Below are 68,686 nucleotides of genomic sequence, written 5' to 3' on the forward strand. Positions count from 1 at the left end.
GACTGAAGAATATAAAATGTATGAGCAGATAGAAACACTAAATGAATCAAGTTTATATGATATTCTCAATAGTGATGTGACTGCTATGATCATTCAACACTAATATTCTATACTTACCTTTTTTAAATATTTGAAGTAGAAAAATCATACATAATCAGTTGAGACATATATTATTCAATGTCCATCTATTATTTGATGTTGTATAGGTCCAATTGAGTATATTCACATCCTCAAATCAGCTAAATTGTGCATTTTGACCTTGAAAAATGACTAGAGAGTTTATGGTACTCATCAGCACTAATAGCTTCAAGAATTGAAACTCACTTATGATTAGAGAGAGATTTAATGTAGATTTTATCTTTTCTTTATTCAGTAAGCATTCTGGTGTTTGTACACACTTCTAAAGCAATGTCATATGCATTTATATTTTATATATTTTCAATGATTATTTTATGAGTCTGTTGTGTCTTAGAAAAGTAGTTATAGAACTACTGAAGTATTTCCTGCTAAGTATTCTCTATTCTTTAAGACTCAATCCTTTAGTCAATCATGAATCTTATCAATGGATTTCATTTTAGAAACTTTCTTATCAATCCTTACCCAGCTGAGTAAGATCTCAATTTATTTGTAGAATTTGAGTTACCATTTCTCATACACACATGTGAGAGGGTGGAAATCCTTGCAAATCTTGCTCTTTTATTCATCAAACTAGAAAGATCTCTTGCTCTGGAGTCAACTTTTGTCAATGTTGATGAGCAATTGTTTATTGAATGGAACCATTCTTTCTGCTCTTCAATGTGCTTTGTGAGATGTTATATGCTTTAGCAGTGACTCATTCAGGTTGAAAAACATCATTTTTTAAATCCTCTATAGCAGCAGCTATAGCAGCTTCATTATTAGGCTTCATTTTAATAATATAGTTGAGAAAACGCGTGGTAAAAGTGGTGAGTTAGGTTTGGATAGGGTGGTCGAAAAAGGGTCTGGTTGAAATATAGACTGGCTAGCTTAACTTAAAGAAGTTCTAAGTTAAATATTAAGCTTCTCGTGGTTAACTAGTGATGTGCTTGAATCTCCCTGTCACTGCAACTCATGTGAAGGTAGACCAGGATTGAAGGTTTAGGCATTAAGTTGAGATATTTTCTCTTTCAGGTTGGGAATTTTGATTTCAAGTCCAGAGATATATATGTTGATTGAAGGTGAAAGTTAGGATCTTACAGCTAAACATTTGATTCAATTAACGGATTGATTGTCTCGTGTATTTTAACATTGACTTTTTTGAATCAGCTCAAGCTTCTCGAGAAATTCTGTCAACGTAGTCTCTAGATTCATGTTCTGAGCCTTTAGCAGTCCTGGAGCAGCAGGGGCTGACACAGTGGTGAGTTTGGATGTGCTTTACAGGGAGGCCCAGGTTGTTCAACTAAGAAAGTGCTGAGGGAGGAACAGTTGCCTGGTGCATTTAGATCTTTGAATATCGCCTCCAGTCGCCTCAGGGATCAGTGTGGCCGTGGTAGAATGGTTCATCGCAATCCACTGACGCGTGGGGTTGCGGCTCGGATTGGGAGCGGCGGAGGTCGCCGGGGTCGCCATCGCAGGCTCCACTCGACCAGAAAGGGTCTCTCGGGCGAGAGAGTTCGACGAGACAGTAAGATTAAAAAATTGATCAAAAATGTGGAGGACAGAAGTTCAAAAGTCAAACAACAAAAAAAATGTTCTAAAAGCAACAGAGTGCCCGAAAAATAGCCACTGGGGACCCACTGATTTCAGCACACAGGCAACAAACGTGACGAGCAGCTCTTGGAAGCTGTCTGGGAGTAAACCTTGCGGTTGGAGCTGGTGATAAAGCTCCACTTTTTGCCCCACGGTTGCGTTAACGTGGGGGTTTATTCTGCTCCCGGCCCTGAGACGAGAAGTTTTTTTTTTTGGGTATTTTTGGGCTTGCAGTTGTCTTTGAATACCAGCTGGGAGATAATGCAAGCGGATTTCAGTGCCTGGCATTCCAGTGCCAGTCAATTTCCCAGGAGAGGGCAAGAATGCAGAGATGTAAGTGACTGAAGAGTATCCGTCAAGAATACTTCTAGAAGGGTGGTTAGTCGTCATTATTTGGAGTTTGGCAATGCTGATCATACCTGATCCAGAACCCTCACAAACAGCATAAAACTGCAGAAATAGAGAAATATAGGTTTCTTTAGCTTACTAGAATCAGCATTTATGCCAGGAAAGTTTAATCGAGAAATTAGTTTAATAATCCATACAAACTAAAAAGTAATAATACAGTTAACTCGTAGTCAGATCAATAAGCCTTCATAATAAGCCATATTCTTCAGAAAAGCAAGGCTCAGTCATGCTCTTCTCTCTTCTTGATATCCCTATTCTTCAGAACGAAATGGCCCAGACATGGTCAGATCTCTTCATATCACCCATTCTAGCCCCTGCAATGCTCCGAACGTTGAATTTAACATATCGTTTTCCCAATTGGATCTGCTCATCAGAGCTAGCGGCCGGACGTGTAGAAAGAGGGTTGAATCCCTCGCAACACTGAGAATGAGAGGTGCCTGCCTGCTGTGTGATAGGAGTCAGCAGGGTTTGTGGACAAGAGCCGAATCCCCTTTCCTATAAAACCTAATTGGCCAATTCACGGTGGTTAATCCGGAGTACAGGAGGTGCAGTTGCCTGGCTGGATGGCAGAACGAGCTACGGATATTTGGGCAACATTGATGGCTCTTGGCTCATAGCTCATACATAGCATAAAACGGCTTCCACGTGCAGCCGTTGGTCTATTGTATGACTTATGATTCCATCTCATTATTCCCGTATTGGACAGTTGGGAATGCTGTTGTGCTTCAGCTATGATCCCTGTTATCCATCTTCAGGGCCCCAGCAGCAGCGCAGAAGAGCCAGTGTTGCCTGAACAGCAACAAATATCAAGTCATCATTCCGTGCTTTGATACTGCGCGTGATATTTGATATTGCCTGTGACTCAGGACGGGCAAGGAACGTCTTGGCGTGATTAGGAGATATTGAAGGCGTTGAGAAATGAATTGATAGAGCGAAATGTACCAACATGGGTGGAGCGATAAAAAAGCCATCGTGGGAAGTAAGCCCTCTCCAAAGCATCAGTGAAACAATGACTGCTGTGGATGTCCTGGTATATTCATATAATACATTTCAAGGGTTTTGGTTCCTTCATTAGCTTCCGCGTAATTCAATGTCGAATAACTTCACATTCTTCACGATGTCCTTTTTCTTCTCATCCAGCGCTCAATCTTTGCTTCAGTTAATATAAAAAGGCACTCAGCGCGTAGCTAAGAACGATGAGATGATCGAGAAATCAGTTGAAAACAACTCAAAGCTCAAAGAAAGAGAAGGGACAGTTAAAATCGCGTCTGTTTATTCTTCACCTTACAACTCAATAATTTGCTCACCCCTTCATTGGGGCCAAGAGCACCCATCACCACAAACTTCGCATATCAGGGCAGTTGCTGGATAAAAATGGACATTTGTATCATGACGGAGGAGGTGAAGTTTTCAAAGGAAAATGTGCAGATCAACTAGCGCGACCAAGCTTACTTAGGCTTAATCTCACAACGCAGGCCCGAAGTGTAGTTAACTCTGCGTTACTGATGGAATGTTGCAGGAAACGACCCATGGAGGTATTGGTATATATAAGTTCGAATGGAATGTGGTCCTGGAGAAAGCAAGAAGAGCCTTCTTCAAGGGTTGTAGAGCTGATGGCATTTTGCTTGCAGTGTGATTGTTGAAGAATCAATGCAGGAATGCTGCCAAAGTTATAAATTTTCTCGTGGTTTGGAACGCTTAACATCCATCATCATAATATTGTGACATTGTTAACTGTAATGCCTGCCTGTGCCTAATCAATAAAGGAAATAAAAACTCCCCACGACGCCCCAAATTTGCATGACGGTTCATCATTCTGAAATTGTACTTTTCCGAACCGTGAACTCGCTTAATAACTACTGTTTTCTCAGTGCAACACAGGGACACGAACAAATGACACCCGCAAAAGAAAAAGAAGATGTGCACAACATCAAGAAACTCCAACCAGAAATGAAAAAAATGTACAAAATGACAAACGTAAAAAAGGAACATCTCATGGCCCATGACGATAAATCTGCGACCCACCAGATCTAAACTGCACCGTATCCCGCCGTTGCAAAATAAGCAATGCCCGATTCAAGGCCTGTTCACTGTAATTCCTTCCATCAACAAACTCTCTTCTCAACGTAGCGAGACTCGTACTCCACCCAATCGGCAATCGACGCTTCAACTCATCTTCAACTTTCCCAACTTCCGTCATTAGCTCCTTGCTCCCCTGACCATCGCCCTGATTGATTGCATCCATGGTAGAGGCGAGGAAAAGGCGAATTGCCTCATCGACATGTTCTTCTGTTGCGATTGGGGTTAATGTGAGTTTTGCGAGGGACTCGGTGATTCGGATGATGGCTTCGAGTTGGCGGACGGTGATAGGAATTGAGGAGCGGGCATTGGCGTCCAGTTCGGCTTTGTGCACTTGCTTGCGGATGGAGACGAAGTGGGAGGAAAGCTTTTCTGCGGCTTCTGGGGAGAGACGGGGGGCACAACGACTGGAATTATGTGTGTTAATAAAAGCACGAGAAGAAAGTATTGAGGTGGGATTGTGACTTACGATTTACAATAGCTGATATACCGCTTCATCTTCTCGACGGGGATCTCAGCTTCGACCTGTTCCTCAACCCCTCTACCACCCATGTGGATACCCATGACATGCCTTGCGATTCTCTCGTCACGGCCCTTTTCGTGCTCGTCTCTGACGATAAATATCATATCAAAACGTGACAGGATAGTTGTCTGGAAGTCGATATTTTCACCTGGGGTTTTCAAATCATCATACCGGCCGAAAATTGGATTCGAGGCAGCGAGAACGGACGTCCTAGCATTGAGAATAGTGGTAATGCCAGCCTTTGCAATTGAAATGGTTTGTTGTTCCATCGCTTCGTGGATGGCGACTCGATCTTCATCTCTCATCTTGTCGAACTCATCGATACACACAACACCACCGTCTGCAAGAACCATTGCTCCGCCTTCCAGATAGAATTCGCGCGTAGTTGTATCCCGTTGGACAGAGGCTGTAAGACCAGCAGCAGAAGAACCCTTGCCAGAGGTGTAGATGGCTATTGGAGATACCTTTTCCACAAATTTCAACAGTTGAGACTTAGCAGTACCAGGGTCACCCAGCAGCAGTACATTGATATCTCCTCGAAGTTTCATGCCATCTGGTAGAATCTTCTTCGAGCCGCCCATAAGTAGACATGCAATAGCCTTCTTAATATCCTGATTTCCATAAATTGACGGAGCAATGCAATTGGCGAATACCTGATAGATATCGGGACGCCTGCTCATTTCCAAGAATTCTTGCTCCTCCTCATCGGAAAAAATAGAGTTGCCCTTCGCTGTATGGTCGACATCGCTGCTTATCCCAACCGCCCGCAGGTACGGGTTCCGAATGGCAACGGCACTCTTTGTGGAATTTTTCGAGCCTTTTGCTTGGTAAATTGAAAACACGCCCATGACGGTACATCTTGACCCAGGTACTACCCGGTTGGCAAGATATCTATCTGCAGATATGAGGATGTGTCGGGGAAGTTCTCCGACGGGTACCTGGTCAGGAGCTTCCTGGAGTTTGAGAACCTGCTGATCAACGAACTGTGACCTTTCGTGCTCTATCACATATGGATCTAAAGGACATTGATCTTCGCCCTTTTCCTTGGGGCGTTTGCATTGTCTTGGAAGCGTGACCCCAGAAAATCCACCATCGACTGTGATATTTTCCCTCTCGCCACAGTTTTTGCAAACAATATGGAGGCGTGTAGCTTTGGACGAGATTGTGGACGCTCCGATTACAATGCCCGGAATTCGAACCAGGTGGGATATATTCGTCGCATTTAGATCCCGAATGGTGATGTGGGATACACTCGAGTGGAGGAGTAGTTGATGTTCGGGGAGTTCGATATTTCTTTCGGAGGGATAAACGATCTTTTGGGTACATTGCTTAAGAGCGGCTTCAAACTGTGGAAGGACGTATTAAAATATATGTTTATTGATTCGCAGCGTAGACAAGAAAAGTAGCTTACAAGTGGAATTGTATCTGCTGGCTCTGTGGTAAGTCTATGGGCTAGCTCTTCGTTGTATGCAATGAGGTGGGCGATGTCAACGTCGCAGTAGTACTTTTTGACGAGCACATTCTGTCGAATCTGGTCTCTATATATTCCGTCAGTCGACACACAGATAGCAGCAACAACGTAAGGTAATACTTTACCTATATACGAATGTATTATCTAGCTGGAAGGCGAGGATGAACTCTCTCAACTGTGCCTGGATTTTTGAGCGTGGCTCCTCCGGGCCGCCAATTTGAGGCTGGAGGACACTCAATGAGTATGGCGTTCTTCTATCCATGGTCGTGTAATGCACAAGATCAAGGTTATAGTACTTAATCCACTGTTGTGTTGAGAGCAAGACAGATTATATGTAGCTGGTTGCAAAAATGCACGAGGAGCGCGACGCGTCTATTTCAGCGCGTAAAGTGTTTCTTGGCATGCTTTCTCGGATATAATATACTCCTATACCGAAAGCGGTAAACCTGAAGTTTGATTTTGTCAGTGGCTGTGCTTGGCCCTAACCCTATTTAGGGAAGGTTCCAGCCACACTCACGAGAGTTTAGCCCCAGCCGCAGCAAGCCACCTATGCTTCAATTAACAGCCCTCTTGTAAAATCAGCTCAACCTCAAGAAACGATTTTCATATCTCGAAGCTGATGGGTTGTGGTTTCGGTGAGGACGGTGATATAACCCTCAGTTCGTTTGTTGATAACGGAATTGATGATCTTGTACTACCGTCGCTCTCTTCTACGTTTTTCAGTGGCTCATGAAGAACCTCCCGTATCTACTACATAGGGCATGTCATGATCCACGGCGTGTCCGCAGCCGCAGCCGTCACCCTGCCGGACAACTAGCTTCGGTGCTTCTTTCGATATGACCTCTTCCGACAAGCGAAAATCGGTGGAAAGCTTGGCATCTCTTTCCTCGGTTTCTTTGGCGACCCAGCCTTCTTCCTCCAGCCAGTACGATCCCGGCCGCTTACCCCAGCGATTGCGCTATAATTCGAGGCGGAGCTCGACGGCCAGCTCGATATCCGGCATAGGGAGTGCTTTGGACACTTCACTTCACCATGGATCAATAGCAGAGGCTGGACGCAATGGTTTGTTGCTCATGGTGTTGGTTGGGTGTTAAATGACAATAATGTGGCGCGTAAATGTGCTAACATTGACATTCTATATAAATAGCAATATCTACCCTCCTTCAACAACCTATTGTTCGTACAGGTCTGCTGCCACAAGCCTCTGCGCTTTCTAGCGGCTATAAACCGCCGACCACTCGAGATATCCCCCCAGTGGCTCTAACCAACATCCCACATGTGGAATCCAAGGCATTCCAACCTTATATCTCGCAGGTTGGATCCTTGTACGATGCATTGCGCCGTTCAAAGGAGAATGGTGATGAGGGCGAACCACAGCTTCGTCGAGCAAGCAGTACAACAACAATATCTGTAGATATAGACCCGTTGTTGAGTAGTCAATTGGAACGGCGACATTCTGGTCAACACACACCTTTGTCATCCGTCTCTGAATATGTGACTCCGAGGAGAAGATCCGCTGGTCAGAGAGGCCGAGGTCCAGCAATGGCCCCTCTGTCAACTATTCCTAACGTTTATTTCGATGAGAATTTCCATCTTGAAAATCCTCGGACATTTGATGTCGTTTCTGAACGATCGGAAGTTGTCCGATCTCCCCCAAAACCTTCAGATGAGAATGCTCCTAATGGGTCGTTTGAAGCACGACCGGCATTCAATAGAAAGGCTTTGGCAACAAATGCGATTCTGCAAGAAAAATTATCATGGTATCTTGATACCGTTGAAATTCACCTTATTTCCTCCATTTCTAACGCCTCAACCTCATTCTTCACAGCTCTCGGTTCCCTGCAAGCTCTCCATGGAGAAGCAAAAGCTTCAGTTGACAAAATTCAAGCCCTGCGAAGAGATCTAGCAAAACTTGATAATGACATGGCTTTGGGTGGTCTCAAGGTGGTAAATCTCCGGCGCCGGCGAGAAAACGTTAGAAAATTAGCAGACGCTGTTTGCCAACTGAAGGTAATAATAGCATGTGTATCTCATTGCGAACAAATGGTCGAAAATGGTGATATCGAAAATGCCCTGGATGAACTGGATCATGTTGAAAGACTTACAGCGGGCGAACGGACCGCCACGAAACGTGAGGATCGCGGTGGCCAGTCTCAACTTCCGGAGACGCTCATAGATCTACGTGGAATCAAAGCTTTAGAAGGTGCATCAGACGATCTGGGCCAACTAAGAAGTCGGATTGGGATTGGTTATGAGCAACGGTTCCTAGATTGCTTAATTGGAGACATCAAACGGCATGTTGAAAGTCTTCCTCCGGAACTCACATTGCTACGGCTGGGAGATGCATTTCATCGATCACGAAGGACGCATAGGAAAGCCCCCTCTAGCATACCGACTTATATGACGATCGATAATGAATTTAGATCGAGGTTAAAATCAGAGCTGGTTGGGCTTGGTCGAGCGAGATACACTACATCCGCTGCAACCTCGTACAAAAACTCCGTCTTGCGAGAAATGAAAAGTTCGATAAGAAGACATCTGCCTAGTTCAAGCGATGACGACAATGAGTCGATAATGTCCGCATCGACCCATGGGGATCGCCAGTTGAACCAACAGGAGAAGTCAACAATACTAGCGCGCAACCTCCGTGCTCTTGACCCTGAAGATGCATATGCCATGTTAACAAAAATTTACACCGGCGTTAGCGAATTCTTACGAAGATTAAGTATACAGGTCAAAGTACTTCTGGATATTACTAGTGGACTTAGCAGTCCTCCTAATACTAGTGGGGTGAGATCCCCTCTACAAAGCCCAAACCTACATTCTATAGACGCATATGTCCGGTCCGGAACGACGCCAGTGGCAGCACAGGAAGAGGTAATGGAGATCCTTGATATGTCAAGCCTTCTCGGCCAAGCTGTTGACATAGTGCAGTCACAAATGGTCAAAATATTGAAAATTCGGTCAGAGCAGACTGCTCATCTCTCGCTGGAGCAGTTTTTGAAATATTTCAGCTTGAACAAACTTTTTGCTGATGAGTGCGAAGCTATCTCTGGACGGAGCGGTTCGGCTTTAAAAAATGTCGTTGATAGCCAAATAAGGGACTTCATTTCCAATTTTGGTGATAGCAGGAAACATAGGCTAGTTCAAGTGATGGATTCCGATAGGTGGGATGCCAAAGACTTTGGTGATAAGCAAAATGCCCTTCTTTCACGAATACTCCAAGCGAGTACGCAAGACATCGATCTATGGGCTTCAACCTCAAGAGTATGGGAGTCAGATCATAGCGGCCAGGAAACAACGGCGACGCAAGATAGTCCTGAAGTAAATGGAAACGGAGTAACCGACAGCGGGAAAGATAAAGTACGAAGCGCAATAGTGGATGAGCAGAAATATATTCTGCCGCAATCTGCTCTTCTGATTTTGGAAATTATTGACGAATTCCAACATCTAATGACGGGCATCCCGAGCATGGTGCAGGACATAGCATTTAATTTCCTCGAATGCCTCAAGCTGTTCAACTCCCGCTCCTCCCAACTTATCCTTGGCGCTGGTGCCACGAGAAGTGCCGGTTTGAAGAATATCACAACGAAACACTTGGCTCTTGCTTCCCAGGCGTTAAGTTTTATCATTGCGCTTATTCCTCATGTTCGTGAATTCATCCGCAGGCATTATACCTCTACCACCACCCTGATGGCTGAGTTTGATAAAGTTAAGCGACTGTGTCAGGAACACCAGTCAGGCATCCATGAAAAGTTAGTTGATATTATGAGCTCCCGCGCCACGATTCACGTCAATGCGATGAAGAAGATTGATTGGGATGCACAGCAGGACACTGCTTCCGTCAGCCCGTACATGAAGACATTGACGAAAGAGACTGGCACACTCCAGCGAGTCCTGACAAAGCATCTACCTGAAATGACCGTGATGATGATCATGGACCCTGTTTTCAAAAGTTACAGAGATCAGTGGACAAGGGCTTTCCAGGCAGCTACTTTGAAAACTGAGGGCGGTAAACAACGGTAAGTCTGGTTCTTTCTTCGCGATTTCCCCGTCTGTTTTTTATTCATCACATAGACTCCCAAGCTAATGAAGAATATCTAGAATGGTTTCCGACGTCGAGTATTTCAAAGCTAAGATTGATAAAATCGATGGCTCCGGTGATCTAGGTAACCACCTTGTCGAAGTAGTCAAGTCCAAGTCCGTCGCGTCACCGCCCAAGCCTGATTCACCACTGCCACCAGCAGAGGCTCAGCCCGCGGAATCTTCCCCTCAAAAAGGGGATAAAAATGGAGCCCCAATTCCGGACCAGGGGTCGTGAGAGGGTTTAACCAGCCATGGCAGAGTCAACCGTATCGGGCTACAAATACTTCTTCAACTCTTTACACTAGTTGCTGTTTGGCCAGAATCCGGCTCAGAGTTTTCTGATCTTTATTTATTGGGCGGAGGAGGGAGGTTATAAGGGCCGAAGTGTGAATACCTTTATGTTGAAATTTCCCTTTGAAGTTGGGTGACTACCCTTGGTACTTAATCCCTTATTTAGCGCATGGCATTTTAGACTACCTTTTTGGAGGAGTCCTGGGGAGAGATCTGCAGGATTTCCAATCTGGCATACTGTTTTGTTGTTCTGCGAGCCCTTTTAGCGGGGTCAACCTTTGCCTTTCCAACGTTTATTTCTGCTATCACATACACCTTTTTTTAGTGGTCTCCTTCTATCTTCTACCCGTGGGATCCCAACGATTAATTACCCTTGTACCTATCGACTCATGTACAGCACTACCATATTATCTTAATCATACAAGGCCTGCTCTCTACTGGGGTGGGATATGCAACGTCATTGTGAAAATCCAGATGATTTTCATGGTTCAGAGTTTAACATGCGACTGAGCACCTTGACTGGTCCTCCATCACTATGGTATATACAGCTCGGCAGTCGCCCCATTTTTTCTGCCTGTTCATCTTATCGTCGCTTCCTTCCTTCACTCTATGAAGGTGAAGTAAGAAGTTATAATAAAGCATGTTTAATCAAAGTAAAGGTTGTTTAGGTAAAAATATATTATACATTTGTTTTGAACACCGGAGACATAGGGATTAACGGGATATAGTTAATTAATGGAGTTGACATGTAAAGGAGACGACAGCCCCCATCAAGAATTTAAGAATTTAAGTAGAAACGAAACTCTGTTTAAGAAAGAATATCCTGAGAGGGAATTAAAAAAACGTTTTCACCTATGATCCTCCTGATATCAGAAATCACAAAAGACATGGCAAAGATGAAGTTCACATCTCCCTTTCTGCATTGTCCTGCAACCAAGGGAGTGAGTGCTAACATTCTCCGCCCCTAATGAACCTCACCGTCCAAAGAAACCCCGGAACAGGCGACTGACCGGTTCCTCTTCGATGCCATCATGGATAAATTCCAAAAAGCTTGGAACGCCCTCAACCCTCAACCCTCCGTATCTCGACTGGAGGTCTAACGGGTGGACCAATGCCCCGGATAGACAATGGGGCGTCGATTTCCTCCCAAGCTGCCCGCGGCACGACTTCCGCTGCAGGACTACAAGAGCCAGAGCCGCCTCCCGCCGGAGAAACAAGGCGAAAAATCGATCAGAACTTTCCGCCTTGATCATGTATACCGCCTGTGGCAGGCCGGTGGACAGGTTTGTGACGTGTGTGCTTGTTGCTGAGCTTTATTACCGGGCCATGTCGACGATTGGGAAGAGAGATTGGTATTCCTCTTGATGATTATATTATCGAGCGTTTGGCGTTTCCTTGTCCTAACTGGATAATTGCTTTATAGCCGAAGACAGGGGACGAGGCGGGGTTGATTCTGGCGCATCTCGGAAGAAGTTGTTGGATGCGGCTAACTCTTATGTTTCGATCCAGTTCCAAGGTTTCCTCATCATCTCCATGGATTGGGGCCCATACCCATGGATTCTGCTCCGTAGTCCCCGCAATGACCTGGAGGTGCTAGAGGTTGCTAGGGCGAAGCCCACGAACTGCTTAGTGTGCTAAATAATTGCAGACAATTCACGTCAATAAGTTTCGAATTCTCAAATTTCAGTTCTAGGTTCCAATATAGAGTGTATAACATGACGGTGAGAGCTTCGGAGGCCCGATCCAGTCAGGTCCACAGCGGGGTCCACTGTTTTATCTTTAAACCATTCGGGACTGGCGGGGATCGTCCACGATTTCAAGTTGCTGGGTGGATCACAACATGTTTCTGCCCCTTTTTTGGCCCGTTAGTTGACAACATCACCCTTTTCTCGAAAGTCCTATGGAAGTATTTGCGCTTCTCATAAAACTACAGCCAGGAAATCCTTACGAACTACGTGGTGCTATAGGAAACAAGTAAGCTATCAGACAGCAACATGATAGAAAATCAAGCTGAACAAAATCCACAGGCCGCGCTGCCCGAGGAATAAGAGAGACGCCATGTAAGTCTTCTGCAGTTCATCAATTGAGCAAATAACTATATATTATATTATATGTATATACATACTGTAAGAATATTTATAATCTATACTGAAAATGCAGAATGAAGACGCAACGAAAAATATAAAAATAAAAATAAAAATAAGAAGAAACCGGCAGTTCATCTAAAACCACCTAGCCCCGAAATTCATCCAAGATCAATTGCAAACCTGAATTTAAAAGCAACTTCAGAAAAAGAAAGCACACAGCCGGCTTCTTCATGATCTCGCCTTCATCGAATGTTCTCAATTCGCGCTACACGTCACCGTTGGCCGTTACCTCCCTCTCTGGGGAGTGCGGAGGGATACCCGTAGTAGCTTTCTTTCGCAACGTAAGTGGGAACGGATATTCGTCCGCATCTTCCTCCTCACTGCGACTTCGCAAAAAGTTCTCGTCAGTGGCACAAAATTTCGAAAAGCGGCGGGAAAAAGGAAAAGATAGTAGGATGTCATGAAACTCACGGTAGCTTCCAGGCAATATAATCTTCCGTACTCAAACCCTCGCGACCCTCCTGCAACGACGCAAAGTCACCAGGGGTCATCATTCCCGTTCGATCGCGAGGAGAACCAGGTACAGAGAACGGGCGGGAAATCTTCTGCTCTGTTCCTCCGATGATATCGCTGAAGTCCTCCGCGGGGTCAAAGGAGGACGGATATGCTGGATGGTTAACTGGATTAGTTGTGATGATAATTTTGGTAGAGTCAGCTATGAAGTGCAGGTGTGTGCGTACCTCTTCGAAGCGCCAGCTGCCGCGCTTTGACATACTCCATACCCATCCTCTTCCAGTCGAGCAAATCACTTAGCCGCTCCGTCCGATTGCGCTGATTGATACGTTGCCGTCGGCTTTTGCACGCAAATTCAAACATAAAGTTCGTAAGCTGGTTCACGGATTCATCCACACCCTTCATGCGCCGGTCGACAATGTATATGCCGTAATCCGACGAGTTTTCTATGAGTTCCTCCATGTAACATCCGAATCCAGAGAGGTTGGTGGTTATGCTGGGTATCCCCATAACCGTGCACTCCGCAGGGGTGTACCCCCACGGCTCATAATAGGATGGGAAAACGCCTAGATTTGTCCCGCGGACAAAATCGTCGTAATCGAGGGGCAAAACTGGGTTTGATGAATTGAGAAATTCGGGGTGGAAAACCACCTTGACACGATCGGACGGGTGGTTGAAGAGTTGGACACGGCGTAGCTGGTTCAGCACTGGGTCTTCTGCGTCATTTATCATGTTATGTGTCACGATGGGTGGAAGCTGATGCCGCTTCATTGCGAATAGTCGACGGCGCAGGAGTACCCGGTCCTGGTTTGTGATTAAATCCTTTTCATCGGGCATATTGTCTCCTTCCTTCCAACTCAAACAACGCTCGAATAGCCGCTTTCCAATTCCCTGCTCAACCATTTCTAGTGTGTCGCGAAGAGATTTTACAACGGCTTGGCCTTTGAGGGCCTCAACTGTGAGCGACGATGTCTGTGCAGGCATGATAATGAATGCGACTACGGTAGTAGTTAAGCCAGATGTTTTGAGTTGATGATTCAGTCTCGCGAGAGATTCGATAAACATATCCACCCCCTTGTTCCGATACTCATAACGACCTGCAATGAAGAAGTATAGAGTATTATCGAGATCAAAGTCGTTATGTCCATAGAAATGGCCACGGACAAAGTCATTGATCTTGTCTTTGGCATGGGAATGAAGATTTTGGAACTCGTGAACTGCAGCAAACTTCTTCACGTTAAGTCCGTTGGGCAACACACCATCGGGCTTCCGTTTCAGAAGATGCTCGCTCTCGAACGCTGTGATGTGTGACACCGTTGTGAACACATCTGCCGAATGCGCAGCAGCGCGTTCAATGCAGTATCGGTGGTAGATCCCTCTTTTCCCGGCTTCAGCGTCAACGTCGAAGTATTGTAGGTTGTTGTAAAAATCGACAGATCCGGCGCACAGATATCTACCTAGGAGTGTTGCATGGGTCGTGAAAATGGTTGTGACGTCCATATGCCGCTTCTTGGTCAAGGGAAGGGCAATACCGGCTAGCCACTCGTGGAAATGCGCGACAACAGCTCGAGTTCTATCTCTGGAGATATACTTTGACATCCGTTAGCAGAACGCAAACAAACACTGCTTGGCTGCGGCTCAATAGGTAATTCGGGCGCTGCTGGTCGCTTAACTCACCTCACCAAGGAACCAAGCTACTAAATAGCCGAAAACGATAGCTTCATTCGACTCACTATCCTCCGCAGGAGACGGGATTCCGGCCGCATTCCAAAGATCACCCTTCCACTCGTCCAGGTATTTGTATCCCGCACCCGTGTCAATTAGGATTACTCTCGGCGCCCCCTCGATCAGCCACCGCCCATAGATCATATCAACGCCCCGTTCTTTCATAGAGGCAATCGTGGCGGCAATATGAGGATCGGTTGGGGTAAGTTCCTCGACTTCGACCTCGACCTAATGATATGTCAATGGTTCCCTTCATATAGACAAAATAGAGATACGGGAGCGAAGCGGGGATTCCAGTAAGAAAATAATATGTAGATACCGATGAGCGATTCAGAGGGCCGATGAGTGTGTATCTTTCGCCATACTCTGCAGTCGTAACCGGCGCCTTGGACTTTAGGACAGAGTATATTCCGCCAACTATAGGCAATACGGTCAGTCAAACATCCCATTTGGAACGCCAGGTCAAACCAAGCGAAAGGAATTACAAACCCCGGTTTGCAACTTCCGTTGCAATTTCAAATAGAACATGGTTCTTGATATCTCGTTTTGGAGTATGCGGGCTACTCATGTTGGTTGACATGAACATTCAATGTCGACAGGGAGCGGTGAAAAGGAAAAAAATACGATTTAGTTTGAAAATATATAGGCGGTATTAGCGCCAAATATATCGCACAACAAATCACAACTAGGCGAATTAAAATCGAGCTGGGCAACGGACGGGGTATATATATCTATATATTGCGACTGGTGTGTGCTGGGCACAAATGCGGCTCGGGGCGACTTTGGAGGGGAGGTTGCCAGGGTTTTTTTTGATCGAAGGGATACTAGAAGAATATCAAAGATCTGCAAATATGCTCAAGCTTCGCAGGTTACAGGATTATATTTTTAAAATGCGAGGGACAAGGAAACGGGACCGAATAGGCTGAACGGAACTTGGAAGAACTGGGTGAGGGGAAACTGCTGAGGTTTAAGTGCTTGGGCCAAGTCGAGTGCCATCAGCAAAACGGCGCGCCCAACCACTCACAACCAACCAGAAACATACAAGACCTGCTAATGATAACTATCTGCAGACAGAGAGTGGAAGAAAAGCTCGTGTGAAGCTGTGGAGGATATCGCGGTTGTTGCCACTCTGACAGTAAGTGCTCCAAAAAATGATAATCTTCTCGAGCTAAATTCTCCATTCAACATACCGACCGCATTGACGGTAGGTAAATTAACCATCCATCCTCCTCCACCTTGCAAAAGCACAATTATGACATCCTTGTTGGAGATAGGCTAATTGGTCTGCTCGCCGGGCGCTAGACAACATGTCTCAGGCAGGACAACCTTGGGAATGCCCCATCTCAGCTATATAAAGCACCGACATTTTGCCCTTCCCCTTCCAGCATCCCCCGAAGAGCCCATAAAACTCCTGTCAAGTGGCGGCGACAATAAATCAACAATCCACTGCTACGGAGTACTGCGCACCAAGTGGATAAATTTATACTTAAAAAGATGGCTCAACAGCACAACGACCTAGCCGTCAGTGGCAACAAGAGACCTTTATCTCTTGTTGTATCTCGATTCTACAGTGCGCACAACTCTGTAAATTATGTCGTTCTACATCGTTCTACATTGGTCTGATGAGGATGTGTATAGAGAGGGTGGGGTTTCTTGTAGTGTGTCATTATTATCAGCAGTGCCAGACCATCCCAGGGATCACTTTTGCAGGTTCCTCTCAAACAATCACGACAGTCCCGGGAGCAATAGCAGCACATTGAAAATATATATATATATATATATATATATATAATAAAAAATTAAAAAAAAAAAAAAAAAAAAAAACACTATAAGCCACCCACCTGCATAGCACGATTTTCACATGGAATCAAACTGCCAAACGTCCCTAAGACGGTTCCAAGAGACTGCCACCGATCGATCCCGAATCGTCTGATTTCCTCTATCGGCTCATCATATTGCAACCAATCTCGTCTCTGTGGTCTATTGCGGTCTTGGATCAGAGATCGCTGAAGTGTCCGGATTGGTGACCCAAAAGTGCTTGTACCTGTGCCGGGGACGAATCAAAGACGTCGCTCGTAGCATCCACAACAGGTTGGATGGAGAAATGATGTCATGCCTACTCCTGGCTCAGTTGGTCATTGGCTGCTTTTTTCCTCCGCAATCAGGTTTCATGCGATTTTGACAACTCAAAGGGTCGAGTCTATATGACGACATGGAAGCAACCATTGAAGATGCCAGCAATGGATTCCAATAATTGTTGGTCGTTGAACAACGTTGTAAAGAAGAAAATAATGCTTGACATTGAATGGGTTTTCACCCCTTCACACCGGTTGTGGACAATAATGGAAATATGCATGAAGTTATATATTTCAGTCACGGTCCAAAATTTTTAGTGTTTACCCTGTGGGACGAAAGTGGGTGAATCGGTTCTAGGTGTGGTTTTGGGTGTGGAGTCTTGAATAAGAATGTATATAACTACCAAAGTTGGTATATCCATTTCGCAGCCACTGCCTATCTACTTTCTGCTGCGTAAAGGGGATTCTTCATAAATTTACAATATATTTCCCTGTTATTACCAACCCACTTTTGGAGTTCGGAATTCTTCATATCATTCAAGTTATATTTCCCTGAAAGCCGATTTAAGTGGAGGCTTCTTCTCCAGCAGCTCGAACTCATGTCGAACATCAATGGAATAATATAAATAGTGCATGGCCAAAACTTTTTGTTTCAAAGAAATATACTCTACTATGTGCCATAGACACCTTTCCATCGGCAAGGTTGTCTGTCACCAAGGGTGGGTTTTGATCTCTGAATTAAATAGTTAGTCATTGACATAAACAAAAATCGAAACCGTGGGTGATTCAAGTTAAACGTGAATGTAAAATAAGAGAAAAAGAAAACCTTCCACTCAGACCACTGACTTGCAGAGTGAAAACTCTGTCGGAGTTCCTCCCTGCGGGCCGTCCGTTTTCTCCAGCACGGTAACTAACCATAACATAACTAACCATCGCGTAGAAACGCAGCTCTCATAATGATAACCAACTACTTCCGTGATCTGCTTCCCAACAAGTTCTGAATATAGAATTTACATATTACCTCTCCACTTTTGTAAGGTGTTTCAAGGACACCAGTGATTTTCCACGAGAAAATTTAAGCATAAGAGCACTTGATTTTACTAGCTTGCTAGTAAATTGACATTTTTTTTTTTTTTTTTTTTTGGAACCAGCATTTTGTAAGGTTAATTGCCACCTGATTTGAATGTGGGGGGAATAAACGTGACCATTCATTTTATACCGTCTTACATGTTTTATATGGAGTTTACTACAATAGTCATTTAACAGGCCGTAAATCCTCCCTGTCCTAGGGCCGGTTATCCTGGAAGAAATAAGAATCCAGACGTGAGGGTAGAAACATACCGAAATGGATAACTGAATGATAGCCTCGACCTTTTACTGGGGAGGAAAACATCCCCTCCATGCCTTGACGTGACCAGATGTTTTGTCGGTTTCTGACTTCCAACCATGGAAATCTAAAATATAGATCTGTGTTGGTTGAACCTAAGTTTAAATTCCAACGATGTCCGTTTGGTCATCCCAGTCGAAAGTTGATGGTGGGTCTGCCATGCGAACCTTGGGTTGGCTGAATGGACAAGGTATTAAACTCGACTTTTTTAACAATTAACAAGCAGCCCGCAACCTTGGAACTTGCCAGCCAACTAGAGTTGCGCTTGGCACTGCTCGACCTGGATGCGATCATCGCGTGGGATTTTCCAACGATCTTCTCTTTGACGACGTTCCCATCTCTTCGCTTCTCTTCGCTTCTTTTCGCTTCTCTTTTCTCTCTCCCCCCTTCATCCAACCCTCTGGCTCTACCGGTCTGCTTTTGTTGTTGGCACCGTTTAATGTGTTGGTTATTTTTCCTTTGCAGCCCTTGGAGCGACGTGTTTCTTCAGGGCTCGCAACAGTCATCAGGCGAAGGTTTCATTGTGAAGTAGCATCTGTTTGTGTCTTTCCGCATACTGTACTGTATTGCAACCAAGCCTGGAACAAATGCAGAGAATCTACTGAAAGCGCTCCCGTAAATGCCCCAGAGGAGCAGAACATTGTTCTCAGCTGTCTTGAGTCCGACAATCGCTATTGACATTGTCCCGTGCAAATGGACTCGGCTTTGTCATACGCGTGGCTGGACCAGAGGTGTTTTCCAATCCTTCGCTGCAAGGGCCAAAGAAACACACCTTTCGACTGATTTTCATGTTAGTACATTCACTGGTTTCATCGAATATTTTATATTCACCCTTCACATTCGTTTGCAGTAGTAGCCATGCTCTCTACCGCTACATTAGCCATTTCCCTCAACTTCATCAGTTGAATTGAAATGTTCCCCCCTTTTCAGCATTGTATGCTGTACGATTTGATCGCTAAGAGGTGTGTGTGTGTGTGTGGAAGACACATGTACTTGCGACTGCTACTTAGCACGTGACAAGAACTCGAGCTCCATGGTGTTTCTCGGTGCAATCTCCCCGAACACACCTGATTACGACCTTTTGCATTCCCTTTGATGACACTAATATCCTTGGGGGTGTGGACAACATAATAGCAAAATTTTTTGCCTTGCTTTAGGTCGTGGTGCACGAGATAGCAGGTGATTTATTCTATTTTGGGGGGTATATAAGCCGCTTTTGGGGTTAAATGGGTACACTCCACAGGCTCCCTGCCCTGCCTGGCCTAATGGTTAACTCGTGCACACGGCATAAGCCCGGCTTTCAGGTACCCACTACCTCCAATGCACACGGCAGCACACCACGAGAACCCCATTTAGGTGTCAAAGAAAAGGTACCAGCAGTGGGTGATGAAACCAACCCTTCGGGGCAGAGTTTCGTAGCAATGAGGCCTCCAGGCCCCACTGCGAGCTTTTACAGCCTCCCAAATAATCGAATATATTCTTTGAATCTTTCTCTTTAATTTGGTTATGGTTTGAGGCCGGGATCTCGAGAACTCATCGACATAATCCACATGTACCCTTTGTAGGAGTAGCTTTTGTATCTAATACTTTCTTCTGTGAATTCGAGGGCACACGTTCGATCCCATTCACTCCATTTGGCCAGCCCAAGCAGCAGCACCGCTCAACAATCGTTTCTGGATCTAATTCTTCTGGAATTAAGGGTGGAAATATCGGTCGATTCACTGTGATTTTTCTCCTCGCTTGAACCTATTGAATAACCTCTGAACTGGCTGAAACGCGTCTTATTCACCGGGTACCCGTCGCCGATTTACTTTAGGCTTTTATCTCTTCTCAACTTGCTTCATTTGTATCTCATTCGAAAGAGAGACTCCAGGAGCATCAAATGACTATTTTTAGGTCCAATTTGCATGTGTGTTTGCGCGCTTAAATGGCGCTTGTGTCCAATCCCTGTCAGGACACGTGCCATCCCTGCATTGTTTTGACCACGAGGCTACGTGCGGTCGGCGTCACTACAGCAACACCCCACACTCAAACCACTTCGAATGGCTTATCCCTATTCATCATCATCATCCTCCGCCGACATTCGATAACTGAACGTCTGGTCTGTTTCTCGTTCAAAGTATTGTGCTACCCTGCTCCTAATTATTCTCGTGAAAACAATGCACGCTCCCAATTTTTATCTTGGTTGAAATGAAAGCACTGGACTCGCCGTGAGTTTCAATGTCGAGGCGTGCACCCTTCCCTGCCACATACTACGGGCAATGAGATAGCTAACACGCGCATCGATTCCAGTTCTGTTTACCTCCTAACTTAATTTTGATTTTATTTAGATCTGCCCCCTTTAGATGGGAACCTTAATGGTAGAGAAACCGCGGAAATGGTTTTCACCGTTCCAACAGCCGTACGTCAAACTTTAACGTTGAATCTACGACAACCAATCGGAAACCATCCCCCTTCTGTGATGAAGTTAATACACTTCCTTTTGAAGTTTAGAAGACGCCCGGGGAATCCGCTCTATACGGCATTATGTCGTCATTCGGGTTGACCCTCGTTCATGGCCATTGGAGATCAAATAAGGCCTTCTTGTCTTCTTGTTTATGGCATTGTTATCGATTCTAGGCTCGAAAACATAAAACTCCTCTTTTTTTCTGTGATACATAAATATCCTATGCTCCCGCTAACATTTCCCCCTCTTCTTCTGGTGTAGCTTCAGACTTTCTATCTGCGAAGCTCTCTTCTCATTCTTTGGAAAGAATCCAGTGCCATTTCACACACCCGTGTGGTACGAACTTTTCTTTGCCATAACCTAACGTCATTATGAGAGTATTCTCGAATATCAAGGGAAAGCATCGGTTTTCTGATTGGATAAATAGATCCTCATGGAAATCGCTCTTCCGTGGGAAGGGATATGAACGCCTTCAGTCCCCTGAACCAGAATATTACAAGTCAGCTTACTCGCCCGATGTCTACATTAAATCAGCTGAGTTTTCTACTGTCTCCACTACATCGCTCGCACTCCCACAGAGAGAGAGCGTATCTTCCAAACTAAAGCGCTTCTGCCGGGCTTTGGCCCGTTTGGACCGTTCAAAGGGCCATAAAGTCTATACCTTGTGTAGACCACAGAATCGACAGATCTCACGGCGCGTTTCGTGGCCTCGCCGTAGTGCATTTCGCTTACCTTCCTTTCGCATCGCTCGCAAGCTACGAGGACGGATCTCCATCAATCAGCCGTCAGGTGCCATTTTTCCTCGTCCCGCATTTCCTAAATCTACCGCTAAAGGAATGAACTCAGCCAAACAGTCCTCACTCCACCCTGCTAGGTTTTTAGGAAACCGTTGCAGACCTACCAGAGCGTCACCCAAGCATTCCATTCCCACCACTCACGCCGGCTGTTCAGCAGTCTCCACAGTCAACCCTGGACCGACCGACTTGCACCAACTGACGCGTTCCTCCAAACGCTCCACGCAACCGCAGAGCTCACCACCATATGGCCAGCGCATCGGCTGTGTGTGTCACATCAAATTTGATACTATGGGACCTACATCTTCGTCGACCAAGTGGCAGTCGGATAAACATTTCCGTACAGCCGCCTGGATTGATGGGTTGAGTGAAGAATTACCCCCGCTTCGCCGGGTTGGGGGGTCGGAAAATTTACATGCCTTGTGCAATCAACATAATACCAAGGGTGTATGAGAGGTAGGACTAAAATTTTTCGTTGAGTTGCTTTGTTATTTGTATTATTCGTCCCGCAGCTGGAACAGGGGTCAAGGTGAAAAGTTTTATGCGTTCGGAGCTAACCTGCTTGATTTGCAATATCCATGGAATTTACGGGCGGTTTTGCCTCGTTAATAGCGGGCTAATAATAATTTCGAAACTTTGCCTGTGAAATATGCAAGCTATCTTTATCTGGTTGTTATTTCTTTTCTTGGGGATACTTTGTTTGGAAAAGTAATGAACTGTATCTACCTATTCAGGGCGCATGATAAGCGAAGGCCACTGTGTCCTTTATTATTAGTATCAGTGGATAATTTCTCCAAAAGCATTTGGCAAGATATTTTTACCAATAAAAATCTACGAACAATATTGTCTTATGCGTCGATTGATGTCGGGTATAACCTCTAAATTAAAATTTTGACAGCGACCACTAAAATAGCGCTTCGCGCTTAGACGCATCCAGCCCCACGCGCGCACGGCTCTCGGTATCACTCGAGATATTTCATAGATTGAAACACAAAACAGTTGAGGTTTTGGCTATCCTCTATAAAAATACCCACCATTGTTCTGAACTTCAGAATTCTCACAGAAAGACCCGTTGTTGTGCCGAGACCTCACCTCCGTTGATTATTAGTTATTTGTACGAGTTGAGGAAATGACCATTCAAAAAGTAAACAATTGTTTATTGTTGTTGCCATTTGTCCATGCTTCCCGTCCAGTAAATGTTTTCCTGTGCGTCAAGTGGTAAATCCTGCCGTAACATATCGTCCGAGTGCTGAACTTTTTCTCTGCCCACAATCCAATCCAGCAAAGCAACATCGTCAGAATCGTCATTATCTCCCCACTCCAATGCTTCTAGAACATTTGTCAACATGACGCCAAAATCCCCATTCCTAAATCCCATTCCCCAAGTGTGGTTTCCCCCCCCCCTCCCCGACTGTATCCATGTCTCATTCTGATCCACTTTCTCCCTGAACGCGGTTCCGTCGTTGTTCCCTCTGCATTCGCATCACATCTCAAATCGTGAGTATCGAACATCCTCGGAATGTTTCTTTCTCAATGATAGATCTGGGAGTTGAATTGGCATGTATTTTACCAACATGGAAACTACTATAGATAGTCAATTCTTTGCCGCTCATGTAAGTAAAATGTTTTCTACTCTATCAAGACTGCCTCATACAATTCTGTTTTTATACTAACTACATATGAGCATAATGTAGATTATAGTTTATTAAACTCTACTGCACAACACTCTTGTTTTCATACTACTTGCTATTTTCCAATAAATATATCTTCAAAATACAGTATATATAATATTTTTAGTAACTAATAATTTGCGTATATCTAATATAGTATGTAAAATTTTTATTCATAACTATTATTATTATCTTTATAAAAAGAAAAACTTAGTTCTAAATAACTTTTTTAATTTCCTGTTATTCTTTTTAAATATATATTAATTTATATGTGGAATTTATTGAGAAAATTATCATGTAATACATTATATAACATGTAATGAATATTTTTTAATGAAACCTTTTATATACTATATTAACTATATTAGAACTTTAAATTACATATATTATTTCTTTAACATGGTATGGTTGCTGAGATACTAATAATTAAATGCCTTCAATCTGTAAGGAAAATCGAGTTGGTTGATCTGTGAGATACATTAGTTATTTGCCAATAGCTCTCTCAGAAAATCATCCTCGATTCAGGAGGTAGAAAGTGAATATGTTAGTTAAACACCCGGAAAAACCCCCTTATCTGAGAAATGTTGCATCTTCCTTGATCTCCATCTAGGCCTGAAGTTTCACAATAGTGATACGACTGTCACACTGTTCCTGCATTAGTTCAACGGATCCCCAACCCACAAATGCAAACAAGAATGGACTTCACGTCTGCCTTGGGCAAAGTTGTCTGTTCCAGGAGTTTGAAATGGGAAACCAAATCTGTCTGCCCGGCTCTGCCCGTTCCACTCCCGTTGATTGCAGCATATCTTGCTCGCCCGCCTGTTGTAACTACCAGACGGCTTAGACAGTAGAACCAGATTGATAATGATACCAGTAGCTATTTGGTTGTCAGCTTACGCTTTCACAGCGTCGGCACCTAGGTAGCTACACACTCAGGCCGTTTCTAGGCCGATACGAAGTAACCCTCCTCGTAAATAGGTAGCTGTTTCTGAGCGAGTTATCAGGTTGGGATGATCTTGTTTCAGGAAACAAGTAGTGACCTACCACAGACACGCAGCACCATCGCACTAGCTCACATGGGTTGTGTTGTGTTGAGAGGCGGAAATTTTCTTCATTTATTTTTCATTTTATTTCTGAGGTTTAAATTACATTTTGTGTTTGTATCTATTATTTGACTGCTGAAGCTGAAGAATGTTGAAGCAGTATTGTGCTTTTTTGAACTTGACTTAGTTTTATCAGAGCACTTCATCCATGCTGATAAAAGGCAATATCGTTCTATTAGATAGCTCAACCAAGCCTTACTTAGTTAACTATCGTTTTTCTCATCAGTGTGCATAAAACGCCATCAAAGGGTAGGCTAATGTATTATTTGAAACCCCACAACTAACAAAGCTGATGAATGGATGCATGTACAGTACAGACATACATTTGGGACACTAAAGCAACTATTATTTGAGTATCATCAAAATGTCAAAAGAGGTATGAAAAGACCAGGGAGGGAACTAGGTTAGTCTTTGAACCTTGGTTTGTTTCCCCTCCCCTTTGTTGAAATGGACAATGTCTTCACAATAATAGAAAGTCAAAATACGGACTGGGAATTGTGAAAGAAATAATACAAAGAGCATTTAACTGAAACCAGTCATCTATTTGTCGCGCTTATAGATCTTAGCCAGAAACGATTCGAAGACTCCCTTCTTCAAGCCTTCCGATTCGTCAAGCCCCTCGATCATACCTCGGATCTTCCTAACCTGATCCTCCTCAAAGTCACGATAGACTTTCTCCAAATCAAGCTCGTTGAAAACAGCTTTTGCCTTCGCCTCCAGGGTGGCGTCCTTGCGGCCATACGATTCATCAAGCACCTTGCGCTGTTCCGGGGAACACCGCTTCAGAGCCTGGTTGATCACCCACGAGCACTTGTTATCCTGAATATCAGTGCCAACTTTGCCAATCTGCTCTGGCTTGCCGAACACGTCCAGGTAGTCGTCCTGTGCCTGAAAGTACTGGCCAAGCGGGATAAGGATGTCATGCGCCTGGCGCAAGTTGCCTGGCGTTGCGAGCTGGAGATAGTGAAGAGCAAGAGCAACTGGGAGGTAGAAGCTATAGTATGCGGTCTTGTAGATGACGATGAAGTTGAACTTGTCCATATTGAAGTTGTCCAGGTTGACATTGTCTTCTGGAGCGGTGAGAAGATCGCAGAGCTGGCCCAGCTCAGTCTGGAAACTGACCTCGTGAAATAGCTCCAGGAAGTCGACGTATGCTGGGTGGAAACGGAAGTGCTTCTTGAGGATAACGTAGATGCTGGATTCAAGCATGAAGGAGTCGTTGATGGCGATCAGGTTAACGCCTGGACGGCGATGCCAGCATGGCTTGCCGCGACGGGTGTGGGAGCCGTCCATCATGTCGTCGGAAACAAGGAAGAAGGCTTGAAGGAGCTCTGTTAGCCAGCCCAGGGTGCAGAGATGCTTGAATTGTTCATCGCTAAGCTTTCCGAGCAGCGCGAGACCAGTATCAGGGACAGAAAGTCCGCGATTTAGTTTTCCGCCAGGGGTATTTGCGTTCAGGGACTGATTTGGCAAACCATAGTTAATGGGGAGGGGACAGATTGGTTAATAAAACAGGAGAAAGAGAAAGTACGAACGGTTTGGAACCATTTAAGGGCATTTGAAGGTATCCCGTATTGATTCACATTGTCGCTGAGGTCCTGGACCAGCAACGGGAAAATCGCCTCGAAGTCTGCACGAGCAGTTCGAGACGCCATTGGAATGCTGTGAGTGATTAAACTATATATTTTCTCCGTCGAATGCGTATCGTATGGCGACTGCGAAACAGAAGAAAGAACAAGAAGTCTAGCTTAGATGGTCAACGGCTGGCATTTAAAGCCGTTGCGGGGCGATTTGGATTTCTCCTTGTTCCTGCGACAGAAGTTTATTAAAATTTGGCCGAGTCCAACGGTCAATCTTCGGTGCTTGTTTGCACTGATTGCATTGTTTGCACTAATTAACTAGTTACTCTGCATATTGGGCACGTGACGCGGACCTATCCCCAATATCTCGACGGGTTAGACAGACAGCCATAACATCATCAACAACAACATATGACCGGAAGGACATTCTCAGATGCCCGGGCGATTGATTAGGGAGGGGGATTTTTCGCAATCGGGCTAATTTACGAATGGGATGGTGGAACGCTTATGGATGTGTTCTGACCTTTCTTCAGTCCCGAGAAGGAGAAAAAAAAAACAACCCAACACCCATTTGCGCCTTGTCGCGTCCAGCAAAACAGGACAGTCGCGGTATATGCTGTCATCACCATAAATCACCATACAATACCGATGGAGAAATTTGTGTGTTGGAATCTATGATTACTGGCGCAGCGCGACTCTGCAATGGCCTCCAATTTAAATCGAGACAACCTGCGGGAACTCCGGTACCGCCTTGAAGATGCGGCCATTAAATGCTCCGAACGGTGTCTTTACCAGTCTGCAAAATGGTATGCGAGATGCTTTTACTCTGGCTACGACCGGAATCGCGCCTGCTGACACATTGCATTACCTTACCCAGGGCTGCAGAAATGCTGGACTCCTTAGTTCCACTTGGAAATATCGATGGCAGTGCAGATACTGACCTGGATTCTCCGATGGATACCACCCCCCCCCTGCCGCCCAACCCTTTACTGCAAACGCAAGACCCTGAAGAAGCTGCTTTAGAAGCTCGTGAAGCTCACAAATATATTCTTGCCAAATCATACTTCGACACTAGGGAGTATGACCGGTGTTCCGCCGTGTTCCTACCTCCCTCCACCTCCGCCATACCGCTGGCCCCCACCTCCGCTAATGTAAAGTCCAAGACGCCAGTCAGCCCTCAAAAAGGGAAGGGAAGAGCCTCTTCCTTTGGCGGATTGAGTGCCAACGCTGCCTCTCAGAATAGTTTCCCGCGATTAAGCCAAAAGTCCCTTTTCCTCGCTCTCTATGCTAAGTATCTAGCAGGCGAGAAGCGGAAAGATGAGGGAACGGAAATGGTTTTGGGTCCTGCAGACGGAGGCATGACCGTAAATAGAGAGCTTTCTGGTTTGGCACAGGGCTTAGAGGCATGGTTTACCCACCGGAAAGCAAAGGGCTTGGAGGATCGGGGACAAGGCTGGCTGGAATATCTATATGGGGTTATCTTGCTGAAAGGCAAAAACGAGGAAGAAGCCAAAATGTGGCTCATTAAAAGTGTGCATTTATATCCTTTTCACTGGGGTGCTTGGCAGGAGTTAAACGACCTCCTCGCCAACACAGATGAGGTACGCCCATTGCCTCCTTTTCCCGCTATGCTCCGCTACGTCACTATGCTAACATGAAGTTCTACTACAGCTAAAACGGATCTCTGACCAACTTCCCCAAAACATAATGACGCTTATATTTCATCTGCACTGCAGCCAGGAACTTTACCAGACTACAGAAGATACACACCATATGCTGACCGAGCTCGAGAGCATATTTCCAACTAGCGCATTTCTTAAGACTCAAAGAGCTCTGTTGTTTTATCATTCAAAAGGTTCTTCATCCCTCAAATCCTTTTCTCTCTTTTGATGTTTAACCTATCTTCTCCCTTCCAACAGATTTCGAGGAAGCATCTCACCATTTCTCTGAACTCCTCATCACTTCTCCTTACCGCCTTGATAGCCTCGACCACTACTCCAACATCCTCTATGTCATGGGTGCCCGCCCTCAACTTGCTTTCATAGCCCAAATAGCAACGGCTACTGATAAATTCCGTCCGGAAACCTGCTGCGTAGTAGGTAATTATTACTCTCTCAAATCTGAACACGAAAAAGCAGTCATGTATTTCAGGCGTGCCCTGACGTTGGACCGCAACTTTCTATCCGCCTGGACCCTTATGGGTCACGAATACATCGAAATGAAAAACACCCATGCCGCTATTGAATCATATCGACGAGCTGTCGATGTTAACCGAAAGGATTATCGCGCCTGGTACGGCCTCGGGCAAGCCTACGAGGTCCTCGACATGGCATTCTATGCCTTGTTCTACTATCATCGAGCTGCTGCTCTTCGCCCCTATGATCCCAAAATGTGGCAAGCTGTCGCTTCATGTTATGCCAAAATGGGTCGTCCTGAGCAGAGCATTCGAGCCTTCAAGCGCGCTCTGGTTGCGGGATCTTATTTCGAAGTAGGTTCTGCAGGCGCGCCGGGTTCATTTAGCAGTGTTGGCTCAGGAAGCTTACGGCAATTTTCACACCAGGCACATGGCGCCAATGCGCCGGTCACGAAACGCATCCTTGATCCGGATACACTTCATCAAATCGCCACGCTTTACGAACGCCTTGGCGACGAAGAGGAAGCAGCCGCCTACATGGAGCTTACTCTCCAGCAAGAAACGGGGCAGACAGGTGCTCATGATGGTGAAGCTGATGATAACGATGAATTGGAATTAGATCTCGAGGGCCTTTATCCCCAACGCACGTCGTCATTCACACAGAAAATCGGTGAAGAGGCTGAAGAGGAAACAATTGGCACGGGAGTCACAGCTTCAACGAGCAAGGCGCGCTTGTGGCTGGCGCGTTGGGCGCTGAAGCATGGTGATTTAAACAGAGCTGATTTGTTGTCTGGGGAGCTTTGTCAGGATGGCATTGAAGTCGAAGAGGCGAAGGCACTGATGCGGGATGTTAGGGCGAGGAGGGAAGGAGGGGGGGTTTGATGGACTGGCAACTAACTCTTTGTCCGTACACGCTGTTGCCAGTTGGCGATGGATGCGAAAGTTCGCAATCGGGTTTATACCTTAATATTTGTGTATTACTTATGTTTTATTGCACGGAAACGTAGGTGATATGGACTTGTTTCTGCAAATACCATGGTGCGGTGACAAGCTGGTTAGCGGGTTCCTCGATTCAAATAAATGAATGCCATTTACTCGGCTCTAGTTCTGGTCGTGCACCACTTCTAAATTGCCAATTATGCATTGGCAACCACCCCATTTGCCATAAACTTGAACGAATCATTAAATGATATATAATATTACCGGTATAATCGTGCACAACTGCGCATCGAGCCTGTTCCCTCGTGATTTAGAAATGAGAAAGACAACTCAGTCGTAAACCATAGAAACTTTTAAACCAAAAGCAACGACTATATCTCCCTCCAATAGAAGCTTAACTGAACATCCACATCCGTGGGCGGGGGGGAAGAAGACACTACACCCAAGGGGCCATTCTCCCCAGCTTTCCCATCAACTTCATGATCGAAAATTCTCTGTTTCCGCTTCCGTCGAAGAGAGGTCATACCGTATCCCCACTTCAAGCACCCAGCAAAAGCCTTTTCCCCAACCTTCTCCCACTGTTCTCGAATTCCCTCGAACTGCTTCACTTTACTATTTTCAATTAGGCCGTGCTCGAAAAATGCTTTCCAGTGGAGGAATAATATTTTCCCTCTTTGAACTGGAAGTGTTCCAACACGTTGTTTGGCGGCAAGCAAATTGCCGATTTGCGCAATGTCCGAAGCTATCTGCGTTGCGTCAAGAGCATTGGGCTGGACGAGGACAATGCCGTGTCAGCAGGAAGGCTCGCGGGGAAGCTTAATTTGAGGGAAGTGACCAATGGGATTGCTGGGGGATTTTGTATCTAGGACGCTGTCGAGGAAATCGGCGAAAGAGGATGTGAGGTGTTGATTTGCACTATGGAAAATGAGGTGAATACCATTATGAGATACTCCAGTTCCTCTCAGGATGGGTGTTTCAGATAGGAAAGCTGGGGGTCTGAGAGAGAGGTTGGTAGACCTGATTATGCTGTCTAAACTGACAGATGCCTGTGCTGATAACTTTCTCCGTTTGAAGCCAACATTGACTTTAGAGGGTAGTTGATCCTGGCTACATGATTGGCTTGGAGCTTGCTGGCCTGGTTCAAGTGAACCCTGTGATTCGACTTCTGTACACTGTCCAGGGGTTGCCATACATTCTACTTGACTGTTGGGGATTGTTGTCAAATCTATTACGCTCTGACTATCAGAGGAACGGTGGTTGGTTTGATTTGTATTGGATTGGGATAGGTTGGTGAGATTCGCCAAATGGCGACTCATCTGATCATCCTGTGAATTTGAAATGCTGGTGTTCGTCATTGTATGCGTATTATCTGCACGTATTGTGATGCAAGGTGATTGTGATCTCAATCTTTTAAATCGTTTCTGGCTTGCATCTTTCGGACCCCTTTGGCGAATACTAATTTCTGTTGGTTTTGGTGAGGAAAGTGTTGGCGTTGAGGGAGCTATCTCTGTACTATGTGGTAATTCAGGTAAAATATCCTGTTCAATTGTAGACAATGGGTCTCTGTGTTCATTGGGAGATTGATTGTATACTTCCGTTGGTGAGACTCCTGAGGCCACAGACATGGACGATTGCTCTAACGCATCCATGATATATCCAGGGTTGCCATCTGCAGCTTCTAGCTTTTCCTCCCACCGGACGCGCTCCTGCGATAGTTCATCCGTCGGGACTGAGCTGGCCTCTTTTGCCAACATTTGCAGCTCCTCTAAGGTTGTAGCGTCCTCAACATCCCGGTCGTTATGTATCTTCAGAACCCGGGGAAATCGTAATGTGAAATAGTTTACACCTGGACGTCTCTTAAAACCACCTCCTAGCATCTCAACCACAAACGGGGTTTTGAAAAGAACCTGTGGTTCAGGCAGTTGTATTTGATCGCTTCTGATGGAAAGTGGAAGGTCCTCATCATCCAAAACGCAACTGCAAAACTGGCCGAATTGATTTAGCGTTCGTATGAGTTGAATGTTCATGTTGTTTCGGCTGACAACATCTACTATACGGAATACCGGTTCCGAATTGTAGAAGAATCTGCCATTCTTTTCTCTGCATCCTACAAAGAACGAAGTCCACGTGAGGCCTTTTACCTCCACTAGTTTCGTCGCCTCGCGAGCATCGTACCTGGCCCCGACTATAGCGAAATCTGCGGTATCACCGAGCCCTGTTATATAATCCTTCTTTAATTTAATCCAGTGTCCGATGTTAGGATCTTCATTTTGGTCGATAGCAAAGTACGGCTCTTCACTGCCTTTTAAAACAAGCCCCTCCCAGCACTGCGAAATAGCTCTGGAGAAATGCGCCTTTAAAACCTCCTCAGTATTTGGCAAGGAAAAATCGATATATTCCTGCTCCACGATCACAGCACGCCCTTTGACAGGGTTTACAATTTCTTTTAGTAGCACCCTGCGTTCTCGATACGATTTCGGTAAACAAACGTCATCATTAATCAACAATATATCAAAAAACATTATATAGAGGTGTTCGTAGGGATGCGGTCTGCTCTATGTTAGCTGAGATGAAGAAGCACAGTTCTTAACTTAATTTTGTACCTACTGGGAATCGTTCTTTGCCCCAATGAAGGAGCCAGATCTAGCAACGTGTTTTCGAAGTTTATGAAACGGCAGTAGTTTCGATTTCACATCACTCCAGACGAGAAGTTCTCCCTCTAAAATGCAGTTCCGGGAAATTTTGCTGCCGGACTTTCCGATCCTTAGGCATTCCTTTAGAGTGGAATGAACACCGCTCCTGTCCGCAGTTGAGTCTCTGCCACTTTTTGAGAAAATTTGTATGCAGTTCGGTCGTTTGGCAAGATTAATATGTATCTGGCAATACTCTCCATCATATTTGCGTTCCACGCTCATTGTGCGTTTTCCTGCCATCTTGCAACAATGTTTAACCCCTCTGGCTTTGTAAAAAATTGGCCTTCCAACCTTTATTCCAACGGTAAGGGGTATATGAGATGCCGCAAAAGAAACCAGAAGCTTAGCATATTGGGGATCTGGGCGAGGAGGGAATCGTCTCATAGGGTCACAGCTCAGTAAATCTAGCGCAGCCCCAAAAGAATCCTGCACTAGAAGCAGATCCGGAAGATGAAATTGAAAATTTCTCAAGACAAAAGGAGCCGGCAAGGTTACGGGGCTGATATCCTTCAAAATGATTCTTGTAAACCACTTGGCCTCACGGCTAGTAAGCCGCCGGAAAACTGGCGAAAGCGCTTCATCCACGTTTGCAGCTGTTCGCTGTCGCCTCAAATCTGGGCCGGAGAACCGACATCTAGATGCGATCTGATTTAAGACATTGTCGATTTCTTCAACAGTTACTCCAGACTCCTCATGGATGTCATCCTCCGCTTGTTTCATCACCCTTTCCACACAATTCCCCAGATCCCCATTCCCGCACGTCCTATACGAATCTAGTTCCTGTCTCTTTGTCACCCCAAGAAGAAGACATCGACCAATAACCTTGACGAGCGACGGCTCCTTTAAACCAAATACTCTCTCCGGGCGCCTTTCCGGAAACAAACATGATAGAAGAGCAAGACGATCCGTCTTTCCGTCATGGATTTGCTTCGCATAGTGACTAAACCAGCTCTCAATGGTTGCAAGATCTGGGTTTCTCTTTATAGATGCGGTTGACACCTTCAAGGTAAGGTTGGCCTCGAGGTTCGAAAAGAGATCGCACACATAGGAAAACTTAAATCCCATAACATCTCACTAATGGCAAATGTGATGCCCTAATTGTCATACCGGAGATCACCACAATGGGCCAATGGGAAACGTCACGCTGACTGTCCAGAGATACGCCCTAAATACAGTGAGATCAGCAATCCAGTTATCGAGATAACGGAGATAACGGCATCAGATATATATATAGGCTACCGGAGCAACTAGCAGTACTAGGTAGAAAGATGAAGCTAGAGACAACCAGGGTTTTGATGCAACAATGGAGTCAATCCATGGAGGTTACGGAGTGGATTTTTTTGCCGTCACGAAAGTATCGCCAGATCACATGACTAAACGCTGACAGCAGCCAAAGAACTTGATGGATGTATTATCAAAGTATTTAATAGCCAGTAGTTTATATATTCCTTGCTGCACTCCAGAGAAGTTAAATAGTCAACGTAGTAGACTCTTCCCATAATATAGGTAGGATATCTATTCCAAACGCCCGGACGTACTCAATGGTGTGCCGAAAGCTCCGATCGCCGATAACGGTTAAATAAAAAAAATACACGAACGAGAAATATCACTATTTAAAGGACGCTATCTACAAGATGCCTTGCTTCTGGAGACTGTTTTAACACCGTTAGTATACCATCCTAGTTAATTCAGTGAGGAGGAGCAAACGGAAAAAAAGAACATACTCAAGATATATTCGTTCTGGCATCACATTGCCTTCGGCATCTTCCATCTGTACCACATTTTCTCTGGACTCCTTCTCCTTTTTCCGATCCTGTTCTAGTTTCTCCCAGAGTCTCAACGCTTCCTCGATCTTGGTGATCTCTCGGAACAAGCTAGTCTGCTGTGTAATTCCAAGACATCGTAGCCCGTAGATATGTCTAGCTTCCGAAAAGTGCTTGTCAAATGCACGTCGTCCCATGTAGACGAAGTTGCCGCATATTTCACAGGGCAGTTCCACCCCCAAACCGTGCAGCTTGTAGAGCCAGTATGGGATAGGTTTGCCGTCCCATGCAAGCGGCAGCTTGAGGGGATTGTAAATTTTCTCCTCGCTGTCACTATCAGAATCTGAATCCCCATGCCGTATTTCCGGTGGTTCTGCACTCTCTGCAAAGAGAGCATCAAGCTCCATCTGCCGCTCTCTCTCTGTCATTCCTTGTTTCCGTTCCACATTAACCCGTGTAGCTTGTCTTTCTTCTTTTAGAGTTGCGGCCAGCGATCGTACACGGTGTTCTCTTTCAGCAATTGCACGCTCCTTCAGGCGACGGCCCGCGGCGACAACGCCACCAGTGTCACCATTTGGATGGGTCGTGGAAGAGTTGGAGGACTCATTGGCTTTACGGGCCTTCGCAGCGCGAATGTGTTTTTTCCCGGTGAGATGATTCTTGTAGACATTCTGGTTTTTGAATTCTCTCTCGCAATCTGGACACCAAATTCCCTCACCAGTTCCTTCAGTCTTGGGACCGGAGGTGGTTTCTGCTGTGGTTTCTTCTTCCCACCCAGGAACTTTGTTTTCTCGCCATAGCTTTTCGAACTCTCCGTCGTAGCCGTTGAAAAGTTTGTCGAGAGGTTCCAAAGGTTTAACCCGTTTGATAAAACTCTCTAAGTACGAGGCAAGATCTCCGACATACTGGAAATACTTATCGGTAAGTTTGTTGCTCCGTTTGATGGGTAGTTGGGGCTGCGTGAACACGTCGAATAGGTCAAGGTATTGTAGGTATGTGAGTCTCTTCACCCCAGGCAAATTCAGGTAGTCTTCATGGATCTTCGTGAGGTCGAAAAACTGGCCATACGATTCTTCTCCGGAGAACATATTCTCCACTTCCATTCCGAATCCCTCATTTTCACCGGGGTGTCGTCTCTTATATGCTCGCTCAAGGTTCTCAACAGGTTCATTAGGGTATCGTCGATGGAAATCTTTAATTTCGTCTAATCGTTTGTAAAATTCATCGAAGGGTTCTCCAGTCGATATAGCCTGTACTTCCTTCGCTCGCAGACCTTCCACATCTTTGTAGATATCCAATAGCCTTTCCGATTGTTGTTGGATACGGTTAAGGAAGCCTGAAATTTGATGATCTCGGTTTAACCGGTCTCGAATCTGCAGACAACCTGTTAGACGAAACATCACAATATAGCAAAGGAGGGGGGTATTGGCGCACATTTCGAGGTTCATCTGAGACGCGATCACTGATTCCCTGCTCAAGTCTCTCCAAATCTTCGTGGATGAACCGCTGGTCCTCAGTCAGCATGTTTGCAACTCTTCTGCTATTCCTAGATCGTTGCCTTGAGCTGAAGAATTCGTTGATCCCCCGCAAAAGTTATCACTATCCACTGTATCCAGTTGTTGCAGTTTGACATCTGGGAAATGGACTGAGAAGTGTCACGTGGCAAATCAAACAAGGCAAACAACTCGCCAGCGCCTTTTAACATCTTTGACTTTTGGTCGTTAAAAAAGCTTCAAGATTCATTCAGTTGCCAGCACAACAAACAACACGGCAGCGAAGCGCAATATTATTCCTGCATATACCTCCTGTTTACTGACCTAACTCGGGATATCTGACTGTTTACCATGGCGGAAGGAATCGATAGGACAGCAGAGGGTACGTGTTTCTATCCAAGCTGTTTCTTCTCTACTAGTCTCTAATCCTTACATAGAGCGGATGGAGTTCACGACCTCGAAAGAGGTGACTGTCGCGCCCACCTTTGAGGATATGCACTTGAAGGAAAACCTCCTGCGCGGCATCTATGCATACGGATATGAATCGCCGTCTGCTGTCCAATCCCGCGCAATCGTCCAAATTTGCAAGGGGCGTGATACAATTGCACAAGCCCAATCTGGTACTGGTAAAACCGCGACATTTTCAATCAGTATTCTGCAAGTTATTGACACAGTTCTCCGAGAAACACAAGGTCAGTTTGACTTCACCTTATTCTTCTATCAGTTTCTGATATGTTTCTTGTAGCTCTTGTCCTATCGCCCACGCGCGAACTTGCCACCCAAATTCAGTCCGTTGTTATGGCTCTTGGGGACTACATGAACGTACAATGTCACGCTTGTATCGGGGGCACCAACGTTGGTGAAGATATTCGGAAGCTCGACCATGGCCAGCATGTTGTTTCTGGCACCCCCGGTCGTGTTGCTGATATGATCCGTCGTCGCCATCTTCGAACCCGAAATATCAAAATGCTCGTCCTCGATGAAGCCGATGAACTTTTGAACCGTGGATTCCGTGAACAGATCTATGATGTCTACCGCTACCTTCCTCCTGCCACTCAGGTTGTCGTCGTATCTGCCACTCTTCCCTACGATGTTCTCGACATGACTACAAAATTCATGACAGATCCAGTTCGCATTCTGGTCAAACGTGACGAATTGACCCTGGAAGGTTTAAAACAGTACTTTATTGCTGTAGAGAAAGAGGAATGGAAATTTGATACTCTCTGCGATCTTTACGACACCCTTACCATTACCCAGGCCGTTATTTTCTGCAATACTCGACGCAAGGTAGACTGGCTCACTGATAAGATGCGTGAAGCCAACTTCACCGTTTCCAGCATGCACGGAGAAATGCCACAAAAGGAGCGCGACAGCATTATGCAGGATTTCCGACAAGGAAACTCTCGCGTTCTTATCTCAACCGATGTCTGGGCTCGAGGTATCGATGTGCAGCAGGTTTCTCTGGTCATCAATTACGACCTCCCTAGCAATCGTGAGAACTATATCCACAGAATCGGACGAAGTGGCCGCTTCGGACGCAAAGGTGTTGCTATCAACTTCGTGACGAGCGAGGATGTTAGAATCTTGAGAGATATCGAGTTATATTACTCTACGCAGATCGACGAGATGCCCATGAATGGTACGGCATTTTACTTCTCTATTCCGTCGCTGTGTTTGTTCCTATGACTAATGATTTTATGTAACAGTTGCCGACCTTCTCACCTAGTTACTCCGTCAGATGGAGCGGAAATGCAGAATAATCGTTTACTATAAGCGTATTACACAGGAATAGGAAACCAGTTTATCATACACTCCACCCGTCGAGTTTGGGGTAGGTCGGCATTCATTTTCGCTGCCTATTCCCTAAGATGGAAGTTGTCGAGGTCAATAGAATTGTGGAGGAAAGGGGATACATTCTAAATTGGTATGCTCAACCATTCGTAACTATGTCTTAGCTGTGTCTTGTGAAATGCAAACTAACTGTCTTCCCACATTATCTATTTATCAGAGATACTCTACTTTTTTTTTCTCTTCTCTTCTCTTCTCTTTTGTAACGTGACCCCTGCGACCAACACTGAGCACCGTCTAGGACTTCTAGTATCTGTGTCAAAATCAGCCTGACGCTTGGGTTTTCTTTGTTTTGTCTATTTTCCCCAAATCTAATCCTTAAGCCGTCTTACTGGTCCCTCATAATAGAGAACCAGCGAAGGAGAGAATTTACTTAATCCGCATCTGATATGAATCTCGAAAACCGGGATGAAAAACACTTACCCACCTGCTATGCCTTTAGATATGAAATGTTTCCTGCAATTTATGATGAGGGGGAAATTGCGACTTAACTACCTGGTAGCTAGCAACAAACATTCGATATATGTGCTAGGGTATGCGATGTCTATTTCGAGCTTCGAGGACATTCAATCTGTACAATGAGCAAGTTCCGAGCAGTGTGTCTCTGAAAAGCAAATGTTGCCAGCCTAGACCTGCATGACGGCTGTCTATGGTTCTTACCACAACCCAGTGTCAGGGAATAATACTCAAATCAATTACACTTCAAGACCAGCCGCCTCAACACCCAGCCAATTATCTGCATGACTATGGTGAACTTCCTAACCATGATCTCGCAGTCCCCCGGGAACACAAGTCCAAGAGGGAAACCATTGCATCATGCATTTATGTTTCAAATATACGTAGTCGTCTTCAATTGTTGTATTAGAATACTGAATAAATCGGATGTGAAGTAGAAAGCAGAGTAGCTTTTTTTTAGATGCACTCCCCCAACTACCTGGTAGGTAGGTATCCATCCTATAATAACCATTATGTTTTACCCTAACTTAAATAACTAATTATTCGATATGGCCGTGCTCTGCCCTCTGGTAAACCCCCAATCAGATCATTTGTCAATGCTCCATGGTCAATACCAACAAATAGCAAGAAAATATGGAGAACACAAGGAGCCTGATAAAACGAAGTGAGTTGATCTGCCAGATGTTAAAATGGAAAAATAAATAAATAAATATTAGCAAACAGTGCACGTAGTAAATTGATATATGTACATACATAACAAGGGATAAAAAAAGAACACATAAACATATGCACATACACTGTGCACAACAAAAACAACAGATAGGAACTTTTCTTTCCCCCCCCCCCCCCCCCCCCCCCAAAAAAAAAAAAAAAATAAAAATAAAAATAAAAAATAAAAAATAAAAAAAACCTAAGACTTGAAAACAGACAAGGCACAAGAGGAATATAAATGGCAAAAGAAAGGAAGAGAAAAACACAGACTCCGCCCTGCTCCATATCCGGCCATCAACGGTTCCCTACATCTATGACCAAAAACTCGGTTTTAAATGATCAAAGAGAACAGATAGCTGGGCTAGCTGGGTGGTTTCCAGACGAAGCCAAGTAAAATGCTAAATGCCAAACCCCGTCCCCCTTTGGAAAAGGTATTCAATAACCTGTTAAAGGATACCGTGAAGTGAGGAATGAAGAGTCGTCGGGAGGAGTGAAGGAAATGAAAGTGTATCAAAATTGAGAATGAGGAGTGGGAACAGGATACACATAGGAGCTTAATATATCCTCTCACGATTGAAGGGGGCACGTTGATTATTAGCGTATGAAACCAACCTTTGAATTCTTTTATTTTCTGGCTTTTTTTTTTTTTTTTTTTTTTTTTTTTGCCCCTTTACACTTTTAAGATATTTCTCCATTCTGTGAAAATACTGGGTTTTCTATTAAAATTTCTGGTCTATCTACTTCCTGTAGGGATTGTTTGATTTGAGACGGGGGGGGAAAAAAAGGGAAAGAGAGAGAAAAAACATGCAATCCTTACAAAATAAAAGGGGAAAAATATTGCTTGATGAGCAGGAATGCTTATATCTGAGTTTAATAGCTAAGGTAGTTACATAAGGGAACGAGATTTATGTATGTATGTATGTATGTATGTATGTATGTATGTATGTATGCAGGCGTGGGTGGCTCTGGGCGAGTGGGCGGCAGGGCAACCGCCATTGGCGAAATGGACAACTAGATTGGCAAAGGAATTCAGGGGGATGCAACCAGAACACGTCACAGCGTGATGACTTCAGAAATTTGAGGATCGGTTGAAGGTAGTTCTTAGAGCGCTTGTCCGTGCCGCGCCATTCGATGGCATCCGTACTTTCCCTGAGACAGGGGTGCAGGTCGGCGGATCCCTAGTCCATCTGGTTGGTAGGGGTGCATGTTAGAAGTTATTCTCTCTGTTTCCTCCGTTTGTAACTATGCAAAGCACTTACATTCGAACTTTATGATCGTCCCCCGCCGATGCAAACATTCCAGGATCCTTCGGGTTCCATGATACCGCATTGACGCAACCGTGTCCGTGGCCCTGGAGTGTTGCGACGAGCGTGCAGTTCTCCTTGTGCCAGATGTGGATTTTTGAATCTATACGATTCGATAATATCGGTTAATGAACGTCGCAGGAAGGCTGCTTATCTTTATGATAACAGTTTTAGAAGCTTACCTTCGCTGCCGCTGACGACGAAGTTCTCAGCAGCGCCACCAAACGTACTCCTGATGATAAAATTGCCCTGCTTCTGCCCAAGATACTGTCGCACAACTTCCCCCGTCTCAATACCCAACAATTGCACTTCGCATTCAGACGTGCTAAGTAACATATATCTCGAATCTCGGCTGATATTGACGCACGTGAGATCCAGTTTGAGGGTCATGCTATATTCCTCGACTCGGGTCTCGAAATTATATACGTAGACGCTTTTCTCCGTCGATATGGCAACCAGTCGACGGCCATCGGGAGAAATTGAACAGTCTCGTACTCGGTAATTGCCTGACCACTTGTAAAGAGACTCGCCTACAACGCTCCAGAGGCAGAGCTGGGATTGGCTGTCGAGAGAACCGGTCACGAATGACTCACTGTCTGGCGCCCATGCGGCAGAGGTCACTGGCTCATGGTGGTGATCGATGGTTAGGATGCAACGGCCAGTCTGCAGTGGATGCTGTTAGTTATTAAAACAACAGTTGAAAGGGAAGGAAAATTGCATACTTCAACATCCCATAGCCTGGCCTTATAATCGTGGGAACAGCTGATAAGTTTGGTATCATCAGGACTCCATGTTGCATATGCAACGGATCCGCCGTGATCGGTAAGCCTATGGATGACAGCAAAGGTAGCAACGTCATATATGATGACGAGGTTCTCGCGACCCGCTGTTGCTAGCTTGGTGCCGTCATGGGAGAATTCGAGGTACCAGACTTCATCCGTGAGTTCAGTAAGTTCGAGGGATGTTCGTAAGGGGAACTGGGATCGGTCGCACTGGTGGTCTGAATAGAGTGAGGGAGGTATTGCAGTATTATGATATAAGCACTGGTTGATCTGATTTTCCTTCACATGGTCAAGCAAAACTGCTAACCGGTGGTCGGGGATCATGACAGCGGGGGATATAGATTCTAGATAAAGAATACATTTTAAGTGTTAATCCTTCAGGATACGGGACTATTGCAGGAGAAAACTCACTCGATAGGTCTGACAGCAGTTTCTGTCGTGACTGCAATACTGAGCCATTCCAGCCCGCTTGCGCACGTAAGCTATCTGCAGGACACATCAAAAGTCTGGTAAGATGTTAGCTCAAACCCTTCAAGTTAGGGATCCCAAGTCAACTTCTGTGATCCAAAAATAGCATACCTGGAGAGTGCATGCAGTTGTCCGATATCATGGTTTAGCGGCGTTAGTTCCTGTCGAAGCACCATCAAAGCCGTTCCAAGATCCCGCTGCACTAATAACTCGAGGAATTTCTGTTGTCTTAAGCGGAAGAGCATCTCGTTTTTGTCCGCGCCGTCCGCTAAGATAAGAAAGTCGTGTTCAGGCAAAATATCAGACTCTGTTCCACGGACATTAGAAGTTCCTCCGCCTCCACCATCAGAATAATATGAAGCCAATAATATGCCCTCCGCATCAGTCCATCGCCCATCTAGTACAGCTGACCTAAAAGCAGCTACGGCGGGAGTTTCTAGCTGAAACCCTGACTCCCGGCTTAAGGCAGACGCTGCCTCATCGTATCCCAGATCGTGCAAACTTTGAATTAAAATTCTAGTCACTTCTTGCCGATCATGACCAAAATATGTAGGTGAGAGAGAAGCAGGTGATTTTCCCGAGCCGTTTGCGTGGGATTGACCATTTGAGCTTGAGTGGGGGGATCTGTCGTTAGTTGAGCTGGAAACAGCAGATTTCCGTAAGGGAGAGGTGGTTGAGCCGTTTGATATGGGAGAGAAGCCGTTCGCGTTTGAAGTCGAAGCTCCGCCGTCAGACCGCATGTTGGTATCCGCCAGGCGCCTGCGCTTGGGCGAAGGAGGAAAATCGTCCCTGTTGATATCCCTTGCGTGTTCTTCAACAGACCGTCTGCGTCTGCGTTGGCCTGGACTAAGATTTCCGGACCTCGACCCAGCCCTTTCGGACTGATCAGGAGTTCGTTCCCGACGACGGCGGCGGTGGTTAGGTTGGTGAGAACCAAGCTCGCCAGATTCACGATGACCGGTGTGAGTACCTAAGCTTTGAAACCTCGAAGATGGCACGTTGTTTGAGAGAGATTGGGGGGAATCCTCGTCGTGGCTGATCTGGACGTCAGATGCTGTCGAGGAAATAGGTATGAGAGGGGTAGGTGCAGACTGGAGGACTATTGAAGGGTTGGAGGGGCCAGGAGCGGCTGGGGCGGGAGTATGTGGAGGAGATTCGTCTGCCAGATCGAAGTTGCTGCTTAGCCCTCCAGCCTGGCTCTATACAGAACCAGCTGAAGAGGCCTATTCAGTGAAAGGAAACAAGAGAGCGTTCCGCAGCCAGATCCAAAAGCTCTGGAGCCGGCCACACACGCCACGAGCTCTTCTCCTCCGATGGAGCTGTGATGAGAACGGATTTATCGTGTTCAATAAGGCGGCAGATTTTATTTTTGGGTGTGTCCGGTTCAGGTCAATGTCAGGTTGGTCCGGGTCTTCCAAAAGCACCGAGGGAGATTTGTTGTGGTGGTGCTTGCACTGTTGGGAAGGACGATAAAAGTGATTGGAGGAAACAGGATGAGGTAATAAGTAAGGTGGAATCAGGTAGTCAACTAAATATACGTTTTGAGCTGGTCTTGGGACAGGAGAGCAGTAACTATTTCAAGAAACCCACTCGATTGAGAAGGCCGATATCAAGGATGCTGACCCGGGGGGGGGGGGGGGGGGGTGGGTGTGTTGAAACAAAGCCAGAGAGAAAAGCGTTTGAGAGTTGGTGGTGTGCTGTCGTCGTCGCCGTGGCTCTTATGCCGAAGGAGCAGAAACAAAAGGTGGCCAACCTTGGTACAAGCCAGGACGCAGCCTGGGATGATGCTAACTGGCGGGTATGCCAAACAGAGGGAGGGCTGCACACATCTCCCCCAATTTCCTAGCTCGAGGGGACAACAGCAGTCGGGGGATGGCGGAACACGACGACCAAGCACACAGGGTCAGGGGAGGAGAAGAACCGTTGAAAATGGGTGCAGACGGGGGAGATGTCGTTAAGAAGATGAATAAATAGGCTCTAACACAAAACACGTGTGTATTGGTTGACCAACCATGCATGTACTCCGGCATACAGTCTGCAGCCGGGAGTGACTTGGCTGGCCCAGATCACAAGACCGTTAACTAAGCTGCCTTCCCAGCCAGAAGTAATAATAATAATCACGGTCTGTCTGACCGTGGTGACCGTACGCATTACAACAAACTTTCAACATGACACAACAACAGCCAGCCCATGCTAGATCCAATGGCCAGTGACGTAATATTACCCGAAGCAGGAGTTTTAGGGTGTTGTGATCGCGGTCACCATCATCAGCTTTCTTCGGTTTCTTCTCCTCCGTCTTCGGAATCAAAAAATATGATGCTAGAGATCGAAATGAGAATGTGGAAATTGGCATTGCCCTTATAGAGGGGTTTGTTTCCATTTCTCTGTCAATAATATTCCAAGATCGCTTCACCCTCTGCGGCGTGCTGCAATCTGGATGCGGCCATTTAAGCACTCACTAATCAGCAAATCCCTGGCCGGCATGTTTCTCAGAACCCTATCAACAAGATTACCTAGATAAAAGTAGAGATTGGCCCCCAGACTGACCGTTCATTGGTCTCGAAGTGATTGTTGTTGGTGATAAGTCGAAGTGAAAGAAAACCCTTGATTATAGCCGTTTCATTCTTCAACAATATCTCTCTTTTGAGTCACAAGAGTTATTTGCCTGCTGTTTGACTGAACGGGTTCCAGGATGACAAAATACGCTCAACTCGAGGAAACACTTCAAAGTAGAAACGCTGGTGTTTGTGCGTGCAAGCAGCTTACCTGGGGAATATTTAGGCGTGGATTGAGGTGTTAAATTTGTTTCGAGTGCAAAGAAATTTGAAACAGCTGACATGATGAGCCTTCACATGGCCAGGATGATGTTATATAACTACAGTGCACAATAACTAGTATAACCCGTTGACGAATATCATCTCTTCGAGTTGATCAATCACCTAAACTACCACTTTGCCCCCTTCTTCAACCCAGAAATATCATGCGTAGCCAATGAACGAGCTACTCAACCAGCCAAAACCAACCTACCTACCCGAACCTAAGAAGATAGATCGATACATATCAGCTAACGTTGCCCATCGTGGCTCACCCGTTTCGCTGATCGGTGATCACAACACAGACAGCCCTTCCCCTCCCCCCGCCCCCGGGCAGCCAAAAAGCCCCTGTGAACCTCCCTCACCCATCTTTGTCACAGGTTGTCAGTCCCTTGGCGGCCAGAGAGACTTGTTCACGCGGCGCTGGCAGCAGCCCTGGATTTTGAGAGAAGGCTTGAAGGTTTTTTTTTTTTTTTTTTTTTTTTTTTTTTTTTTTTTTTTTGTTGTTGTTGTTGTTGTTGTTTGGAGTCTTGCCGGAGCATGCTCTCGTAACTACACTCCTGTCTCTATCCTTTCACACGGCACACATGCATCGAGTGCAGCTAACTACTGTATGGGTGTATGGATGTATGTACAGTACAGTTCGTAGTTCATCACTCATCTTCGACCAAGGGGGGGGCCCACAAAACTTCCAGACATGCAACAACATTCCTTGCAGGAAATTCTGTCAATGAAGGAGACTGATTAAGTTCTACACATGGCGCATTTCTTCCAGAAACCGCGAGTTTAATCAGCTCCCTGGTGAAATCCACGGGGCCCTGACCAGCCGGGTAAATCTGCCGTTGGACCGGGGGTATGTGGAGATCAACCCTTGCGAGGAAACAGGTTGAAGCTTAATGATCGTCGGGAATTCTACAGGGTACTCGAAAGAGCCAACCTCTCAGCTCTGAGATATAACTCTTTGGCAATATGTTGTTCTTTTAAGAATTCTTCTTCATTTTCATGCCTCCCCATCTCTCGTCCGTCAGCCAGCTAATTGTTTTGCCGTTGATTGACATCGTTCTCTGTATTCTTGATTATCGCTTCTTCAGCACGTCCTTGGACCGCTGGACGCAGCAACACTCTCAGCCCTATTAATTACTTTCAATAAAAATATAAAAACCCTTTGCCTTCTTAGCTCTTCTTAGAGTGAGCCTTGCTACAACTGCTTACATACAAATATTCCAGACATTTTATATACTGATCTGGGACTACAGGGATCATGCTGCAAGAGTTGCTCTCTGTCCTGCCCTTTCAGCTACCACCCGAAGTACGCAACTATAGGCGAAGTGAACAGACCCACTGGACTACTTTTGGCCTGGTGAAGCTTCACACCCAATGATGATGATGATGATGATGATGATGATGATGATGATGATGTCGGCGGATGGATTCCGTTCTGCTCCCAACAGGAACACAAGTGATAAATCGATGGTTAAAGAAAGCCTTTGTATTTATTGATGCATCAGTCAAATTAGATATTTACTCACGTAGCAGATGCAATCAATCAAGAGTTGCAGATCCATAGAATTAGAATCAGATAGAGTATTTGTCTGTTGATTGGGTTAGCGAGGGATTTAGTTAAAATGCTGGTCCATGATTGCCCATAGTTTAAGTTACCGCCCAGCCAGAATATTGCGCTGGGGAACTGGGCGGGCGCTGACAACAGCCAACCACAAGCATCATCGCCAACCCGCCAAACCACCAAGTGGGAAGAGACCTGCACCGCATCACCTACTCAACGACGCTTCAAGCTACCTTCCGGGCTCCGATTCCCAAGATCATATGCTGGGCCTTGGTCGACCATCCTTAAAATCGCGGCCATCTCTCATAGACCTCATCGTTTCCAAAGGCGAACCGCCCAGCCGTCCCTCTGCTCCCACCGTTACCAGTCCCAGAACCGGGTTGTCAAGCGATCCGCCGCTTACGCCACAGCCCAACCTGAGGCAATCTCTCAACTCCAACAACCACCTTATCATCGAGCATTACCACCAACATAATCAGCACAATCATCAACAACGCCACAGCAGCAGCAACGGAATTCCAGCTCCTCTCCCCCTCCCCCTCCCCCTCCCCCGCTTCTCCCTGCCTGATTCGCACAATTCATCTCCCGACATGTCTCCAGCAAACTCGAAGAGAAATCACGCGGAGCCCGGCGAGGAACACCGTGGTTCAATTTACTCGGTCTCTGGACCCGTCGTCGTTGCGGAGAACATGATAGGCTGCGCGATGTATGAACTGGTGGGTGTCCAAATAAGCCGATAGTCCCCCCAGAAGCTACGTCTGGAGATCCCTTGTTTTCTGATATCCCAGTTTTTCTAGTGTCAAGTGGGCTACGACAAACTAGTTGGAGAAGTTATTCGAATCGATGCGGACAAAGCTACAATTCAGGTCTACGAGGAAACAGGTGATTTGAACGGAACCCTCCGGGCCGCTCCAAAACCAAGACTAACCTGTTTGTCCTTCCCTATCTAGCCGGAGTAACTGTTGGTGATCCCGTGTACAGAACCGGAAAACCATTATCTGTAGAACTCGGCCCGGGATTGATGGAGACGATCTACGACGGTATCCAGCGACCTCTCAAAGCCATCTCCGACGCCTCCGGCAGCATCTATATTCCGCGCGGTATCTCCATCCCAGCCCTCGACCGAGAAAAGAAATGGGACTTCAAGCCAGCCAATCTCAAAGTCGGAGACCACATTACCGGCGGTGACATCTGGGGCAGTGTGTGGGAGAACAGCCTGTTGGATGACCATAAGATCCTCCTACCACCCCGCGCACGGGGCACTATTACACGCATTGCGGGGCCCGGTAGCTACACCGTCGACGAGAAGCTCTTGGAAGTTGAGTTCGATGGCAAAAGATATGAATATAGTATGGTGCACCAGTGGCCAGTTCGTGTCCCTCGCCCCGTCAACGAGAAGCTGGCATCCGATTCGCCTTTTATTGTCGGCCAGCGTGTCCTTGATGCTCTCTTCCCGAGTGTCCAAGGTGGAACAGTGTGTATCCCCGGTGCATTTGGATGCGGGAAGACAGTCATCAGTCAAAGTGTCTCCAAATTCTCCAACAGCGATATCATTGTGTATGTTGGATGCGGCGAGCGTGGAAATGAGATGGCCGAAGTCTTGATGGATTTCCCAGAGGTAGGGGAACATTTGTTACCCTTCTTTTCACGTAGAGAATTCTTAAAACTAACTTGCAACCTAGCTCTCAATCACCATCGACGGCCGTAAGGAGCCCATCATGAAACGTACCTGTCTCATTGCCAACACGTCCAACATGCCCGTCGCTGCCCGTGAAGCTTCCATCTACACCGGCATCACTGTTGCAGAATATTTCCGTGATCAGGGTAAAAATGTCGCTATGATGGCAGACTCTTCTTCTCGCTGGGCCGAGGCCCTCCGTGAGATCTCAGGACGTCTGGGAGAAATGCCTGCTGACCAGGGTTTTCCCGCTTACCTCGGTGCCAAACTCGCCTCCTTCTATGAACGTGCCGGCAAGAGCATAGCTCTAGGAAGCCCCAAGCGAATAGGTAGCGTCAGCATCGTTGGCGCAGTGAGTCCTCCCGGTGGCGATTTCACCGACCCCGTCACGACCAGCACGCTTGGTATCGTGCAAGTTTTCTGGGGTCTGGACAAGAAGCTCGCGCAGCGCAAACACTTCCCGTCCATCAACACTTCGGTCTCGTACAGTAAATACACCAACGTCCTCGATAAATACTACGCAAAGGAGCATCCGGAGTTCCCCCGGCTCAGAAACAGGATCAGAGAGCTGCTCACCAACTCCGAAGATCTGGACCAGGTCGTCCAACTCGTTGGGAAATCGGCGCTTGGTGATCCGGACAAGATTACCCTGGACGTCGCCGCGTTACTTAAGGATGACTTCTTGCAGCAAAACGGGTACAGCGACTATGATCAGTTCTGCCCCTTGTGGAAGACGGAGTACATGATGAAGGCATTCATGGGGTACCATGATGAGAGCCAGAAGGCCATTGCGCAGGGACAGAGCTGGGCAAAGGTTAGAGAGGCCACGGCTGAGATCCAAAATATGCTACGGGGAATGAAATTTGAGATTCCAGATGATGAAGAGGCTGTTACTAAAAAGGTGATGATTCCCCCACATGCCGCAACCCAACATCACATCCCCCTTCATCCCCCCATCTGTAAGGGTAATTTATTTCGTATGCTAACATTTTCTGCACGAACCTACAGTATGAGAAAATCCTTCAAGATATGTCTGAGAAGTTCGCCTCAGTGTGTGACGAGTAGAGTCGATATTCCCTCCAACCCCCCTTTTTCCTTTTGCTTTAGCTTCTTCCATATTATAAAACTTCCCACATCGTCAATGTAGTCGTTTTGTTTGCAAGAGCTGCATGCAGACTCTTTTTCTTTGGTTTGCCTTTTGTGTTTCTTTTTGGGACCCCTGGTAGTTTAGCTTATGTCCATGGTCCCAGATTGGAGGCTCCGTGGCAATAGTACTAAAAGCCTGCCGCTTTTGTTTTTTACGTAGTGTAAGGTTTTCTCATAAAAGCCCCTTTTTGTGGGTTGTTTTATTGGTGGATTTATCTTGATGCGCGTCCTGATCGCACGGATCATATGACGGAAAATACGGGTGAATATCTCCCATCTCGTTGCAGACTGTGTTGCATGATAGGCCGCACTGTCAAGCGGAGAATGTGTGTATGACCGTCTCAGTATACTCAGAACGCTAACCATTAATACCGTGACTTGGGTATCATCTGTCTCCATAAAAGCTGCCTAGATCCATCCCGTGCCAGGTGTGAAAGGAGGGTACATTATCTCATTGTCGAGGATGATTTAAGTAGTATGGTTTCATCTAACTATCTGTGTGCTTCGATACTTATCATAGAGCTATGCAAACACCCCCTGTGGAGTTGACTCTTCTCATTGGAAGCTTGCTCTTTGGAAGGTCCCCGTTCAGATATCCCCGATTCTTGGGAGTATGGGAGATTTGATTGCAGAGGGACGCGTGAGGGAGCTGGACAGTAACAGCTGTAAAAGCAATGACGCGCGGCCGTCTTAGTCATTTCCTGTGATCTTCCCGCGTAGTTCGTCCCAAAGATAATATTTGCGAGAAAAATGCGAGAAATGCGAGAAATGCGGATGCCTAAGAAGTATCTGGACGTTTTTGAGAAGCCTCCCAGCGGCTGGGTGGCTTAGTCATCCGCCAGCCCGACCATGGGGAGGGCCACGGTAGCGCGATAACTATGCAACATTCATGTCTCTCTGTCTTCCTCAGGACGGCTCACGTACAAAACACACCTCCAACACCTCCACACGTCGCAGATTCTCTGCTGTCCTCTGCCGAGTTATCACTTGTATTCGCTGGCTGAGTTACTACGAGGCAAAGGCGCCTTCTCTGCCCGACATGTCGGCGCCCCAAACTGGTTACTCGTGCGTCTCCAAATACCTGTGATAGATGACCCTGTCGTTGTCATCTCTCCGCTCAATGATGCTAGCTTGCTAACCTTGCCCCCGAATAGAATAAATGTTAATGACCCCACCCTTATTTCGCTGGTAAATAAGCTGCAGGATGTCTTCACGACAGTTGGTGTATGTCTTTCCTTCCCCCGCGCATTCATATTGGGCGAGGCTTGACACCGGCACTGACACACACCCCTTTGCTACGCCGATTTAGGTTCAAAACCCCATTGATCTTCCGCAAATAGTGGTCGTCGGTTCACAGTCCAGCGGAAAGAGTTCAGTGCTGGAAAATATCGTTGGAAGAGACTTGTGAGTTGGCTATTGCTAAATGTTTTCTCATCTCTCCAGCGACGGGCCCACTGACTAGAGATGAACCGCAAAAATTAGTCTTCCTAGAGGTTCCGGAATCGTAACTCGACGGCCCCTTGTTCTACAACTTATCAATAGGCCTTCTTTAGTGAAACCGCAGGCCAACGGGGTGAAGGAAGAGAAGCTCGAGACCACCGATAAGGAGGCTAATCTGGACGAGTATGGCGAATTCCTGCATATCCCTGGGCAAAAGTTTTACGATTTCAACAAGATCAGAGATGAGATTGTTCGTGAGACTGAGCAGAAGACTGGGCGCAATGCGGGCATTTCACCAGTACCGATCAATCTGAGGATCTACTCCCCGAACGTCCTGACACTCACCCTCGTCGATCTGCCCGGCTTAACCAAAGTCCCGGTCGGAGATCAACCCAAAGATATCGAGAAGCAAATACGAGATATGGTATTAAAGCATATTAGCAAGTCAAATGCCATTATCCTTGCCGTCACTGCTGCGAACCAGGATCTTGCCAACTCCGACGGCCTGAAACTTGCCCGAGAGGTCGATCCCGAAGGCCAACGGACCATTGGTGTGCTTACAAAAGTAGATCTTATGGACACAGGAACGGACGTGGTGGATATTCTTGCTGGCAGAATTATTCCCCTGCGTCTGGGTTACGTACCCGTCGTCAACCGCGGGCAAAGGGATATCGAGAATAAACGACCCATTTCCTATGCGCTGGAGCATGAGAAGAATTTCTTCGAGAACCACAAGGCTTATCGGAATAAGTCGTCATATTGTGGAACGCCATATCTTGCCCGGAAATTGAATTTGGTATGCTTGCAGTTTAGAAGGATAATGAGCTCTTATGCGCCCTTGGAAGCTAACACTGATATATAGATTCTCATGATGCACATTAAACAAACTCTTCCTGACATCAAAGCTCGTATCGCCTCTTCTCTCCAGAAATACACCACCGAGCTCGCCCAACTTGGCGACTCCATGCTCGGAAACAGCGCCAACATCATCCTCAACATCATCACGGAATTCAGCAACGAATATCGGACAGTGCTGGATGGAAATAACCAGGAATTATCCAGTGTCGAGCTTTCGGGAGGGGCGCGTATTAGTTTTGTCTTCCATGAACTCTACTCCAACGGCGTCAAGGCAGTCGATCCATTCGACCAGGTTAAAGATATCGATATTCGCACCATCCTCTACAACTCCTCCGGCTCCTCTCCGGCCCTATTCGTCGGTACCACCGCCTTCGAACTTATTGTCAAACAGCAAATCAAGAGACTTGAGGACCCAAGCTTGAAATGCGTGTCGTTAGTTTATGACGAACTCGTCCGGATTCTGGGACAGCTGCTCAGCAAGCAACCGTTCCGTAGATATCCGCAACTCAAAGAGAAGTTCCACAGTGTTGTCATTGCGTTTTTCAAGCAGGCTATGGACCCGACGAACAAATTGGTCAGGGATCTGGTGGCGATGGAGTCGTGCTATATCAATACTGGGCACCCGGATTTTTTGAATGGACATAGGGTTAGTTTTATACAATAACTTCCCCCCCCCCCCCTTTTCTTCCGATATCAACTTCCTTCTGACCATTGTTTATTATTAGGCGATGGCTATCGTTAATGAACGACACGCTGCCTCCAGGCCAACGCAGGTCGATCCCAAGACGGGCAAACCCCTCCCGCCCTCAGCAGTACCTCCACGATCGGCAAGCCCGTCGCTTGATCCCATGTCAGACGCCAACGGTGGGTTCTTCGGCAGCTTCTTTGCGTCTAAGAATAAGAAGAAGATGGCGGCAATGGAGCCTCCACCGCCCACCCTCAAGGCGTCCGGGACTTTGTCTGAGCGGGAGAATTCGGAGGTTGAGGTTATTAGTATGTGGTGCTCCGATGTTTATCTATGACGGTTGCAGACATATTCCTGGTTTACGTACTAACGACGACTCAAATAGAACTCCTGATAAACTCATATTATAACATCGTCAAGAGAACCATGATCGACATGGTCCCCAAGGCAGTTATGCTTAATCTTGTCCAGTATGTTTTTTTTTTTTTTTTTTTTTTTTTTTTTTTTCGTTCCTCTTTTCCTTTCTTTCTTCCCACACTCAAACTAATCTGCACGTACAGGCACACCAAAGATGAAATGCAACGCGAGCTCCTTGCCCAAATGTACCGATCCGAGGAATTCGACGACCTCCTCCGCGAAAGTGAATATACCATCCGCCGACGAAAGGAATGCCAGCAAATGGTGGAGAGCCTTACGAGGGCGAGTGAGATTGTTAGCCAAGTCCAGTAGAAGTGGCTCTGGGTGGTTGGTGCTGGTGATAGGAGTAGTAACGTAAAATCCACAAGCGAGCGCAAAGACCGAATTATATATTTATTTTTGCAACTAACTAGATTTTAACCCGAACTATTTACGCTCAAACAACCGCTAATTAAATTAAATGAAACTATACTAGGATTAGGGACATCTTGTTCTTTTTATTGCCTGTGAGAACCACAATTGCTTTCACTGTGGTGATGGAGCTGGTGAGTGTGACCTTAGGCGCTGGGGCAGGGGCAGAGGGTGCAGACGATTAAATATTGGACTCTCTCAACAGGCTGAGCAGGCAGAATAGCGGGCTCAGTATGCCTTTTCTCAAGTTAGGCCTCCTCTGCGTTGAATTCAGCGGCTAGATCTTGTATGCTTTTCCTTCTCTTTGTCTTTCTCCTTTGCAGCAAATATATATTCTGGTTCTGCTTTTTCATAATAGTGAGGTTTGATCATTCTGTACTTGCAGATCTTGATATTTTAATCAATATCTTTTCATTAACTCAAAGTTATTCAAGTCTTTGTATATAACTCTTGTTTTTATTTTCCTGCTGATATAACTAATGAGAATTATTAAATATTTAAAGAACTGGAAAATTTTACAAGTTATCATTATTATATTCTAGTTTTAAATTAACTAGTTGTTTTTCAATATCTGTCACAGCTTCAATCCAGGCGCAGATGAACGGGTGTTTGATTGCCAACTAGGTAGGCTATTTCGACGAATACTAAGATGATTTACGAAGGACGGGTCTGGGGATCTCCTTATCCATTGCTAGGCCGTTGCTATTACCCCTCTTCAGACAACGAGTAGCCAACGCCATCACAATATCCTTCTACTAAGATATTAAAAATAGCTTCTTTTATTATAAGAGCATATTTTCAATAATAAATTTTTTCTATATAATATATTTAACTTTATATTTATAAATTTATTCATTATTAATTAATATTAATACAAAAAGTAAAAAATAATAATAATAATAATAATAATAATAATAATAAAATTTATAAATAGATAATTATTTTTATTTTTATTCTGTTGCTGTTAATTATTTAATTACTGTTCTACTAAAGGGAAATTTTTTGATTAATTAATAGGTTGTAAAAATAAATTGTTTATTATTATTGTTTTGTTGTGAGTGGCTACGCCTCTGGACTATCGGAGCTTTATTCCCCCCGCTCCGATTTATAATTTCCATTCTCTTTCCTCTCTACGCTAGTGCCTAGCTCATACATGGCTATATCGTCGCTACGTGCAGAAGCTCTCATTATATAGAACTTAACAATCACTTCACTTTTACGCACTCGCAAGAACATTACTTAATATTTATTAAAATAATAAAAACTAATTTTATAAATATACTGACTGAGAATAAAAGAATTTTTATTACTGATAGCTTTTTTTTTTTTTTTTTTTTTTTTTTTTTTAGCTATTTTTATTATTTTTAATAACCTGTTCTATATTGTTAATAATAATGCCGACTCACTTGCCGTTAGATTGACAGAATAAAAATAACTCAGCACTTTTCAAGCTCCTCAGGCCGCCCTGCCGCCTCAAGGAGCCTCGTATGGCAATCAAATGGATGTTATATCGATACTAGCAGTCCTCGTTCTTGCCTGCTTGATGATCTAGCTCGCACCCAAGCATCAAAATCTCTTCAGAGGTAGGAGATGAGATTCACAGGAGAAGTCACTGCTGTGTCTAAAGCTTAGAGCTGAGGGAGGTCGGTCATGCTGAAACAGTGCTGAGTGTCGAAAAGCATAGGTTCATTATACCTTCCTCAAATCAACAGTCAAAAATGGCGACGAAAGTCCCTGATATATCAACCTCGTTGACCAGAACGGAACAAGAATGGCACTTCACGCGTATACATGTATACATGTATTACCGCATAAGAAGCGTGTGTACATATGTATATGGCGTCTGCTCGTGCTGGAATCACAAGACTCTGATTTCTGTCAAGGCAAACCAAATTCTCCCAGGGTGTCAAAATGCACCTTTGGCATAAGAAGTGTCCGTGCCCAGGGCTGCGCATCCAGCATCGGTTTCCCACGAGGGCAGGATGGTGATTTTCGGGTCATTTTTAAAAGCGATGGCGGTGAACTTTTGAGCTGGTTTCCAGTATGCCACCGTCAGCGCAGCGTTTATAAATCAATAAGATACTACTAAGAGCCGTTGGAAGCGAAATGAACGACTTAATTGTGACCAAGAGATTAACACTGCTTGGAAGGGCCACCTGGCGCGGTCATAGGGAGCTGATAATGGCGTGAAATTGCAGTCGAAAATTGTTAAAAAAGGACCGCGAACCTCCTGGAGTATTGTGGAAATCTAGCTAAACCAGGATCAGCATTCGGGTGAGATTCTCCCCACCCCACACTATTTAGAGCAGCAACGGGCAGCATCGTGGTCAAGGGTGGGTTTCAGGGGAGATACTTCGAGATAATCTTTCCTTGCACCACTTCTCGTTGCAAGAACCAACCCCTTGCTGTGCGACAGTTCAATATTAATCATTATTCCTTTACAGACGTGCTCAAAGTAAGCTTCCCTATCTAGCATTGTACGAGTTTAATTTGCAGACCCTTAAGGCTGGTTCATATATCTATCATGGCTTGTGTGTGTGTGTGTGTGTGTGTGTGTGTGTGTGTGTGTGTTTTTATTTAACGCCCGGTTAGTCCACGTGCCTTAAGGGCACGTGATCTAGTAGAGTCCGCGTCGAACTATAGGGCGGGTAGAGCTACGCCCGTAGGCGACTACCTATCTAGTAGCTATCTTACAAATGAGGCAAAAATGGGTTGCGTATTGCTGCACCGGCAGAGCCCATGGGTCGGTTGCCATAGAGCAGAGGTTTTGAGAGGTTTTAGGTTTGTGGGAGGGAGGTAGGGGAGGCGGATAGGAAGGAAGGCAAGGAAGGAAAGAAAGGAGAGGAAAGAGAGGAAGGAGGAGGAGGTGGTGAGGAAGATGGGGGCAAGACAGAGGAGAGAATGGTCTGTGGGATCTGATCTGGAGGTGCGCGACGGCGCATTGGACAGATATTCTGATAGAAGGCTGTTTCTCTTAGCCAGTTATTGAATTCTAGGGCCCCACGCGAGGTTGCCAGTGTCTCGCGGAGATTGTAGATAGGCCGGCGCCGCTTTGCTGCTTTTCTTGCAAGAGTGCAATAGTAGAAATGTTCTGGAGTTTTGCTATGTCCACACCGGCAGTAGCACTCTGCATCTTCATGCTTAAGGTGGCTGTGGTAGGCTGCAAAGTCTCCATGACCTGATCGGGCGGCATAGAGCTTTCCTAATGTGAAGCGTGAAAGTTTTACCTCTGTTGAGGCTCTCTTTAGTGGGATCTCCAGCTCCATATAGCGTTTGGGCCGATTTTTGGCCCAGTAGTTCTCAAAGGCCCGTGTGGTTTGTTCCATAGTGTGTCGCTTTATATAAGCTAGAGTGCCTATGCTGTCAGGTTGAGGTACCATGCTTGCACTTGCTGCCTGCGCTGCGGCTGCTTTGGCTTCAAGATCTGCCTTTTCATTACCAGCCACGCCTGCGTGGCCTGGGACCCATCTAATGACCACCCTGCTCTGGGTGGCCAATGGGAGCCTATCCCTGCTCTGCCAGGCCTTTATGGCTTTCAGAAACTGCGCGAAGACCTGCTGGCTAGAGGTGTTTGGCACGGATCCAAGGGCTCGTGCTACCTCCAAATTGTCTAGGCAAATGTAGACGTTGCTGGCAAACTTCGCCTGAGGCGAGGTGGTGGCTTCCTTTAGGCCCTGCAGGGCTGCCATTGCCTCTGCGTCAAAGACCTCTGCTTTATCCATTGGCAGGTTTCCTGTGGAGATTAGATGGTGTTCGCTACCCCAGCATATAGCCCATCCTGCACCAGTCGCACGCTGAGGGTGCTCTATCTGTGAACCATCGGTAAAGACCACCAGATCCAGGGGATTGCGTTGTTGTAGCCAGCTCTTAAAGTCTTGTGCTGCCTGTTCCTTTGTGCGGCCTGCCACATACCCAATCTGCAGATCTTCTTTCCTGGGAAATCTCATCCAAGGGGGCGTGAGTAGAGGGTCATATGCTTCTATCCCACCAGCATGACTGGACGCTCTAGACAGACGTGTGGTATAGGGTTTGGTGGTAGCTACTTTATTAGAGCGTCTCACTAGCGGGTGCCTCTTGTCAAGCTTTTTGATTCTTACTGCAAATACAGCACGCCGGTTGTCTAGTGTCTCTTTCATTGGCATGATTCCTAGCTCACGGTGTAGAGCTGAAATGGGTGTGGTCTTGTAGACTGGCAGTGCCCCTCGCAAAGCATCTCTAAGGGCTAGATCTAGCTTTCTGACTAGGCAATCCATTCGATTGGAGATTTCCTTTCCCTTCTCCATTCGTGTGGCTCCAGGCCACCAGGCCTCTGCTCCATAGCAGAGCACAGAGAGCACACAGGCCTGAATGGATTGTCTAAGCAGTTGTACTGGGGCGCCTCTTGCTGTGTTGCTTAGTGCTCGTATGCCATTAGACACCTGTCGTGCCTTAGCCGCCATGGTCTCCACGTGTTTCTTGAAGCTCAGTTTTCTATCTAGCCAGATTCCTAGATATCTTATGGAGCTTTTCACTGCCTTTGCTGTAATAGAGTGAGTGCCAGATGTTGTTTCAAGGTTGATTGAGGGGTTTGAAAGGGTTCTGCGCCGTGTGAAGTGTGCTATCTCAGTTTTGGCAAAATCAAATGTCAGCCCTTCTTTGCTGGCCCAATCATTTAGCAACTTGAAATCCTCCTGGAGAGTAACAACATTCCCTTCAAGAGTGGTTCCAGCACTAAGCAGTCCTAGATCATCTGCGTAGCCTAAGCGTGCACGTCTTCTTTGTATAGTTCCTAGAAAGAACAGAGGCTGAATAAACAGCATGAATAGAATAGGTGAGACTGGCGAGCCTTGTGGAAGCCCTGCTGGGATATCAAAGAGCTCTCCCAGGAGTCCATCCAATCTGATCCTGCCTGTGCGTCCTGTCATGAAGCTTTCCACCCATCTAATTAAATTTGGTGGCCAGCCTTGTTCTTGCAATCTCCGCAGCATCCTTCCTCTGAGTACAGCATCAAAAGCACCCTTGATGTCCAGAGTAAGAAGAGAGACTACTTTTCCATGGGCCCAGGCTTCCTCTATATCATGAACCATCGCTGCCACTAGGTCTGAGGCAGCCCGCCCAGGGAGGGCTCCAAAATGCTGGGGGTGGACAATCTTCTCTTGTATAGCTGTCCAGGCCAGCCTACGGGCTACCAGGCGTTCCAGTCCCTTCCCCAACGTTGAGAGAAGGGCTATAAGCCTGTAGGATCGCGGGAGTGTTGGATCTCTGTTGACCTTAGGCAGCACAACCAGTGTGGCATCTCGAAAGGAGGTTGGGTGCCAGCCAACCCTAAGGCAGGCTCTGAACAGCCTTTCCACTGATACCTTAATATGTGGCCATGCCTTTCGTAGCACCTCTGTTGGCACTCCATCAGTTCCTGGAGTGGTATTACCCGTGTTCAGCAGAGAACTTTGTATCTCATGTGCTGAGGCAACAGGAAAAGGTAATTTGACAGATGGTGGGTTGGACCAGCTAATTGGGATATCCTCTCTGCTTGCAGCCTTCTGTAAGAGCACCCGTTGCAGAAGGTCTCTTTTCTCTCTAGGGGTTGTTCGCGTTCGCCCAGTCTCTTCATCTACAAGAGGGGGGGAATGAAAGGAGCCAGTTGAATGGGCCCATTTGATCATCTTAAAGATATCTTTCCCCACTGAGGCCTCTGCTATCTTGCCTCGCCAGTATTCTCTCTTGGCTTTCCTGGTGGTCCTGGCTACGTTGCTTTTTGCTTCTCGTAAAAAACTAGAGCCTAGGCGCTGTGCACGATGTAGTGTTGTCACTGCTTTCTGGCAGTCCTCATTCCACCATGGCTGACCTGTGCCTTGCCCGGTGCTCTTCTTGGTGGAACTTTCCAGGGAAGCTATTAGTGCATCTGTGATACCTTTAGCCAGGGCATCCAGCTGATCTGTATTGGGGTACTCTGGGATATCACATAGTTTGTCTAGTTTTGGCTTATAGGCCTCCAGCGTCTGGTTAAAGACCTTCTCATTCATGGTGTCGAGACGGAAAAAATGGGTTGGCCTGTCAGGCCTTGCGCCCTGTGGAAGGCTGATTTTGGTGAGAAGAGTCTGGTGGTCAGAGGAAGTGTAAAGGGATCTGTCCACCTGTGTGTCCACTCCTTTGATAACTAATTCCGGGGTGGCCCAGGCCAGGTCTATCATGTTATGCCCACGTGTGGGAGTGTCTGGGTCCATGGTGAGAGTAAAGTTGAAATTCATGGTCCATTGCAGGAATGGTTCCGCCCACATGCTTGGAGGCACTCCTGGTTGCCACACGGGGTGCTTGATATTGAGGTCGCCAGCAAGGAGCAACGGGAGTGCTGGGACAGACCAGGAGAGAAGACAGCCCACACCTTGTCCAGGATCCTCTGCGCCTGGGGGTGCATTGTATATGTTGACTGTCTGAAGCTGTAGACCCCAGGCCTGTATGTGCAGCATGTGGATGTCCCGGTTTTCTGCCCAGGGGCCTGGGACTGCATGAGCATGGATTTGTGGGTGTTTACGCACATAGGTGAGGACCCGTGGCTTCCTGTCCCACTTTTCAATTGGGGCAAAGCAGTTGAATGCTGGATGCTTTTTGGAGATGCGTTGGCTTAAGTTCCTGTGAATCCAGGGTTCCTGTATGAGAAGGATGTCAGTCTTTCTTACAAACGCTAGATTGAGGGCCGTCTCGTGTGCTGGGCCCCCTTTTCCTACATTGACTTGCATAATCTGCAGGAATTGCGGAGATCTAGAGTTCTTCTTCATTGAGTAGCTGAAAGGAGGGTGTTGTTGCGTGAGATGACGTGTTGGGTGTTGCATTAGATGTTGGGTTGGGCGCCATGCCTAATGCTGTGCCTGATGCTGTGCTCAATGCTGTGCTTGGTGCTGTGTTTGATGTTGGTGTGAGGTTAGATCTACGCTCAGTAGAATCATTCAACCTCAGGTCTGCTGATGGCCCTCGACCACCGCATTTGCTGTTACTTGCCTTGGCCAAGTATGCCTTACTCTGTGCATTGCGGATATCCCTCAGCTGGTTTCTTGAGTGCCTTTGAACAGTCCCATTCTTTATCCCTGGTCTGGCGGGGCAGGATGGATCATCCGCGGCATGTGGTCCAAGACAGTTAGTGCAGCGATTGGGGCATCCACATGCTTCATTCTCCTTATGACAGGATGGATTTCCTTTCACATGATTCTTAGAACTGCATTTTTTGCAGCGAGGGACGCGGAGGCAGTATCTCTCTTGATGAAATCCCCAGCATTTGCTGCATTGTTGTATTTTGACCTTAGGTGCCTTTCTGATCACTGGTCTTTGATATCCATATAGTTCCACTTTTGATGGCAGGTTTACTGCTGTCTCTTGCGAAAAGTGTAATATAAGAGTGGCTGTTGGGTTTCCAGGGTGTATTTTTGCCCAGCGACTCTGGACAGGCTTGATTCTGGTTTGGAGTGTGAATTCTTCTGTCATGGATTCTGCTGAGAGACGCAGAGTTCCACCACCATAGTCACTAATCTCCATGGGCAGCCCAGGAATCAGGCAGGTGATCCAATGTTCTTCCTTCTCTATCTGAGTATTGGTGAGGGTGGCTGCTAAAACATTCTTTTGGGCTAGCAGGGCCTCCATGTCTTGCAAGCTTCTAGGAATGATGGCAATGCCTGTGGGGATGGCTTGAACTGCTGTGATGGCTGCTGCCAAAGGCCCTGGGAGTTCAGCCTTCAGCTTTCTAAGAGTAGCAATTGGGCTTGCTTTGCGAGCTAGATGATCTGAAGGCAGGCGCGCGAGGATTCGTGGTGTTTTTCCTTCTCTGGGGTTATTCCTAAGCAGGGGTTTCTGCAGTATGGTTGCTGGTGTTTTTGTTACATTGGTGCTGTCTGCAGCTGTCTTTGCGTAGGTAGGAGCTCTTGCATCATTTGCACCAGTGGAGCCAGCAGGCTTGATTGTGGTGGACTGCTTAGCTGTTTCTAGACTTCCATTGTACCAGTCCTTGACTAACGCCTTCACAGCGGCTCCAAGGGCCAGTGCCCTTGATAGGCCTTTTGCCTTCATGACATCTAGGTCTTCTTCAATCCGATCAAGCATATTTGCAGCCGCTAGTGCTTCTGCATGGGATTTCTGTGCCTCAGCCTCGTGGGCGGCTAGGAGATCGCTAGCCATCGGGCCACGTAGGTTGAGGTGAATTGGTGCGACATTTCTGCTCTTTGAGCTGCCTGCTGGTGTAGGGGAGCTTGGAGACTCCATGTCATTCAGTTCACATGTGCGGCGGGCGATTGGGGTGAGGAGATGGGGTCTCTTGGGTGGACGGCGTATGGGGGAGCAGATGCGCGTCAAGGCTCGGGACGCGTTCGGTGGTGTTGGGGGGCTGGGCGCGCTGGCGGCGCTGCGTCGGCACGCCATCAGGCTTGCTGCCTGAGGGGATGGGAGAGAGCTTATAGGGATGTGATCAGGATTGTCTATCATGGCTTGTTTCTGAGAGTAAATGGCAACTCTGTAGACAGCGGACCTTTTCATCACGTGATGTATATTCCACCGTGTATAGTCGTCCCCGTAGTTATCAACGTTTGCAATCGACCAAGCTTGCCACTCTATCAAAATGTGGTTATTGTATTCATTTATGCTTCGCGTATGGACGTTTGCGGGGATTGCCTCTAGCCGTTCCTCACTAGTCTGGGATTTCTTCTGACGATTCTATGAAGGCGATCACCTTTCAGCTTGACGATGAGAGCCCCTTTTGAGCAGCGGCGCATCCTATATGCTATATCATATTGGCGTCACCGGCAATGTATCCGGCGTTAAGCACTCCGTGGAAAGTCACCCGACAAAATAATCTTCCTTCGCGGGAAAGATCGCGAAGGAGATACATGTCTTATTATGGCTTCTCAAGAGAAAAGCTCTCCTATGGTTTCCCTTCTTCCCAAGCATGGCACTGAAGTGGATGCCACAAACAGTAATGGGAGAACTGCACTGAAGGAGGCGTCTCTCTGGGGGTGATTAGATACTCCTTTCTCAAAGCGCCAATCGATACTTGTACGATAACGAGAACCGGAGACCTTTTGATTTGTCCCGGCCAACTCGAAAAAACCAAAAAGAGAGACAATATAAAAGCTGACAGCTTTTGGGACGACTTGTCCACAGATCCGATTTACAAAGAGATGTTGTTCATCGAGATGCTCACCGATGGGAGATTGTGAGGATTCTTTGAGGGAAGGAATCGACATGTCAGGACAGAGAGCTGTCCATGAGTGCCCGAAGCAGCCTACCACTCTTTCCGGAGGTCCTATGATACAGTCAAAATTCATTGAGGTCAAATCCGAGAGCATTCCATACAGAGATAAAAAAATAAAAAATAAAAATAAAATAAATAAAATAAACCATACCTGTACTAGGGATGGGCACACCTTTCCCGACAGTTAGCGGCGATGGGCGGGTTGTGCCATTCGGAATGGCTATCTACCAGAGTGAGTGGCAAACGCTGGACACAAGGGGTATTTAATTTGGCGGCTATCATTGGGTATACCCTGTCTGCCAATCCTGAAAGGGATCAAAGAATCCAAGGCCATTTCCAAGGACCCCACGCCGAGAAGCAGTTGATCACCTGTTCCGTCGACCGGCTTGTCTTCCTACCAGAGGATAAGGCCGTAGACCTGTGCTTCGACCAAGAAATTGCACGTTTGGAATCCGAAATGGTCAGGGATGGCCAGGATAGCCTTTCATTTCAATTATCCTTCAGTTCTACAAGTTCTAGGACGCAAATAAAACTTCGGAATATGAGCTTTTCAACAAGGATTATCGATTACTTGGAGAGGAACACAATGGGAATTTGATCCAAATGACTGAAATTGAAATTTGAAAGTCTCAAATGAACAGAGGTGCGTTCTGAAGTGAAGTCGATCAGGGCTCGAGAACATCAATGAAAGGATGCGATCATGACAAAAAGATCTCCATGGCCGCCTCAACCGCCTGCAAAAAATGGTGCCGAAGAATACCTTGAGTGAGACAGCCATATCTATACGCTCCCCTACATATCAAAGTTGTCAAGATTGTTTGTTGTCACCTAGCAGACTCGGGAACAGCCAGGCAGCTGAGCTGAAAGGTGCCCAGATTATAGCGGTTAATTGACACCCTAGTGGAGACTCCCTATTTACAGACGACCAAGAGAGCGCAAAATGAATAATCCAATGTAGGCAAGAAGATTAAATATTTATAATATTATATGCAGAGTTCATGTAATTCAATTACTTAAGCTGTAGATCCGCTGAATAAAAGATGATAAATGATTATACATAGTGCTGCTATTCTGGCAAACAAAATAAGTAATTAGCTAATGAGAAGTAATGAGAAAATAGGAGAAAGATCATGTGTATGTAACTAGCTCAGGAAGACGTTTTGAGAGTTAAAGAAGAAAGAGATTGTTGTTCACAGTCTCAATAAAGAGAAAGTTGAGATGATAGAGAGAATTCTGACTCTCATTCCAAAAATATGCAGCACCACAGTGTAGTATACGTGAAAGCTGATTTATAAATAATTCCTAATTCAAATTAATCTACTTTTCGTTTGTCCTATTTTGTTATAAATAAACATGTAGAATGATGAGGAGGTTGACTCACTGATTTATTTATGTGACTTGCTTATTATAGTTTCATTGAACATCTCATCCCATTTTACCTATATTTATTATATCCCTTTGTTGTCCCTGCTCAGCTGTCAATTTATTTCGCATAACTAATTAATAGAAACTCTGATAAACATTTGTAGTTCAAACACGACCATCGGGTGATGCACTTATTTCCTATCTCTCCACGGATTGACAAGTTCCATCTCCAAGGTCTTCTACCAACCACTTTATGGCACATACTAACTCTAGAATTCAGTTGAAGGATGATCTTCCTAACGTGCAGATCAAACTAGTGTACATACATAGTTCCATGTATTTATAGAAAACCTGCAAGCAATCAGTATAGCTAGCGTGGGATCCAACGTCCAGGGGATATCCCACCCTATCGAACTTCCAAATGCATCCAGAGCAACAGCTCGCCAGCGAAACGGAAAAAGAAACAAACATCTATCTCAACCTGACCATCATTGCCACCATCTCCATCTCCACTTTGGCTCTTTTCCACCCATATCGGTCATTCCCCATCCTCAAAACTCGAGATGCGGAACTATCCCAAGCAATAGGCTTGTTTTTCGCTGGACTTGGCTCCCGATCTCGTTGTTCAAGCGCTTAACCGTGGATGCCCACCCTTTCAGGGCCCTTGCAAACAGCAGTACCCTGCCATTCTCGATTCGCCTGCCAATTCTGTTATTCAGCGTGTGTCTCTTTTCGTATCTTCCCTGTATATTTACTTATGCGGAGTAACGGATGGAGAGGTGATGATATTGGCTCTACTTACAAGATCCCATTCGCAAATCAGCCCGGGGCAGCAATCCGTTGGCCACTGGCATGCCCTGCCAGCACGGTAGCATGTCGCAATTAAAGGCTCATCAGCGTCGACGACAGCTTCGAGTTTAGATTTGGGCTTTCCAGGTGCGGCGATGGCAGTGCTGAGCAGGGTAAGTATGGTGACAATGCCATAAAACTTCATTGATTTTGTCTGGAACCAGCAGGTTTAATATAAATGGGAACACTTCAACTTCTGATGTGCCTACCAAGATAAGCACGAACACGATAGAAATATTATGTATAGCAAAACTGTTTGGAGAATCGTTCTTGATCAGAAGTGTAAGTAAATGGGGCTATATCTCCTTCTTAAATACCTTTTCACAGCCCATCAGACTTTGGGGTGGTGGTAAAAGGGTTGAGGCATGGTGATACCCTTTGTTCAGACAATGAAACCAGCAACAAAGCACGATCTTTCAATCAACAATGACAATTCAAAATCTCCTGAAGCATTTTACCTGATTTTACTCACCAGAAAGGTAGCAGAATGAATGAACCTAGTCTTTCAGGGTTAGAACACCATCTGAGAATGAGCGTTTTTATGTTCACATCTAAGTAACCAAACTGAGTTGCCTGTGAGTTTGATGGAGCATTGCCATCCTTCATTGATTCAAGATATATTGAAACAGAACAGACAAAACTCACATAGAACATGAAGACAAATTTTTTTTTTTTGAAAAAAGCCAGCATCCCCACTTTTCCCCCAGATTGCCAGCCTCAGCTTTTGCACCTATCGCTCTGATCCCGTCATACACATGGGGAGAAGATAAAATGCCGCAATTCAATCAACAGGATCCCCAATCCTCAGCGCGGTTCTCCCTGGAGAGATTTTCTCGCCTCTGCTCTTCAACTGGCCTGCACTTGCCGATCCCATTCTATGAATTTTATTTTAGGAGGCTGTTCCTCTCTCTATACCTATACACTCAGGCATATGTACATATTGCCCCAGCAATCCTCACGAAGGGGGATATAACTTACTGCGTACCACCCGCTACACTCAGGCCCCGGCAACAATCGCCGTAATATCCGCAAGGTGTGTCCACGGCGGTGCATACTCTTTTGGGTCCACATGTGCTGTCTCAGGTGTGGGCATAGCCATCGCGCCCGTGGCCAGTGCGATGAGGAGATTCAGGTGAAGATTCATCGTGGGTCCAGGGGTGGTGGATGGATGGATAGATCGATGGGTTTAAATTATGGACTTGAGCTTCGAGGCGATATGGGGAATGGTGAAAGAGCAATTTGTTTGAGGAAGGAGAGAAGCGACAGACGAGGAAAATCCCATTCTCAAATATCCACCTTTCGCGGATGGGAGATGAGAGAGTTGTGGATTGGAGGCTGTCAAGATTTCGGCTACCATATGTGGTGTATACTCGCGCTCGAATGATTCGACAAAAGAGGTATATAGGAAGCAGGAGATAAAATACCGGATGGAGAATAGAAGATCACAAAGATCGAAAAGGATGTTAATTAAAAGTTGCCCTTTGTCATGTACTCCAGCATGCTTACTTGTGTACCTCATTCTGACACCTATCATCAAGACTGCTGAAGCCAAGAAACCATCATCAATTTGATCTCCTGCTAAATGGGTAGAAATACATCTCACATACAACAACAGTGCCTGGCCTCTGATCAATCTCATAGATAAATTAATTGCCGTGTCAGATCATAAGTGAAGAGGGAATATACAGCAAGTTGGGGCATCGGTACACATCCGAAAAGCGTATATGCACCCGCGCCCCACGAGGTCGTGCCCCCTCAACCCCTCCAGAATTAGATCTTTTGGCCGTCGCGCCGTCCTACGCGCAACTACAGATGGGGGACTGGATAACTTCACGGACGACGAGCCGAAGCAGCACATCTCGCGACTGGAGGAAATGACTCTGCGCGCCAGTGAGGTGTTGGAATACTGGCTCAAGCGCCGTGATGCGCAGATTGGAGAGAAAGAAGCGTTCGAGGGCGTTATTGAGAACTTGGGGAAATATGCTCGGCAGGAGGAAGCAGTTTTCTGCTAAACGGCAGGGGTGGGCCGCCCCGGGGGGGGGGGGGGGGGGGGGGGGCGACTCATCAACTTCTCGGGGAAGTGATGCAGAAAGAAGGGAGCGACTATGAATGGGATACTTGATGCAATTGCTGGTGCCCATGCTTGATATACATATATCTTCATACGTCGCCAGGGCCCACCCTGAGTGGATTGCATTCAATGCATTCATTTCATCCAGTCACATCATCCCCCATCATATGGGCTTCACGGAAAGGATAGGCGGAAGGGGTTCGACGGCGGGAAGGGTCAAAGATGAAAAGACATGAGCAGGAAGGCTGCCATTTTCTTTTCTTGCTCCTCTTTTATCTCTTAACGGGAAACTCTCTTACATAACCCTCAAACCCTCCAACCCTTTTTGCTTTCTTCTTACTGTGTAAGCGGTCCTCCCTCCACACCGGCTCCCCGAAATCAACAACCCACTTAGTAGTATCTGTGTCTTGTTTCTCGCATGCCTTAATTTCGGAATCCCAAATCGCAAGCTTTCCAACCCCAGATACAATGCCGGGAGTACAGGGGCTGTGGCACAAACCGCATACTGTACCTCCGAAGAATCGGATGCCGTTGTGTCAAACGAGGCGCAGAAGGGGTAATACTGTTCTGCATATGTCCTTTGAGAATCTGGCAGTTACATGCATGACATGGTGCCTGTTAAGAGGAGTATTCTCTGGAGTTAACAGAGGGACGAAGAAATTCATTGTAGATTGTATATTGTCACATTGATGAAGGGGCAGCAACGTCATTCAATTATGTAAAATTTGCATCTTCATGAAGCAAACCAACCAGGGAAATTGGGGGTATTGTAGAGGAGATGAACGATGGTACAGTGTGAATGGACACAATGGGACCAAACAAATAAAAAAAAAGTAAAAGAGAAAAAGAGAAAAAAGCGCTTGGGATTCCACCTTCTGGTCTCGGGATATGGCCGTAACTATTCGTAAGAAATAAATCAAACGGTAGATATCGCGCGAAAAGAAAGGGGTGAGAAAAAACCTTTTCCAACGCCACATAATTCCATTCGATTATCCGCGAATATTAGTACCAAAACAGAAAACCCATCCACTCGTCAAGAATTCAACATATGGATGGATGTAGAAGTTTAAGCTGACGTCATGTTCCCGTTGTGCTCCCCCAACAAATTAATCGATAGAATATCATGTTCGCTGTCGTTTACAGGGAATCGCTTGCGTTTCGCTGATGACGCTGTTTCCATGGCCTCGGATTTTTGACTATCGATTTCCATATCCATCCAGATCAAGTCGCTGCGTGCGGAAGTGGCTGGATTCATAACGCGACTGAGATTATTCATAGACATGCTATGAGGCAAAGAGAGATTGCGGCCTGTGGAATGAGTGCGGGAGGGGTTGGAGGAGAGGAAAGGGAAGATTATGGACAGTGGCTGGCGGATCATGGGGAGACAGGCGCATATTATGCCCGTGTTGCATTCAACGACGCTCCAAATTGTGGCGGGAATCGCGGTCCCTGGATGATGACGCTGCTTGTTAGAGTTTGGAAGGTATGGTGGAAGAGGTGAGCAAAGTGTGTCTAGGGTTTAGGATGTGGTAATCACCACAGGAGGTAACACTGACAGGTTAAATCATTCATGGTGGAAGAAGAAGCTACTGTTGTAGCTCGGATGATGCTGGTAACGCAAACGCTGAAATTTTTGCAATTACGGACAAGTCAGTATCGTATCTGTTGGCAAGAAGGGGACGAGAAGTCATCTCCACTCACAATGCTCCCAGTGAGAAAACTAATACCAGCGCAAACTTATCTCGGCAGCGGAGCTGGAGCCGCAGGACTTCTTGCAAGGGAAGAATTAATATCAAGATATCCGTGATGATATTGATAACGGAATATGAGAGCCAGAAAGCATGGTTGTCTGCGCAGCGATAGGCGGGAATAGACTTGTCCCAGAATGCAGCCATGGGATGGCATTGCCAAATCGTTGCGAGCACAAACGCGGTGCCGCATGCTGCTATGAAGACATTGAGAGCAGTACAGGCCCAGCGAAAGTAGGCCTCAATATAGAAGATTCGCAGGTAGAGGAAAAGAATGGACATCTTGGTCAGGGTAATGACGATTTTGTAGAAGACTTGCGCAACATAAAACCACTGGATGTCAAGGTATATTTCCCTGGTCAGTATCATTTCTCCCAAGTCCAGCAGCGATTCAAGCTCCAGAACGAGAGAATACTTTGCAAGTAAAATTCATACCTTCAGGGACATAATTATTTCTTTTTCAGTCAAATCTATGGCATGTCTCCCGTACCCATTAGAGACGGCTATTTTGTGTTAGCTGTAAATCCAGGCAATATAACACTCGAGAACTGCGGAAACGACTCACCCATGTTTTCCGCGACTGTGAGAACGACAGAGTTGAGCTGTCCACCTTTTGTTAGACAAGGGGAAATCGCATCGCGCTCGCAAAGGCAGAATAACCAACCAAGGCAGCAAAGATTGTATAATCGTCGATCCTGAATTCTCCCTTCACGTATCTCCCTGCTAACCGAGCGACGACAAAGACACCGGCCACAACAACCATTGAGGTGCTGACCATCCATAGCTCCCATCCTCGACTAGGAAGTTCTAGATTATAATTTTCAATACTTGACATTCCGGACGAATTCTGTCAACCCGCAACCCGGCGCAGGCTCAAAGAAGGATAGGGCCGTCTGGCGGAGGCGGGAGGAGTGGTCTCATTCGACCTTGATTATCATTTGGTACAAATTCCTATCAAAAAAAAGAAAAATCCAGAGAATCGCAATGCACTCACTGAGAAGGGTAAAATCTCAGCCGCATTATTTGGACTCTCTGTTCTTGGTGACGCAGAATAATCGGGGTGACCAAGATCCCGAGCAACAACAGCTGGAGGATATTCAGCCACAACTGAAATAGTACTATATACCGGAGGTGTGATCGATATTTCAAAGAGCCGACGCAAGCTCATTTTTGTATGAGCGCTCTCGCCCGAAGGTGGTCAGTACTCTGGTAAAGCATTTTTTTTAAGTTACTCTATAAATATCGACGAGCGGCCCAGCGGAATTAGGGCACATCGGAGCAATGAATGCCATGCAATGGCACATGGCATATTGTCAGCTATCCCGGGTTTAGTGATGTCATCCGTGGTTGGTCCCCACCAAAGAACTTATATATACTGATACAATAAAAGGGGGGTGGGGATCCGGCATGATCGCAACACTCGTGCGGTCTCTGGCTGAATGGTATGCCAACTGAACTATGCAGTTGGATGTGCTTGCCGCTCCGGGTATAAAAGGTTTCGCATCCAGAGGGATAAAGAGGAGAAATGCGAAATGAATGAGAACACGAAATGAATAACTAACTTGATGACGAGTGGTTTCGTCGTCTGTGCGGAAAAACATCAGTTCCCGTCGAGAAGTGCGTTTCACGTTCATGTTTGGCTAGCGAGAGCACGCAACCGATCAAGCTGACCGCCGATCAGCGCGAGGTGATGCCTCATCACTATGCCCAGTCATAATTGGTGCTTGGCGATGATTTGCTGTTAAGAAGTAGAGCCTTCGGACTCGTGCTTCATGTGATTGTATAAATCTATTTTTAGGGTCGGTTTGATTAAATGTTGGGGAAATATAAAAAAATAATCAAACAAACATAAGGAGAGAGAAGGGGGATGGATGTAGAGGTCATAGAATTATCC

General features: G+C 46.1%; 18 protein-coding genes across 18 annotated transcripts; 9 read left to right on the plus strand and 9 right to left on the minus strand.

Annotated features, from left to right (window-relative positions):
- Positions 1-4,108: 4,108 nt before the first annotated feature.
- PAAG_07273 (DNA replication licensing factor mcm5) lies at positions 4,109-6,450 on the minus strand (the record flags this gene model as incomplete). Its single annotated transcript, XM_002790690.1, has 4 exons — positions 4,109-4,601; positions 4,664-6,063; positions 6,129-6,255; positions 6,314-6,450. 4 exons carry the CDS (start codon positions 6,448-6,450, stop codon positions 4,109-4,111), a joined length of 2,157 nt encoding a protein of 718 aa, XP_002790736.1.
- Positions 6,451-7,024: 574 nt separating this feature from the next.
- PAAG_07274 (hypothetical protein) lies at positions 7,025-10,509 on the plus strand (the record flags this gene model as incomplete). Its single annotated transcript, XM_002790691.1, has 3 exons — positions 7,025-7,250; positions 7,336-10,210; positions 10,293-10,509. The coding sequence occupies 3 exons, from the start codon at positions 7,025-7,027 to the stop codon at positions 10,507-10,509; spliced, it is 3,318 nt and encodes a 1,105-aa protein (XP_002790737.1).
- A 1,079-nt stretch (positions 10,510-11,588) lies between these two features.
- On the plus strand, positions 11,589-12,203 carry PAAG_07275 (hypothetical protein; the record flags this gene model as incomplete). Its single annotated transcript, XM_015846185.1, has 2 exons — positions 11,589-11,859; positions 11,989-12,203. 2 exons carry the CDS (start codon positions 11,589-11,591, stop codon positions 12,201-12,203), a joined length of 486 nt encoding a protein of 161 aa, XP_015700620.1.
- A 714-nt stretch (positions 12,204-12,917) lies between these two features.
- PAAG_07276 (glycogen synthase) lies at positions 12,918-15,458 on the minus strand (the record flags this gene model as incomplete). The annotated part of the gene is made up of 6 exons (XM_015846186.1): positions 12,918-13,032; positions 13,124-13,319; positions 13,393-14,755; positions 14,843-15,118; positions 15,210-15,307; positions 15,380-15,458. 6 exons carry the CDS (start codon positions 15,456-15,458, stop codon positions 12,918-12,920), a joined length of 2,127 nt encoding a protein of 708 aa, XP_015700621.1.
- Positions 15,459-21,169: 5,711 nt separating this feature from the next.
- PAAG_07277 (hypothetical protein) lies at positions 21,170-22,045 on the plus strand (the record flags this gene model as incomplete). Its single annotated transcript, XM_002790694.2, has 1 exon — positions 21,170-22,045. The coding sequence occupies one exon, from the start codon at positions 21,170-21,172 to the stop codon at positions 22,043-22,045; it is 876 nt and encodes a 291-aa protein (XP_002790740.2).
- Positions 22,046-22,748: 703 nt separating this feature from the next.
- Positions 22,749-22,970, minus strand: PAAG_12369 (hypothetical protein; the record flags this gene model as incomplete). Its single annotated transcript, XM_015847867.1, has 1 exon — positions 22,749-22,970. One exon carries the CDS (start codon positions 22,968-22,970, stop codon positions 22,749-22,751), a length of 222 nt encoding a protein of 73 aa, XP_015702510.1.
- A 1,935-nt stretch (positions 22,971-24,905) lies between these two features.
- On the minus strand, positions 24,906-26,020 carry PAAG_07279 (farnesyl pyrophosphate synthetase; the record flags this gene model as incomplete). The annotated part of the gene is made up of 2 exons (XM_002790696.2): positions 24,906-25,826; positions 25,901-26,020. 2 exons carry the CDS (start codon positions 26,018-26,020, stop codon positions 24,906-24,908), a joined length of 1,041 nt encoding a protein of 346 aa, XP_002790742.1.
- Positions 26,021-26,647: 627 nt separating this feature from the next.
- Positions 26,648-28,961, plus strand: PAAG_07280 (cell division cycle protein; the record flags this gene model as incomplete). The annotated part of the gene is made up of 4 exons (XM_015846187.1): positions 26,648-26,751; positions 26,823-27,546; positions 27,617-27,800; positions 27,865-28,961. The coding sequence occupies 4 exons, from the start codon at positions 26,648-26,650 to the stop codon at positions 28,959-28,961; spliced, it is 2,109 nt and encodes a 702-aa protein (XP_015700622.1).
- Positions 28,962-29,389: 428 nt separating this feature from the next.
- On the minus strand, positions 29,390-32,776 carry PAAG_07281 (hypothetical protein; the record flags this gene model as incomplete). The annotated part of the gene is made up of 3 exons (XM_015846188.1): positions 29,390-29,788; positions 29,888-31,568; positions 31,626-32,776. 3 exons carry the CDS (start codon positions 32,774-32,776, stop codon positions 29,390-29,392), a joined length of 3,231 nt encoding a protein of 1,076 aa, XP_015700623.1.
- Positions 32,777-33,338: 562 nt separating this feature from the next.
- PAAG_07282 (splicing factor 3A subunit 3) lies at positions 33,339-34,998 on the minus strand (the record flags this gene model as incomplete). Its single annotated transcript, XM_002790699.2, has 3 exons — positions 33,339-33,363; positions 33,436-34,847; positions 34,909-34,998. 3 exons carry the CDS (start codon positions 34,996-34,998, stop codon positions 33,339-33,341), a joined length of 1,527 nt encoding a protein of 508 aa, XP_002790745.1.
- Positions 34,999-35,318: 320 nt separating this feature from the next.
- PAAG_07283 (ATP-dependent RNA helicase FAL1) lies at positions 35,319-36,653 on the plus strand (the record flags this gene model as incomplete). The annotated part of the gene is made up of 3 exons (XM_002790700.2): positions 35,319-35,349; positions 35,405-35,659; positions 35,713-36,653. 3 exons carry the CDS (start codon positions 35,319-35,321, stop codon positions 36,651-36,653), a joined length of 1,227 nt encoding a protein of 408 aa, XP_002790746.1.
- A 2,398-nt stretch (positions 36,654-39,051) lies between these two features.
- Positions 39,052-42,889, minus strand: PAAG_07284 (WD repeat-containing protein; the record flags this gene model as incomplete). The annotated part of the gene is made up of 7 exons (XM_015846189.1): positions 39,052-39,169; positions 39,242-39,389; positions 39,469-39,949; positions 40,009-40,412; positions 40,480-40,574; positions 40,648-41,735; positions 42,761-42,889. The coding sequence occupies 7 exons, from the start codon at positions 42,887-42,889 to the stop codon at positions 39,052-39,054; spliced, it is 2,463 nt and encodes an 820-aa protein (XP_015700624.1).
- A 2,095-nt stretch (positions 42,890-44,984) lies between these two features.
- Positions 44,985-47,656, plus strand: PAAG_07285 (vacuolar ATP synthase catalytic subunit A; the record flags this gene model as incomplete). Its single annotated transcript, XM_015846190.1, has 5 exons — positions 44,985-45,629; positions 45,711-45,795; positions 45,864-46,531; positions 46,596-47,492; positions 47,600-47,656. 5 exons carry the CDS (start codon positions 44,985-44,987, stop codon positions 47,654-47,656), a joined length of 2,352 nt encoding a protein of 783 aa, XP_015700625.1.
- A 970-nt stretch (positions 47,657-48,626) lies between these two features.
- On the plus strand, positions 48,627-51,449 carry PAAG_07286 (vacuolar protein sorting-associated protein; the record flags this gene model as incomplete). The annotated part of the gene is made up of 8 exons (XM_015846191.1): positions 48,627-48,802; positions 48,892-48,961; positions 49,047-49,141; positions 49,220-49,973; positions 50,040-50,681; positions 50,761-51,028; positions 51,106-51,190; positions 51,281-51,449. The coding sequence occupies 8 exons, from the start codon at positions 48,627-48,629 to the stop codon at positions 51,447-51,449; spliced, it is 2,259 nt and encodes a 752-aa protein (XP_015700626.1).
- Positions 51,450-60,952: 9,503 nt separating this feature from the next.
- Positions 60,953-61,357, plus strand: PAAG_07289 (hypothetical protein; the record flags this gene model as incomplete). The annotated part of the gene is made up of 1 exon (XM_002790706.2): positions 60,953-61,357. One exon carries the CDS (start codon positions 60,953-60,955, stop codon positions 61,355-61,357), a length of 405 nt encoding a protein of 134 aa, XP_002790752.1.
- A 1,318-nt stretch (positions 61,358-62,675) lies between these two features.
- Positions 62,676-63,118, minus strand: PAAG_12370 (hypothetical protein; the record flags this gene model as incomplete). The annotated part of the gene is made up of 2 exons (XM_015847868.1): positions 62,676-62,867; positions 62,927-63,118. 2 exons carry the CDS (start codon positions 63,116-63,118, stop codon positions 62,676-62,678), a joined length of 384 nt encoding a protein of 127 aa, XP_015702511.1.
- A 1,579-nt stretch (positions 63,119-64,697) lies between these two features.
- Positions 64,698-64,985, plus strand: PAAG_07290 (hypothetical protein; the record flags this gene model as incomplete). The annotated part of the gene is made up of 1 exon (XM_002790707.2): positions 64,698-64,985. One exon carries the CDS (start codon positions 64,698-64,700, stop codon positions 64,983-64,985), a length of 288 nt encoding a protein of 95 aa, XP_002790753.2.
- Positions 64,986-66,110: 1,125 nt separating this feature from the next.
- PAAG_07291 (hypothetical protein) lies at positions 66,111-67,627 on the minus strand (the record flags this gene model as incomplete). Its single annotated transcript, XM_015846192.1, has 6 exons — positions 66,111-66,493; positions 66,601-66,668; positions 66,746-67,125; positions 67,228-67,295; positions 67,358-67,394; positions 67,457-67,627. The coding sequence occupies 6 exons, from the start codon at positions 67,625-67,627 to the stop codon at positions 66,111-66,113; spliced, it is 1,107 nt and encodes a 368-aa protein (XP_015700627.1).
- Between the last annotated feature and the right edge of the window lie 1,059 nt (positions 67,628-68,686).

This window comes from Paracoccidioides lutzii (genome assembly GCF_000150705.2).
Source record: "Paracoccidioides lutzii Pb01 unplaced genomic scaffold supercont2.23, whole genome shotgun sequence".
NCBI lineage: Eukaryota > Fungi > Ascomycota > Eurotiomycetes > Onygenales > Ajellomycetaceae > Paracoccidioides > Paracoccidioides lutzii.